This window comes from Lissotriton helveticus, chromosome 11, assembly GCF_964261635.1.
Source record: "Lissotriton helveticus chromosome 11, aLisHel1.1, whole genome shotgun sequence".
Taxonomy (NCBI): Eukaryota; Metazoa; Chordata; class Amphibia; order Caudata; family Salamandridae; genus Lissotriton; species Lissotriton helveticus.
This window is the reverse complement of record NC_136072.1, coordinates 564,008,398-564,080,486: the sequence shown is the minus strand read 5'-3', so window position 1 is coordinate 564,080,486 and position 72,089 is coordinate 564,008,398.

Below are 72,089 nucleotides of genomic sequence, written 5' to 3'. Positions count from 1 at the left end.
GCCAATGAAATGAACACAATGTACAAAACAAATAAGCATAGTAGCAAGCAAGTCTACTGAGAAGGAGAGCAGTGCACCTGAAATGCATAGAAGATTTTGAAATATAATTTACCTACAATGTAATCGGCAGCATTATTGCTCTTGGTAAAGAACAAAGATTTGCAAATAACAGAGCCGGATAAAACAGAGTAGTGATGAATAGCTACTACTACTCACCAAGCCCGGGGACCTCTACGCCGAGCGCGTCCAGCAAGTCCAGTTCCCGGTCCATGACATCGGTCCAGCGGTGGGTGGCCTGGTTATATGTGCGCCGGACCCCAGAGAGCTTATACATGGCCCGGCACACCTTCTCCCACCGCTTCCGGCGCTCCCGGATGCCATAGCCAGTTGCGATCTTGCCGCCTCCCAGGATCGTCTTGGGGAGGCGGCGCTGGACGTGGAAGATGAGTGCCGCCACTTCCTCCGCGCTGAAGATCTCCCGCGGCACCACTTGCTCCCCCCTCAAACGCCCGCACGGGAGCCGGGCACGGGGTGCGGGACCCTTCCCCTTCTCAGGGTGCTTCCCGGCTCCCTTTACCATGGTCTGGGCAGAAATAAACTTAAATGATAAAGAAGAAATAGAATAGTGAAGAAGAAAAGAAAAGAGTTTAAAAAAGTAGTTTAAAAGTAACTAAAAGTAGCAGAAAACACAAAAATATACAGCTAGAAAAATAGAGGGATAGATAATAAGTAAAATAGATTAAATAAACTTCAAACAAGCAAAGGATGGCAGAGATTCAGAGAGGATACAGAAAGCATGCCCGGAACCATAGCAATGAATGAGAAACAAGATGGCCGCGCCCGTTCACGACCGCGTGGGTAAGTTCGCGCGAGATTTTCCTCGCGAGCACGCGCGAAATTGTACTAGCGAGCAGCACAGTTTGCGAGATTACACATAGTGGCCGGAAACGGAATTACGTCACGCAAACAAGATGGCCGCGCCCGTGTACGACCGCTAGGGTAACTTGGCAAACGTATAGCTACAAGCGCCTCGCGAACACGCGCAAAAGCACGCGAACATACACGTCGCAAAAAAAAAATAAGTGTATTCGCAAGCATTCGCGGCTCCCGAAATCGATCTCGCACGGATTCGCGCCCGAAAAAACGCGCGAAATTGCAGAAAAAACGATTTTTGCTAAACTGAAAGCAATGAGCAGGTGCAAAAGTTCAAACTTAACATTTGTAACATTCACTGTAGTGCTTCCTGAGGGGCCCCTCCAGAGTTTGCAAATATTCTATGACCCTGCTATGACCCAAACAGCAGGCTCATAGAATAGCTACAAGTAGACCATAAAGGTCCTGTGAAAAAAAAATTCACTGCAACAGAAAGCAAATTACAGATAAGGAAGGAAGCAGGTGCCAGCCAGACTGGAACTTTCTAAATAACTGACACATTAATCAACCCCCAATTAATTCATGGCAGTTGAAGTAGGGGAGGTGTGCTTGCTTTTTTCACCCCCCATAAACTACAGTGATAAACAAACCTAATGGGTGGCAGTGAGGATGTACCAGAGGGTGGCATGGGTGTCCCAGAGGGTGGCAGTGGTGAAACAGAGGGTGCTGTGAACCTGTGATGATAAACCAGACGTAGAAACAACATAGTCGCGGCCGTTGCGTGCCGAAAAGTAAGTTCGCAATTGCGAAATTGTCCCAAAATCGGCGCGAACGCTCGCCAACACAAAAAACGGGGAAATCCGCAAATCCGCGAGAGTTCGCGTATCTTCGCGGATTGCGAATCCGTAAATCCGCAATTTCGCGTACGCGAGATCCGCTAGATCTGCCCATGCTTAGTTGCAGGGCTTCTGCACATACACAGAACTATGCACAGGATTATGGGACCTCTGTGTATAGGGGCTAAGCCTCCCACCACCTTAGTGTCCACGAGCCCAGGACAGACTAGCTATAGTGTCTCACTTGCTTTCCTACACACTATCGAAGAAGCAAATGATTAGACACCCCAGAACACAACACTCCAGGATCTCTCAGGAATCGCAGTAACAAGACATACCTTTTCGCTAACACTCTCATACTTGTCCACAATAACTGACTGAGACACAAATATAGTTTCAAAAGTTTATTTTGAGTATCCGGCTCTAACATGCAGTATACGGGCCACAACAAGCAGAAAAATGCATAACACTAATACAGTTAGCATTGCAGCTAGACAATACATCATAAAGGGAGATGTCTTAATATAAAGACAATAGAGAAAGGACTATAGTGCCTAACCTCCCTCCCCTTGGTAAGAGGAAGTATTATTATCTAATAGAAGATCTCTGGGCTTTGCCAGCGACCCCATACCTTAGACTATAGATCGTATTTCTACATCGTAGGTGCGTGTTGCTCTTCTCCCTGGAAAGGTTCCTCTCCAAGTGTGTGTTACCTAAACATGCATCACACTAATAGCAAAGTACGAGTCTCCAGCAGCAGCTGCATTAGTATGTTTTGTCAAGGGTGCTAGGGCCTGACCAGAACAGAATAACAAGGGCCATTGTTTATCGACCTTGCTCATAATGTTCAGGCTAAACTCCAGGAACAGGCAGAGAATGAACACCGCAGACAGTTCTCAAGTGAAAGGCATAAACATAGTCGTGCAAGAATAAAGCCATGTAGTAACATGCGCAAAGCTGCATCGTGGCTGCAGGGCTGATGCTAACTTAGTGATGTCGACAATGTCCATATCGGCCATGTGACAAAAGGTGGATTCAGTATTTAAATCCAGAAGCGAATTCAACATAAATGATTGGGATTCTGTTTCTGTTTGGTTTGTTATTTCAAATTGAGCAGAGCCCTGCACAGTTTAGTGAATTAATCTTTGTCTACCCTCTTTCCCCTTTGACACAAGACTTCAAAATGCTCTTCAAAAGAGAGAAACATATTTGTTGAGGGAATTGTGGTGAGATATTTTTCTAGAATGGGTTGATCCACATGCAAGGGATTTGCAAATCTGGAATTCTTAAAGAAGCTCTGGTACTAAACGCATCGCATTAGCTGCAAAACATGTTGTAAAATGATGCAGACAGTTTTACTCTACAAATAATTACGCTTTACCCATTGCATTCTTTGATAAAAAATATATCTTGCCTGGTTCTTTAAAATCTTGAAACAATACTTTTTTTTAACATTGACTGTTTTAGGAGAATATTACACAGAATGTGTTTTAAAATCTATGACAATTTTTCATTTTTGAGTTTGTCATGAGTTAACTTTAGGGATGTAGCCAGAATCGGTAGATATATCTAAAGAACCACCCAATTTACATCACGTTTGCTAATTACATGAGAGGCAGATTGTGTATTACACTTAAACACAACATTGTGTCCATTATTTAAAAAAAGCATAGGCCAATAATACCTAAATATCACGCAGTATCCCTGTATTGTGGAAATGGGGCCCTGCACTCATGGCGGGCGGCATCTCTGCAATGAGAATTCTTATTGCGGGGATTCCACTCCACTTGACTGCGGGGCCTCTGCCACAAGTGCGGGGACCTTTTGTGAATCAGGTCCCATATTTACAAAAATCATGTGCCAATGATGACGTCCTCAATGCTCGCAGTAAGTAAACCATTTTAGTACAACGATAAGCGTTACGCTACAGCATAAAGGTAACGCAGTGCGGTCAGTACAAATTTCAAGGCAAGGACAAATGACCAAACGCAAGCTGTGTATATTCCGTCATTTGCCACATTCACACATTTTGGCGTAACGAAAAGTGACGGGGCTTCCCTGCACGGTACTTAGGGGGGCCCCCTCCGGGCTCAATCAGGAGCTCTCCGGCCAGAGTGCAGGGCCAATGGGGCCCCTTGGAGCTAGGGGCCCCCCGCACCGCGTGGGCTGCTGGGGCCTGTGTTACACCCCATATCATACTATATTCCTACAGCTTTCCTACGCTTGGTTTCATTTGAAGTTAGAATTTCACACAAATCCAGGTTGTGCTATTTTAGTGGGTTTAGAGTTGCCTGAAAACCTATGAGTGTTTGCGCTGATACTGCCCCAAGACATGCACCACTGCATAGTAATGAGCAGGGTTGGTGGTCAGAATAGCACTGTAATCGCAAAAACTTTGAGCACCAAACAGTTTTTCGACATAAAACTTTATTTTCGCTGGCATCTGCCCCACTTTATGCTTCAAAGCACCCCATTTCCGAGCGCAAGCTCTTGTGCAAACGTATAGTAAATATGGACTTTATAGGCCTTAAAACAATTGATCACATATTATGAAATCACTAATACATAGTACTTCTGACCAACAGCTATATGTTACAGACACATGAAAGTGCACATCCAGAAAAAGCAGAGAAGGGAGCAAAAGATCTGTTGGTAACCACTGTCATTGACAATCAAACATTGCTAGAGGAAGCTGTATAAAGAGCCAAAGTGTCTGGCTTGAACCGCATGCCAGCGTCTTTCTTTCCCTTTTGTTTGACATTCTTGCATTCTCATAAGCACCTAGCCAGCCCTGGTTTTAATATTTCGATTCTCAGTTCCAAACTACAGAAATGGGGTGCATGTAGATTATTCCTACTAGATGCTAACAATAAGTACAGTGTTTAATTTGGGGGCCACTGCCACTTATTTTTGGGGACCGACCCTAATTGGTCCAAATCATATATTTAACAAAACTAAGTAATGGAAAAACACACAAATCTCAAAGACAGAAGAGGAGAAAAAAAATCGTCATTAAGGGAGAAAACAGTACCTGCAAGAGTGAGTTAACCTTTTCTGCCGTCTGACGTCACTGTGGGCGTGTGCGGAGGACGGTAGCCGGCCATTGAAACTGCGCACGCGTAATTTTGTTTCCACACCGCGGCGGAATGTCCGCCGGCGGCACAGCGAAGCGGAGAGGCTGGTAGAGAATTACAGAGGCATGTGGCGGATTTAAGACTACCAGCTGTGGCACCCAGGGTGACCATGTTTAGTTGCACTAACCACCAGCTTGGGGACAGCACTCTTTCCTTTTACAAATAAAGAATTAAAGATAGCTATGGGTGCTTTGAATGTCATACTGGGCATATCAGAAGGTGCTGATGTGAGAAAAGGTCTTCTTCTAAGCTGGACACGTATTATGCATCGAAGAGGTATAAGAGCAGCCTGGTGTAGTCTAATTATCACCTAACATAATTATAGTGTCAGAAATACCAGTAACAACATTATCACCTCTTTACTGTTAATAATGGGCAATCAACACCCAGAAGAGTAACATTTTTTAAAACAATACCTTAGCTACAATATTTATGTCAAACAACACTTTCTTTATTCCTCTTGTGACATACAACCACAAGATACATACATCTGGTTTGTAAGTAGCTGGTATTTTAAATTACTGGCCACTGTTGTATTTAGTCCTCTTACTTCTCTTACTGAATGGACTGAACCACATGTAAGATTACTTACACATTCTATTCACCTTCTTTTCCTCCCTGCACCTTTCTGTGCAGTTGAATATTCCCCGAGCTGTCAAGTGACGGGTGAATGTTGGTATTCCATGCGAACAGCTGACTGGAATGACTGAAAAGGTGATGCGGAATAAACCTTCTTGTTCTTTACAATCTAATATCGGTGTCGTTTTTTCATAAATTACAACATAATTCCGTCAATGGTGATATAATTTGTGATAAAAAAGCATATATATTAATTTGTAGTCAGCTGCTCGCAAAGAATAGCAACCTCAGAACAGTCTTGTATTACCCACGGGCAAATGGGTTAGTAGAAAAAATCAATAGGATGGTTAAAAAATCTCTCCAAGGGGCAGTAGTAATGCAAACACCTGCTAAAGAAGCTCTACAATTAACTGTGTGGGTGTACCGCACAAACCCTATCAGTGTTACAAGTCTGTCCCCTTTTTTGTCACTAAAGGGAAGACATCCTAAAACCTCCATCACACCGTTCTGGATCACAAGAGAATGTTCATTTGATATATATAGGAAGAAAATCAAAAATAAAATTCATATCCACCAAGCAAGGTAAAAGGAAAGATATGATCTATTGAGCAGTGTAAAACAGGGGCCTTCAAACTGGGTCGCAGACCCCCAGTGGGGCCTCAAGTGATCCCGGGGGTCACTAGGCTCTGGACAAAAGAAGCATTATGCTGATAACAGTAGAATTTTGATGATAACAATACCGTGTTTTCAGCTAGGGAAAAAATTAGCAACAGAAAAAAATTAGCAGCAGTGAGCCGCTCTGTAATGGGCCATCACTAACATCCTTTGTCATTTATATCCTGACTGGGAGAAGCTGTCAAAAGGGAAGGGACTCTAAATAGTTTTCAAAACCACCAACCCCACTTTTAATAATCACACTGTAGATACTTTTATACATTAGTAAGGCTGCCTGACCAGACCAGAATAATGTGCTTGGCAATCATGTATTTGATTGCATTTTTAAAACGGTAACGAAACTTAACTGCAATGTTTAGATAAGTCTAGACATATCTAAACATTGCCAATTTAATAGAATTATTGTGAAAAAATGTTCAGGGGGGGCCTGATAATTATTTTTTCACATTGGCGACGCAGCATTAAAATGTTTGAAGACCACTGGTGTAAAATAATGATAACTAAGACCCGTTAGGATGAAAGGATCATTTTCTCATCTTCATATAGAAATGTTCAACTGGGCCATAATGTAGTCAAATTGAGTAATGGGCAAACCTGTACTATTGACAGAATAACCAAACACTATCCAGTGCCCCAAGGTACATGTGGGGACCTGTCAAATAGAATTTGCATTCCTGTACCTTCCAGAAAAGGAACCCTCAGGGATGTTAGAGCCCCCGCCACCTAGCACAAAGATTGTATCTTGAATTAATGTCTTGTACACCTTCTGCTTTATGGTCTTATATTCTCTCTATATTTGATCCCTCTTATCCACATAACTTTTCCCTTGCCTTACCCCCGGATCTTATTATACTTGACACGTGGTTAATTCTTTCCCTTACATTATGCTGCCTTATTTCAGATTTTTAAATACATATTGGACATTTACGCTCTGATTTGTACTCCCCTAAGGGCAAAGATGCGTTGTAATTTAGTCCTCTTAATTCTCTTTCTGAATGGACTGAACCATGTGTCAATTTATATATACATTCTATTCACCTTCCTTGCCTCTCCTTAACTTTCTGTGAAGCGGAACATTCTCCGATCTGTCAACTGAACCGTGAACATTGGTATTCTATGAGAGCAGCTAACTGGTTACGCAAAAGAAACCTGCTTGTATGCTACAATCTAATATCTTCATTGTTTTTTCATAAATTACAACAGCTACATTCTCCGTGAGAACCCTACATGTCTTCCTAAGGGATAATTATCCTAGCTACTGTGACTTTTTAATTGTGAGTTTGTGGTTTCCTTCTTCCAGGTTATGTCCTAAATTTCTGGAAAAGATAAACCTGTAGAGAAAAAGTCTTCAAACATTTCTACCTGGGTTGAGTTTGTTTAGAGTGTCTCCAATAGTACTGTCTATAGGGAATTACTGGTAGTACGTTTTGGTTATAACTTTAGTCGTAGGAACCTCCTCCCCCTCATTAGATGGGGTGGTGAATCGTAACTCCACATCCAGGTGTAAATGTACGCATAGAAATTGTGAGTTCCATTTACACCTTGGTGTAGTTACATGTCTAGACATGAAGTGCTCTGCACATAAAAACTTGCCCTTGTTAAAAAGGTCCCTAATATTACACATAACTTAATATGACGTAACAAAACATACCATAGCAGGTTTCTTAATAACATCATTACAGAACATCACAACATGTTCATAACATACCAGCATGACACAGTATGTTTATTAGAAAATATCATCACATATAGATAAATAAACTTGTATAATAGAGCATGTCTGCGAGAAATCAGAACCTGTTTGCAGTGTCCCCCCCATTTTGACTACTAGGTTCTGGTTCTCTGACTCTGATTGTGCCCTGGGCTCTGCTACCCAGACCCTGATGTGGTCTGATTCAAAGTGCATGGTTATGTATGTTATGTTAGGTTGTCTTGTAAAGCGCATGGCTACCCCAGCAATGGGGCGTCCCAGCGCTGTAGACCACTGGGGAACCCGTCCTGGTTTTCCCTGTGAGATGATCCCTGCTGGGTATCTCCAAGGTGAAACCAGGCATCCCCGGTGTATGTGGGGGGCCATTGTGGAGATGAGGCAAGCTAATGCTCAGAGTTGCCGAGTGTGATCCCTGGTTAGAGTAGGCACCGAAGCGAGAATTATCGAGTACGCTGACCCTGCCGCTTCGGGAATTGAACCCTGGTCCCCGGCCGTCCTCTGCTTCCTCTAACGAGTGAGCCACACCACTCCAGTATTCATTTATTTATTCCATGTTTTATATAGTGCTGACATGACCCTATTAGGTTATCAGAGTGCTTCACAATTCCATAACCAATAACTTTCGATGGCAGGTTTGGCACAAACCTTTAAACAACAGTAACAAGCGTAAATAATCAGATTGAGCCATTTTTGCTTACTACAATATACATACATGTCCTAACGATTACTAGAGATCTGTCTGTGTTAACATAGTCTGCGATCTAAAAGGTATCATAAAAACGGTGTCTGGAATTTTGGTATTTATGGTATGAACTTGCTCATAAGAAAAGTCTTAGCTTCTTTTTTGAAAACTGCTGTGGACGAGATCTTTCTGATGCTCGGGGGGGAGTGAGTTCCAGATTCTTGGTGCAACGCCAGAGAATGCTCTGTCATAAGTTCTCTTCTTACAGAAGAGGGCTTGTTTCAGTAAGAGGTCTCCATTGCTCCGAGAGCATCTGCTGCCTCCTGACAATGTGATTTTCTGGGCTAGGTATAGTGGTGTTTTGGAGTGTATCGCTTTGTGTGTGATACATGCCATCTTTAGCTGGATTCTTGCTTCATAAGGAAGCCAGTTTAGCGCTTTCAGAAGTTGCGTGATGTGGTCAAACTTTCTTGAGCCTGTTATTAGTCTTGTGGCCGTAAAAAAGCAGGCTTTTAGTGGAGCTGTTGAAATCTTGGGTTGTCCTGAAGTTGTGCATCCGTACTCAATACTCGAAATGACCAATGCCTGGACTGCTGTTTTGAGGTCTGATGTAGAAATGAAAGGTTTCAGTTTTCTAAGATAGCTCAGATGGAAGCAGGCAGTTTTAGCCATCGTGCTCATCTGGGATTGCATGTTCAGGTTCTTGTCTAGCATGAATCCAAGAGACTTGGTTGAGTCCACTATCTTTGGAGTACAGTTTAGCACAGTGATCAATTGGTCCATTTCATTATCCTCGCTGAGCTTTTCTCAGGTGAAATCAGAAGGAATTCTGTTTTATGCGGGTTAAGCTTGAGATGATTGTTAGTTAGCAAATGAACGGTCCTCCTCAATGCCAGGTTCATGATATATAGCTGTGTGTCATCTGCATATATGTGAAAGGAGATGTTTGCCTGCTGTAAAATTTCTGTTAGAGGTTCAACATAAAGATTGAATAGAGATGGGGTGAGTGTTGATCCCTTTGGAACTCCAATAAGATTAGGGTTTGATGCTGATAGTATTTGGTTCATCTTGAATCTTCGCAATCTGTTCTTTAGGAAGGATCTAAACCATTCTAGGACTGTGCCTGAAAATTCCATCCTTTCCCCCAGACGGTCTAGAATTTTGACATGGTATACCATGTTAAATGCGGATGAGAGGTTGAGTAGTACTAGGAGACAAGTTTCATTGCGGTCTAGGGCAAGAATTGCGTAATGCACTATGTGAAGAATTGCTGTTTTGGTACTCTGATTTGGTCTGAACCCCGATTGGCAGTAGTTCAGAAGTTTGAATTCAGAAATGTTTTGCCTCAGTTGTTGTTGAACACATTTTTCCAGGACTTTGGCTAGCATGGGAATGTTTGTTACCGGTTGAAAGTTATTAGGGTCTGAGGGGTACTCTGTAGGTTTTTTTAAAGATTGGAATACTTGTCCTGATTTTAGGCAGTCTGGTAATGAACCTTGAAATAGCGAAGCTTTAATAATCTTGTTCCACGAGGGAATGAGCAAGTGGTTGACCGTAGACAGTATTTTGGGGGACGTGGGTCATTGAAATCGTTGTTTGGTTTTATGGTCAAAAGGGTTTTGGCAATAACTTTACAGTCATAATACTTGAATTCTGATCAGAGAGCATTATTTTTGGGCATTGCTTATACTGTTTGAGACTGAAGCTTAGTTGCAGTGCTCTTTTGAATCGAGGGTTATCTGTGGCAATCTTGAGCTCGATCTCCAGGGAATTCTTCACAACTGATTTCTGATTTTTTTGCTTTTAGAGATGATTTGTCTGTTTTGTTAGATTAATCTTTTAATAGTTCGAAGAGTTTCCTTGGTCTTTTTTTTGCATTATCTAATTCTCTTTTGAAGAAGTCTTTTTTTGATTTTAGAATACTTTTATTGTAGGCATTTCTGGACTGTCATAGTAGTTTTAGGTAGATGGAGGATGAATGTTGTCTCCATTTCCATTCTGTTAGTCTGAGAGTCCGTCTTTCTTCGTTGAAGGATTCGTTAAACCAAGGGTTATTGTCTTTGATCGGCATTCTTTTGCGTTTTAATGGGGCTATGTTATCAATTATTTCCATCATCACCGTGTTTTGGTGTTCCGTGAGTTCCCAGAAGTCGTCCATGTTGTTGGGAGGTTGCAGTTCTTTTTCACATTGTGCTACAAGATTATCCATGTTGAGACGCTTGGTGTCACGGACCCATTGTCTGGGTTTGATTGAATGTGATGAAGTTTTCCTTTTTATGGATGGTATTCGAAAGGTAATAATGTGATGGTCTGACCAGTCACAAAGAATGATCGCGATTGAATCCACTGCTTTTTCTTTGGAGATGATCCAATCTAGTGTAGAGCTTTTTGTGTGAGTCAGTAGATTGCATGCTTTAACCAAGGATTGATATTCAAAGGAGACTCTGAGCAAATTGAGCTGACTATCATTGTGGCCTTCCCAGTGAAGATTGAAGTCCCCTAAGAAAATATCGTTGGAGTGAGGAGCAGAGTTTGTTCTGATGATTTCTGGCAGCTGGCAGGGGCGTAACACAGGCCCCCGCAGCCCATGCGGTGCGGGGGGGAGGCCTAGCTCCAAGGGGCCCCTTCGGCACTAAACTCTGGCCGGGAGAGCTCCTGATTGAGCCCGGAGGGGGCCCCCCTAAGTACCGTGCAGGGAGGTCCCCTCACTTTTCATTACGCCAGTGTCAGCTGGTCTATGAATATGGTGTTTTTGCCTGGGGTAAGGGTTAAATGCATGTAGTTTGTAAGTATCTGTGGATCTTAAGGATAGCACATGATCTATGTATACAGGCAATGCCTTCTCCCATTTTGTTTATTCTGTCAAGTCTCACAATGTGTAGTTCAGCGGAACTAATAGATCAAGGCAAGGGGAAGATGATTCCGATAGCCATGATTGTGTTAGGATGCTTATCTTGGTTTCCTGGTTTAAGATGAGGTTGGCTATGGCTGTGGCATGTTTCTTTGCTGAGTGGCAGTTTAGTAGTAGGCATGAGATAGGTTTCTGTGGGATGACCCTTATTGAATCTTACTTCTCTGGGATTAAAGACATTTTTTTCAGGTTATTGAGGTTTAGTTTTCTGTGGTTCATCTGTGAGGTTCTATTTGCATTGATTGGGACTGGTTGAAATTTTGGTTTTTCTACTTATGCGAAAGATTGGGCGATGACTCATAGTATAGCAATAGGATTTGTAACTCAATATCTGTGAGGTATTTAAGTTGATTGCGAGGTCAGTATAGTCTGTTTGTCAAGGACATTGGTGTAGTGTTCAGTTTGCTGTGTGGTATGTATAATGATTTCTGAAAAAGGTCTATTTTTGAGAGATTTTGTTCAGAGAGGAGTAAAATATTCTTCATATCTCTGATTGCGAGTTGCAGAGCCTTGTATGTCTTGTTCAATTGGAAACTGAGGGTATCTAGCTTCAGTCGTGAGGGAGGAGAGATGAGAGGTTGTTGGGGTGAGCCTGGAAATATTGGAGTGCTGGATAAGTCTAACTTCTGTGGATTGTGGCTACTCTATATATTGGCAGTGTAAGTCCCCTGCAAGTCCCTACTATATAAAAATGCAAAGGGGTTTCAAACTACCTAAAGACCCTAGTATATAGCAGGGCAGGGAGGTTTAGAGGCGCAGAAGGTTTGCTGCACTAGAGTGTGCACTGCTGTGTTGCCTGCTGTCATTTTAAAAGCCAGACCTGCCTTGCAGGCTGCTTTTAAATTGTGATTAAATGAAAATTCAACTTTGGAATTAAAGATACTTCCATAGTAGTAATCTACCTTCTGTTTACACATGTCACCCCTGAGATCTCCCCTAGGAACTCCAGGGATAGGGAGCCATGTAACTATAAGCAAGGACATTATAAAATATTTTTATAAGCCCCGTGAGGGAAAAAATGGGAAATTAGTTTTCCACATTGTAGATAATTAGCTCCATAGACTAACATTGGAATATTGAATTCAATTATAAATATTGCTAGGAAGGAGATCAAAATATCATTCAAGGACTTAAAATTACAGCCAAAATTAGATCTATATTAACTATGACAGAAAATAAGTTATTAAACTTTCTTTTTTGTATGCCAAAATCCAGCCTTCCAACTGCTCTCTCCTGATTGGCTAGCCTCTGCCAGGCTGAGACCAAGCTGTCTTAATGAGACGTGAAGTAGCCTGCTAGAGAGACAATGGGTTTCCTGTAGCACGAGAACTGAAACTGCAGAGGCAAAAGGCAGGTGAGCAAGGGATAACTAAACCGATCTTCAAAGGGAGAACAACGCTTTAGTACAGCACAGGCTCACCCAGCACCCTGCCATGCCAGCCACACAGGAGCCCCTATAATTAGATTAGGCAGAAGGTTGGAAGGGGAGTGTTAGGAAATCTTAGACAAGCCAGTGGGTTGGCTTAACCTGGTCTAACCTCTGAGGAAAGAATTTCTAATGTAGGATTTTGAGAGAATAGTGCTTTCGGGGACAAGAATATGCCACACTTTGGAGGAAGTGGTAATACACCTGGGGTACCCTGCATCCCATTGTTCAGGGGTGCCCCCCTGCTTGACACCCGGAAACACAGCATAAATATGGAAGAATTGCATAGCAAATCAGATCTGCTGCCTGAATATACAAGAAGAAGGACTGCTCTGCTGGAACCCTGGCCTGCAACCCAAAGGATTGCACTCTGATGCACTGTACTTGCTGCACGCTTATAACTACAGTCCTAAGGACTTTGGCATGCTTCAAGAAGGATTAAGGAGTGTATTACCTGCAAGCAACAGGTTAATTGAGGTCACCTGCATCATCTCCACTAAGAAGTCTCCACACTGGACTGCATCAAGAGGACTTTTAAGGATTTGATCAGGTGCATTGTCGGAATTGTAGTCCCTGCATCCCAAGGACCATCTCAGAGTTTCTAGACCCCTGGATTGGTGTTGTGGACACTTTGAACCCGCAAGGAGCCCTTCTGGAACAAGTTCCAGATATTTGGAGAAGTATGGAGCAATGTTTGTAAAAAGCTCCATAAATTTACCAGGTGCATTGTGGAAGTTGTAGTCTCAGACCCCAAGAGGCAAACCTGAGCATCTGAACCCTTGGCTGGTGCTGTGGACCACTTTCCTGCATCAAGAGTAAGTGTAATGAACTCTTGACTTTGTCTTAATCCAGCACAATCTGTTTTAACCCTGTGAGCCCTATTTGCTTCTAATCTCTAGCTTTACAGTTAATCTTTAAAAATTCGTATCTCTGGTTCCCTTTTTATATTTTATTCATTTTGACGTCTCTTCATTAAAATATGCTAAGCCCCTACTTATGCCTACTAATAATTCACTTTCCAACAATGTCAAACCACATTCATAACCAACAATGTTCATAGTGGAGCATAATAGAACAAGTTCACAATAAAACATAATAAAGCATACCACCTTCATAGCATAACAAAAATAAGAATGCATGTCATAAAATGTTCATAGCATAGCCTAACAAGGCATCTTCATAATATATCATAAAAACAAATAATAGTGATAATAGTGTAACTTTATTACATACACAGCACCATAAAACATAGGTTCATAGCATACAAAAGAATAACAAAACATCATAGCAAGTTCTTAACATGTGTAACATAAGATAACACAACCTAATAAAATGTTCATTATTAATCCTTAGGGCCTGATTTAGAGATTGGCAGGGAGGCTGTCATCTTTCAGAGTGGCAGAGGTCTTTTCTCCACCACCCTGGCTGGAATACCACCCACCATAGCCTTGCCAGCCCTTCATAAATGTCTGTGACTTAAGAGGAGCCACCATCACAGTGGCACCTTTGAAGGTACTGAAGGTTTGATGAGCAGGCGGTATGTTTCAGATGGCCAATCACCAAATATTTGTGTTTTTGAAAAAAACTTCCAAAGTGGGAATTTCTTTCGAAAAGCAAAACATAATGCCCCTTACAGCCTGTGAGCCTTCTTCCATGATGACGGGGTTATATTTTCTTTGCTGGCCATGTTGAACAAAACACAGTTTTGGACCATCGATTAACCTTTTCTGATGGTGGAGCCAGCAGTGACACTACTGTCAGAAGCAAGATAGTCCATCCAACTCTAACTAGGGAGGGAGGGCCATCAGTTTGGCGGACAGGGTACAATTTTATGGTAGAGTACCCTGTCAACAAAATAAGGATATTGGTCTTTACACAAGAGTAAAAGCATTGATAGCTACCCATATGTCTATTGGCACACCAGCAGTGTAAGTAGAACATTATCCAGCATTGCATGTTCACTTCTAAGTGTGTTGAAGGAATTACACCTGTGTATGGTAGTTACCAAACTTTGATAAATAACAAGATTGTTTTTGTTCAAAAAACAAAACACAAAGACATGCCCTTGGGAAGATAGTTGAATGAACCTAGAAGGAAATTCACATAGTATTTTGAGGTTTTGGTAGAATAATTGTCTATGTCTGTAAGACTTCGAAACAATTTTAGCATTAGTGTATCAATGGTTTAAAAAAACCATTTGGTTTGGTTATAAGATATTGGATATTTTCAGTTATGTATGTTCGGTATTGAATAGGTAAAGCAATATAATGACATTTTGCAAACATGCAACAATGTTGCTGTATTCGTACACCGGCAGGACCTTGGTGTGTTTTTTGGCAACAGTATATCCATCTGAAAGTAGAATTGGAGGTTACGAGTTTATAAAGTGACTCTAATGTTGCTTCTGCCTGAGGAATTTCAGATTCTGCCACATGCCTTGTCCAAGATGTCTGGGGAAAGCAGATCAGAAGCAAGTGAAGGCATTTATACTTTATTTGTCACAAACTGCAAATCGACATTTTATTAAGTTGTTTTGCACGAATGAGTTACCTGAGGGTGCGTTGCTCTGCGTAGTACAGAGGAGTAAAAAACAACCACAGATGTCCCACTGAAGGAGCTGTGGCAAAGGGCCAGCCCTTTGTTGGCTGAAAATCTCTTTGTGGTGTTAAATATATAGAATGGAGAATCCTTTGGATGGACCAGGATGGCCCAGCACAAGCTGCTGTGAGAGCAGCAATACTGCCGACGTTCTAATACATATGACAAGTCCAATGCTCATTTGTGTCTTAGGGAGGTGGTGCAGATGGGTTAGATATGATTAGGGACTTTTAATTGCAAGGTGAGCAGAATAGGTAGGCTTCCATCCATCTTCAGAACTTCAAGAATTCTGTTGCAGCATTTAAGTCCTGGGATTTATCACAGAATCTTCGGTAGCTGGATGGTTGGATATTGAAAAGTTTAGATGAGATGACCTCAGACATCTTGTCGGTTTCTAGAGCTGGATCATTTTGGTATGATTGCAGAGGCACAGACTTTTGAATGATGTTGTTTTCTTTGACAGGGATCCTACAATGAGTTTTAATGAAAGGCGTTGAATAGTTGTGATATTTGTCTTTGTGAAAGAACAAAACTTCTCAAATCTGGGATCGTTGAGACTTAGACTGATCTTTTCCGAGGAAGGCCTACATGTTTGGCATTGTAATACTATAACAAGGAGGAGGCCTCCATGAAAACATGGAACTTTTATGTCAAATATGTAGAAATGGGTAAATTGATCAAAGATGACCGTGGTGGTAAAATGCGTTTTTGATGACTGCATTCACCTGAGGAGTGAAGCGTGGTCCCTGCCAAGCAATGCTTTAAAGTTGTGTCTCTCTTATCTTTGATTAATCTGGGAGTTGAGTGGTTCCATTAAATCTTGTTAAATTAAAGGGTTTCAATCTGGCCAAATGGAGGTGAACTATCAGGGGACCACTTCGGCCATGACAAGATTTCTCTATCTTTCAACTATTTAAGCAAAATCTGTTGCTTTTCATCCAGAACATCTATCAACCAGTTTGCGAAATAAATGTGCAGAACTTGTCCAAGTTGTTCAGGGTCAATACTAGGAGGATAACTAATCATAATACTGTACTGACTTATCAATGTGTTGTAACATAATTTCAGACATGTGTACTGTGTAGCACATGCATCCTAAAGTGTTCATTAGGCTGAGTGCTACGACCAGGGATAGGAGATAACGGCACCTCAACTTGCAACACTCACACAAATTGATTATATTTAAAATTCACATCTACCCATTCTGTTTTTTTTTTTATAAATCATAACATACAAAGAAAACACAGTTCAAGAGGTTTCACCACAAGACATCAACCTTTCACATTTTCCCATCAGCAGGGTGAGCCCCAAGTTTTAATTGGACCACTTGGAGAACAGCACCTATCATATACCTCTTGATTGTGCCCACTCCTTCTTCTATATCTTGCTAGCTAGTACAAGCCAAAGGGTGCATTATGATATCGGGCGGATTGCCTCCGCCAGGCTGGCGGTAGCCACCGCCAGCCTGGCGGAGGCAATCCGCCCGATACCATAACCAGATTTCCCCCCCGCCATATTAGGAAAGACCGCCCGCCGCTTTTCTGCCCCGGTCGCCTTGCGGCCGGGGCGGAAAAGGAATACTATGGTGGCGGTATCTAATAGACACCGCCAAACATATTATGATGTGTAGTTTTCAGTGCCTTTCCGCGGCGGCGATGCCGCCACGGAAAGGCATGCGGTCTTCACTCTGAGGGCCTCCTGCGGGCCCCCAGAGTGAAGTACAGGTGGGGAGTGCACATGGGGGGTACCTGTGGTACCCCCCTTCATTGTAACCGCACGGTGCCTGCCGCTTTGTAAATGACAATGTGAAAGTGCATTTTCAGCATTGTGGCGGGCGGTGCAGAGAGCACCGCCCGCCACAATGCTGAAAATGCTGAAAATACAGGATGTGCCCGCCACTGTGGTGGGCACATCCTAATGGCACCCCCGGGACCCCCGCCCTTATGGCGGGCGGTCCCGATTTACGATGGGATGATGGGCAGGCAAAGTCCGCCCGTCATCCTAATGAGGCCCTAGGTGTTTAAAACAGACTGTGTAATAAAAGGTCAGTAGTGTCTCACCGAGCTCCATATCTTTTTCTCATTTTGGGGCATCTAAGCCCTTCATAAATGCATTTTCCATAGACCTACACCAATCAAATTCTCGCTTCAAGGTGTCTAAATCAGGCCTCTTGCTACTCCACAATTATCAACCAATGTGGCTGCATGCCACCACCAACCAAGCCCAAAATACGAGGCCTCTTTTCCATTTTAGCAGCGCTGTTGCACCACTCATCCACAGCATCGCCAAATGGGTGCATTCATAGAGTTTTAATCTGCCTATCCTGAGGTATATAGAATACTGTAAGACTTTTGACATCGTTACACTGAGAGTCATTAGCATATGAAAATGTGCAGTAACAACGTTCTACAGTATCCTTACATACTGTGACTACACCTCTGGACATTCTATTACAAAGTTTATCTGCAAATGTGTCTGAACTGCCATATTTAGTTGTTTAGAGGATATTGGGTAAGGATGTATTACATACATTGAAGAATTGTAGTTTTAATTGTATTTAGATGTGTCTTCAGAGATATAGATAGATTCATATACACTTCACAGGTGGCCTTTAATTACAACTTTATGAGAAATTAACAAATAAAGTGAACTAATAGGGGAGAAAGAAAGGTAGAGTGCAAAAATAAAGTAATGAGCAATCAACAAATGAACTTAAGAGAAAGAAAGAAAATGAGTAATAGGAGCGAGACGCAAAGAAAGAGCAAATAAGGTAATAGTCAGGTGACAGTAACTAATGAGAAAATGAGTTAGGCAACGGAGGGTGCAAAACATATGGGAATGTAACTGATAGAATGCAAAGCACACAAAGCAAACGTTCCAATGGAAGGAAGAAAGGAAAGAAACAGGCAAAAAGATAGGGAAGGGTAGGGAAAAAAAGAAGTAAGGAATGGAGTGAGGAACATTGAAATAAAAGAAGCAAATCATAGTGAAATGTGGTTAATTGGGAGCTAAATTTTAAAGAAGAAGATGAAAAAGTCAAGAAAGAAAACAAGAGAAGGACAAACTTATGTACTTGAAATGATGATCTGGAAGGAAAAGCAACATTGAAATTAATTATCCACACATTCGAAACAACATGAAATTTAGGGCCAGATGTACAAAGCATTTTACTGGTCGTAAATGGCCTATAAAATGCATTTTGCCATGTACAAAAGGCAAAATGTGACTCGGTAATTTGCTACTGAATTGCATTTGGCTTTTGACATTTGGTATTGGGAAGGGGCATGTTTAGGGCTTCCCTTCCTAATGCAGAATAGCACTGGTATTTATGAATGTTTTGCAACCAGAATGAGGTTGCAAAACATTCATAATTTACAGACTCCGTAGAGTAGGCGGTAACCCATTTGTAAACAGGAAGGGGTGCCCAAGTGACCCCTTCCCCTTTGTGAATGTGAATTAAAACCTTTATTAAGAGCTACAGACCACTGCCCACTCATAATAAGTTAAAAGAACACTTTACATTTTAATTTCTGTAATGCAGCATGTTTTCCATTATGAAAACGGGCTTCATTACAAAATATATATATATATATATTGCTTTATTTAAAAAGCAATTAAAGACATGGTGACCCCAGCAGACCACCATCCTTGGGATTGTAGCAATTCCCAATGGGTCGCATATTGCGACCTGCCCCATAAATATTGATGAGGCAGGCACATTTGTGACCCATTGGGAATCGCAAACAGTGTCTGAGACACTGTTGTAAATAGTTGTTTGCGATTTCCCAATTGTGAATTGCAAACATTTGCAATTAGGAAACCGCAAACTAACTGTTTTGTACACCTGGTGCATAAATATTTGTGGCCCTGTAGTTCTTTTTTATTCAAAACAAAATGTATTTGTGCTGACAACCACATGTGGCCCTTCAGGCCTAGCTCACACCTATACAGGTCAATATACATATACATATGTATGCCAATAGTATCTACGTCAGTACGTATCAAAACGTGTTCAATAAAACAACTAAATGTGCCATGTCCCTGCTGTGCTCCCCAGCTTTCACCCTCCCGCACCCTAATATCCCCCACGTCAATAAATCATACAGTAGTGTACAATCCAGCATCTCTATCTACCTTCATTCTCTACAAAAAATGTCACGGGGGCCAGCGGCTCTAAATGGAGGCCACAGTAATCTGCCCATCACTGACAGATATTGGGGTGTTTCTGTGGGCATACCCTTGCTTTGAATATGGGCAGTTCCAGGCCCATGCAAAAGTTCATACCTTATTTCCAAACACACAACATAGGGGGCGATGTAGCCTTCTATAGTCTGGCGATATTCCGTTTGGCCAGGGTAAGGCCTAAGAACAGTAAGTGCTGTTTATACCTGTTGCCCCCAATTTCGTCTCTAGTGTGTTTAAAAACCAATTTGGTGACGTGGGGAGATACCAGGCCAACACCTCAGAAAGGCATGTCAAGATCACCAACCAGAACCTTGTGAGTGCACCACACAGCCAAATCGTGTGCATAAAGGTACCCTTGCTGGTGCCACTTCGTAAACATGTAGGTGCTACTAATAGACCTGCTTGCCAGAGGCTATATCAGGTAAAGTATATGTGGTGTAAATATTTGAACTGAATAAGGCATATATGAGAGGCAATAGACGCGCTGAGTGGGGACTCCAGGGCCTTAGTCCAGTCATTGTCCTCTAACACACCTAGATCTCACTGACAGGTCGCTCGCAGGGCATCAAGTTTAGTAGAGCTATTAGTAATGAGTAATTGGTATATTTTAGTGATTTTATGGTCTTTGAGGTCTCCCGGGAGAAATTTGCCTTCCAGTGGATTACATTTAGTCAGAGTTTCAAGGTTTTTAATGTATGGGGATAGGGTGTGTCGAAATTGTAAATATTTATAGAACTGATTGTACGGCATAGCGAATTCCCTTTGGAGCTCCTCGAAGGATTTGAGAGTCCAGCCGTGCATGACTACTCCCAATGTGGATATATGCCAATATTGTCCCATCCTCGAAACCCGGCTAATGTGGCCATCTGAGGCAATAGACCGTTATGCCACAATGGAGTTTCCTGTGTGAGGTGATTCCCACCATCCCATTCGACACAGCGATTGCCTACAGACCCTGAACACCACTCCTGTCGTCAGTGGCAGTGCCCGAAGTCCCAGTCCACTATATAGATAGGTGTGGAGAGACATGTTCCCCATCGCCCAGCACTCTACTGTGCATGTGGGGTCGTCTCTGTGGCCGTACCACCATTCATTCAGCACCAGGAGGTAAGATGCTGCATTATATGATTGAATGTCCGTGGCCCAATGCCCCACAGAATGTGGACTGAAAACAGGTTTGTAAGCCCACTCGGGCTGTGCCCCCACCCCATAGGAATTGACCCAATGTTGCGATTATTTGCAGAAACCAGGTGGTCGGGATCGGGTATGGGTGATTTTGCAGTTGGTATAGAAGATGGGGAAGGGATACCATCTTAAAGATGGCGGACCATCGTATAGCGACAGGGGCAAGTGTGACCAGGATTTCGCCTCTACTTTTACTTGTTTCGTCAGTGTAGCAAGTTTGCGTTCCCATGAGATAGGCTGAGAAGCAGACAAGAAGATCCTCAGATATCGTAGCCCATCCCTGGCAATGATCAGATCCATCGACCATGTGCTAAGGTGGCGTAGGCACTGCAGCGGCCATAGGACAGACTTACTGGCTTTCATACATAACCGGACGTCTCTCCAAATACCTGCATGATTCGAACCAATCTGGGGCCTGTTTTGTCTGGGTCAGTGAGGAAAAATAGGGCGTCATCGGCATAGACTGTGATGTGGTCTGAGATCTCCCTAAAACTGATTTTGATGGCAATGGTCCTTTCCCGGCTGGACTACGGGAATATCGTGTACAATGGCGCCCCTGCATATGCCTTTCGCCGCCTCCAGCTAGTCCAAAATCAGGCCGCCGGACTCATCTATGGGCTGCCCAGATTTCACCACATCACTCCCCTACTTAAATCCCTACATTGGTTGCCAATTAAAGAACAGGCCCTCTTTAAGCTGGGCTGCACCACCTTTCAGGCCAAGGCGGGGACAGCCCCAGCGTTTATCTCATCCGCCATCAGCGTTTACTGTCCCAACAGAGAACTCCGTTCTTCTACCAAATTCTTTCTCTCTGTTCCCCGGTTCAAAAAAAGTCAATCTGGGGGTTTGAAATTTGCTGTCCTTGCCCCCACCTTCTGGAATTCCCTCCCCCTCTACATCAGATAGAGTCCTTCTTATCTCGAATTTCGTAGGGCTCTTAAGACTTTTCTATTTTCACACGCCTTCCCACCTCAGTAACTTCCTCGCCCTAGCCCTGGGTTAAGCATCCTTCAGCGCCATGAAACCTCCTGGTATACGCGTGCTATATAAATCCCTGTAAATTCAAATTCAAATCTCCCATGACCCTTCAAAGCCCTGGGCAAGGAAGTCCACTCTGTTGCAGGCCGCTAACGGCTCCATGGTCATGGCAAATAAGTATGGGCATAAGGGGCCTCCCTGGCGAGTACCTCATCTGATAGGAAATTTTGGGGAGACCGAGCCTGCCACTCGCACCAAAGTAGTGAGATCTGTGTAGAGCAGATTTATGTACAATATGAATCTGGGGCACATATTAAGTTGTCGGAGGAGCACGAATAGGCACATCCAGCTGGCAGAGTCGAAGGTTTTGTCAATGTCAGCCAGTAATAGGGAAGTTAGATGTCTCAGGCAATCTACCACTGCTTTGCGTTGTGGCATTGGTGAACTTTGTGACGGGTAGCGTGACGTGGCATAAAGCCAGCCTGGTCTGGGTGTACTAGATCGGCTATGTGGGACATCAGGTGGTTGGCCAAAGCTTTGGTGAGAATTTTGGCTTCCATAGTCAATAGGGAAATTGGGCAGTATTATGAGTGACACTCTGGGGGTCAGCCTGGTTTGAGTAAACCCACTACCTCGGCGTTTCTCCAGTCCAAAGTAAGCTGCCTCTCTTCTTAAGCGGTATGAATCACCTCTAGATAGTGCATGCCGACTTGTGACTGGCATGCTTTAAAAATTCACAGGGAAAGCCGGTGGGGCCTGGCGCTTTGCCTGGGCATAAGTCAGCCAGGGCAACACCTAACTCTTCGATCATAAGGGGGCATCTAGCAGAGAACTACCCATGTCCGATAGGGACTTCAGGGGTACGTCATCTAGGAATTGCTGTACTAGGGTCTCTGGCAGCTCCCTGTGTGTGGCGAAGAGTGCCATGTAATAGTCTGCAAAGCTGGTCACAATCGCCGAAGGGTCAGTGAGAATATTGCCATTGGAGTTGTGAACACTAGGTAAACAACCGATGTAATAGTTTACTGGATTTGTCCCCCCATTGGTATATCAGACTATGGGAGGCAAGCTAAACCATCCGATCTTCTTCTAATAATTCTCTATGGTAGAGCTGTTGCGCTAGGAGCACCTGGCAACACACCAGGCCCCCGTCCTTCCACCGTCCCCGTCATTCCATTTTCAATATGTGGGCCTCCATCTGTATTAATTTTATTGAGGCTTTGCTTAAGTCTTGTAGCACAGAATGAAATATCAATACCACGTAGAGTCAGTTTCATGTCCTCTCACAAGGTCCTGGCCGAGGCAACCGTCCCAGTATTTAGGGCAAAGTACTCGACAATGATCTGGTGCATGTGTGTCCAATATTGCTGGTCTTGCAGATGTCAGGGGCAGATATGCCAGCAGAAAGGAGGGCAGTCAGGGCCTTCCTGAAGTCCGGGTGATACTGGAGAGAGGTCCGACAGACCTCTAGGCAGTATTTCGCCACCCGAGACACTGTGTGTGTAGCTAGTGGGTACAAACATGTAGTCTAAGCGAGAGAATGATTCATGAACGTGTGAGTAGTAGGTATAGACCAGTTCAGTCAGGTGAAACCTCCTCCAAAGGTCCACCTACCCCATCACTTCCACTAAGCACTGTAGTTGCTATTTGCAGCTCTCCATCTGTCCTGGGCCGGATGTATTACATCATTCCAGTCACCATATTTTGCCGTCAACCCATCGGGGATGTTGGTCCAGGTAACTATCAGTTGTTCCACCAGGGCCTGGGTAAGGAGTGGGGGGGCATACACACTGCCCAGGACCATCTGTCTCCATGGATCGAGCCTGTCACTGCAACATATCTACCCTGCATGTCTACCCTATAATCGTGAATGCTCGAAAGTTAGTCTGCAGTGGATCAGAATGGCCACGCCCGGGGAGACCCTAGTGAACCCAGAATAAAAACGTTGGGCATAGCCAAATCGGGACAGGCAGGGTATTTTAGAGCCTAGAAGGTGTGTTTCTTGTAACCAGATATCTGTCTCAAGACATTTAGCTTGGCAAAGCACCAACCCTCTCTTGATCTTATCTCGGACACCTCGTACATTACAACTAATAATCTGGAGCCTACTTCGTGAGATACTAGCATTACTATCCGTCATCTGGTCGGGTGACTGCTATCCATGGATTAGGAGCTGGGTGTAACCACCCCAGGAGAAGCACCATATGTGAGCATACATAGCACAAACAACAATTAAGCAGTACCACCCACCCCAACACCTCAGAACAGTTGAAGTATCTATCGCAGATGGGGCATTGTCTCAACCCCAATGGGAGCGGAAGACTGAGCCCCTCCAATGAATACACATCAAACTATCCATCAACAGCCTGTCTATATTGCTGTCATGCATGTAAGTAAGCTCAGTCATGAAGTTTGCATCAGTCTTGTTGATCCAAGATTTTGGTCTCGTAACATATAGAGTTGCATCAGACCTAAGAAGTTCCAAATCGGTTCTTGCTGCAGGCCCTGAAGGGCCACGATGATCCCGATCTGTGTCCACATTTTCCTTTGGGTTTGGCCTGTCCACGAGAAAAAGGCACTGGAAGAGGAGCCTAAATTTAGCCATGGTGGCGTGTGTGGCTTCAATCGAATCTCTGTCTGTCAAGGCAAACACCTCCTCGGGGGTATCAAAGAAGGAGATCTTGAGGCTCCTCAACCAAGGTTTCACTTCCAGAAAGGATTGAAGATGCTGTTGGACCAGTCTGGTGTAGTCTGGAAATGTCATGATTCGTTAAGAGCAAAAGGAGATGGAATCCTTCAGCCTGGTCTGACTGTGGATGATGTCTCTGTCATTAAAGTTCAGAATCCTTGCAATGATGTGTCGCAGTCTGACGCCAGGGGGAGGTTTCTTTAGTATGGCCGATGGGTATAGGGATCCTGCCGGAATCCTGTCTACTAGCCATGTGGCGAGGTACTTTCCCACATCTTCGCCTTCACATCCCTCAGGCAAGCCCGTCCCTCTGCATCCTCTCCTCGTGTTGCCAGGCCTCTGGTAATAGTCTTTAGGGTGCTCACTTTCTTTTCGAGAGTAACCACAGTGTCCTCCACGCTGGACACCTTTGTCTCTGCCTCTGTAATCCTCTCCACCGCATTTCACAGGTTTTGACGAAGAAGCATCACTTCTGAGCCAACAGCACCTATCTTGTTGTCAAACATGTCTCTGGATTAAGTAATGGCTGCCATCAGTGCTGGTTGTCTGGCAGGGCACCGGTTGATCCTCCAGGGTCCATCGTATGGGATCCCGTTCCAATGTAACTTCCACCTGTTTCTTTCAACTGAGGAAAATAAGGAAGATTAGGAGATTACTTACTCAGGAAGCCTTAATCCAGCTGGTCCTAGCCATGGTGATATCACACCTGGATTATGCCAACTCTCTATACTTTGGCATCCCGCTCTAGCTCACCAAAAGACTGCAGATGGTACAGAACCAGGCTGCCAGGTTGATACCCCAACAACCCAGATGGGAACACACCTCTCCCACTATGAAAGAGCTACATTGGCTTTCCATCCCACTACAATGTGCATTTAAAGTTGGTTGCTTTATTTTCAAAACCCTGCATGGTGCTCGCCCAAAATGTATATCCAGACTTGTTCGGAAATATTTACCGGCACGTAGCTTATGCTCTGCCCACAAGAACCTTCTAACCATTCCGTCCTACAAACGGAGACAAATAGGTGGCTGCAGGTTTGCAATATTGGCACCCAGCTTCTGGAACACTCTTCCTTTAGACAAAAGAGCCTGCACTGAATTCTCTAGATTCCGTAAGCTTCTTAAGACTTGGCTATTTACCCAAGTTTATAACTAGATTCTGCAGACAACTAAATATATGGGGTCCCAGCAATGTATGTGAGCTTTATAAGAAATGTTAACATAAGATAACATAACATAACATAACATAACATAACATAACATAACAATGTAGTGGTCGATTGTGCTCTGCTTAGAGGTAGCACTGGGTGTTTTATCACGTGTCATTGTGGGGAAAAATCCCAGGACCAAGCTATATTGTGTGGTGAGAACCTGGGCCCATGCAAGATTTACCTGAAGGTACGCCTCCTAAACAGAGGGAGGGAACGACCCCTTTGGTGTCTTCATATACGCTGGAGGGGTGAAGAGGAAACCAAAGGCAGGTCACATACCCCACTATGCGTGGCAAAGGCGGGGGAATATTACCGCCTGCAAGCCACACCAGGACCTAGGCCGACCGCCTCTGCAAGCGGGTGCACTGCTCTGCTAGGGCCTGTCTTCAGGATAATAATGTGTTATGGAGTTCTGCACGGGCTTAGGATGTAGCCTGTTAGGGCCGTCTTTCTCCACAGCCCCTAGGCCCTGTAGTAATCGCGTCTCTAGCCGCTAAGGTCCCTGCGACATCTACAGTAGGCCCGAATTGGGGCCTCTGCCAGGCTCACCACTGCCTGATCACCCCTACCGGCGCTGCCCGATACAGCCGCCGAAGCCCTTCTAGCTCCAGGCCACGCACTCCAGGGGCCGCAAAGGTATCACAGGCGGTTCCTCATCGGGGGTGACCCCATCCCAGCCCAGGTGTGTTTATATTAGGGGTGGGCGGAATTTGTGTAATTGCGTTATGCAAATCTCCGTGAAACGCGGAGCTTTTTTACTGTTCGCAATCGCTGTTTGCGTGCTCGGGGGGAAATATCTTGCGAACACACATTTTGAGAACGCGAACAAGCAAACATTTTCGCGAAGTCACGGAATGCAGAATTTTGGGCAATTTCGCGTTCTCCGTGGAACGCAAAATTACCCAAATTCCGCAAATTCCGCGAGCGGAACGGAATTTACCACCCAGGCCTAGTTAATATCTGCTGCTCGATGTAGCCTCCAGGTGCTGTAGGTTTCGGCAGGGGTGTACCTGATACTGCAGCCGGGCCTGGCTGCCAAAAACAGGAGAGATCACACCCCGGATGGCTGTGAGCTCTTCACCGGTGTCCTTTGCCCACTCGACTCACGCACAATTAGTACCGGGTGCTGAGCTGGTCTCAGGCCTCCTGCAGTAGGAGCTCCATGCCCCGGGTCCCCACCATCTGCAGCGCACCAGTCGAGTGGAGAGGACCCACCCTGACCCGCCCCACCATGCCTCTCCGCCAGGGCAGTCTGCTGTGCATTGATATATCTTTCAGTGAATTTGGCTGAGAAGGGAAGGAGAGAGATGGTCCGGTAGTTTTTCAGGTCTGTCGGGTCGGCCGAGGGTATCTTGAGGAGGGGCTTGACCTCTTCCCGATTCCAGTCATCGGGGAAGATGCTGGAGTCGAGGGAGGCATTGATGGTCTGGCATAGTTTGGGTGCTAGATGTGCGGTGAGCAGGGGTCGGTGGGGGCACCTGAGTGGGTGTTCTTCAATGTTGTGATGGTGTCTTCAGTGGTGGCTGGTTTCCAGGTGGCGATGGTCGGCTGGTGGTTGTTGGTGGAGAGGGGGGTTTTGTCTGGGGTCTGTTTGCTGAAGTTGTCGTAGAGGGCTTTGATTTTCAGGTGGAAGTAGGAGCTGAGCTTGTTGCAGAGGTCCTGGGATGGTGGGACATCCGTGGCTTCGCAGGGGAGTTGAAGAGTTATTTTGCATTGCTTGCAGTGGTGTGGATTTTGTTTATGACAAAGGTCCGTTTGGTGTCTCTTATGTGCAGGTGGTATTCATTCATGCCGTTCTTGTAGTTGTTCTGGTCTTCGTGGTTTTCCTATTCCGCCAGAGTTTCTCATGGCATCTGCAGGAGCACCTACCTTCTTGGAGGTCGTGGTGAACTGGGCGGCCTTCATGGGGCATTGTTTGATGGGGTGGTGGAGGGGTGCGAGCTCGTCAGTGTAGTCGGCGATCCAGCGGTGTATTTCTTTGGCTGCGGAATTGGCATTGGTCGTGAGCGAGGGGGGTTGTGGAGTAGGGTGGTGGTGAGGTCTTCCTCTGTGATCTTGCTCCAGTTCCTTCATGGCGGGCGTGGAGCTGGTTTGTGAGGTGTACGCAGTGATGTTCTGGTCAGAGGGGCTGCGACGTGTGGCTGAAGTGGATATTAGTCTCCCCTGCGAAGATGGGGTCGAGGGTGTGTCTGGCTCTGTGGGTGGGGGTGGTGATGAGCTGCTTCAGTCCGAGGTTGACGAGGTTGTCAAGGAGGGTGGTGGAGTCGGGGTCGCTTCAGTTGTTGAGGCGGAAGTTAGGTCTCCGATGAGGATGTAGTCTGTGGAGGCAATGGCGTGGAGTGCTCCGAGGTCGGTGATGGTGGTAGAGGAGGAGGTGCGAGGGCTGGGGGTACTGTAGATGAGAGTCCAGCGCAGTGTGGTTCTTGGGCTGGTTTGGTTCTGGAAGTTGAGGTGCTCTGTGTTGGAAAGGGAGTCGTTGGTGCTGGAGATGGAGAGTCTGAGGGAGCTCTTGTGTGTGATGGCGAGTCCTCCTCCTGGGCAGTGGGGGTGGTCTTTTCTTTGGATCTTGTATCCGTCGGGTGTGGCGGCGGCAATGTTAGGGGCGGAGGTGGCGTTGGTCCATGTTTCCGTGAAGAAGGCGACGTCTGGCTTGAGGGTGTCAAGCAGGCCCAGATCTCTGTGGCGTGTCTGTGGATGGAGCACCCATTGAGGAAGATGCATGTCAGGGAGCCTGGCATGGTCTCAGCAATCATGGGGGGCTGTCAATGGTGAAGGATTGTTTGTGGTGCAGGCAGAAGAACTGGCTGTGGGTGGTGTTCGGTGTCGATCTCTGGCAGTTGGTGTTTCTCCGGGGTTGAGTGCGAGGAGGGCGGCAGCGCTGTAGCTGTGGGGAGTCGTTGATCCAGGGTTCCTGGTGCTGGCCGTGGTCGGGTCGTTGACGGGCGCAGACGGGATTGCCTTAGAGAAATGGCCGTGGGAAGTGGGGAGGGGCTGCAGGGGCAGCAGCGGCAGGGAAGGGCCGGGCTACGTAGAACAGGAGGAACGGGACAGAATATCACAAAAACACAAGTGGCACAGTCAAACAGTTACCAAAAAAATTAGTGGCAGACAAACAAGACGCCAGGGGCACAGAGGCAAACAGCTGACAGAGAGTGTGGCAAATAACAACAATGGCACAGATTACCGATACGAGGGCAGACAGCAGTGCAGGATAGCGGTCTCGAACCCCAGACAGGGGAGGAGATCACAGGGTCGGCGTTGAGGCAAGGCACTGTGAAGCTGCTGGGGATAGAGGGGATCTCTGACCAGGGTGTGTTTATGTGAGAGAGTGTGCTTATGTGAATGTGTGTGTATGCGTAAGCATATGTGTGTGAGTGAAGGTGAAGATGAAATGGTGCATGATGTCACTTCCACTACCCCAGGCATTTTGGTGAATTGACATTCATGGAAACAGTGAGAAAAATACGCAGAGAAAAACAGAAAAACGGAGAGGGAGAGAGAGAGAGGAGAGAGAAAAGGGTAAAAAGTTGAGCCGGTGGAGCACAAGAGAGAGAGAGATTAGGGCCCAGATGTAGGTAAAATAGATTTACCGATTTTAAATTACCGAATCATACCGATTCGGTAATTAAAAATCGGTAAATCTAAGGGGTTGAGATGTAGGAACATCCAGATGTTCCTGCTACCGAATCGGTAAAAATCGGTATTTACCGATTCGGTAAATACCGACCGGTAATGGCCCATTCATTCCTATGGGCTTTGAAGCCCATAGGAATGAATGGGCCATTACCGGTCGGTATTTACCGAATCGGTAAATACCGATTGACACAAGGGTGCAGGGGGTGTCACTTTGACACCCTCTAGCACCCCCAAAAAAGATTCGGGGGCCATGTGGCAGGCATACCTGCCCTAAGGGCAGGTCTGCCTGTCATGTGCATGCACACCGGAATCGTTTTTTTACCATGAAGTTGGATTTCATGGTAAAATACCGATTCTGTAAGGCTTGTGGGACTCAGAAGAGTCCCACCTACATATCAATAATACCGAATAGGTATAAATACCGATTCGGTATTTTACAGATTCGGTAAATTTACCGATCGGTAAATTTACCGAATCTGTAAAATAATGTGTCCCTACATACCGATTACTGAATACCGGTCGGAAACGGCCGAAAATACCGATTTTCGGCCGTTACCGACCGACCTACATCGGGCCCTAAGGTTAAGGGACGGACATAGGGATCAAGAGAGAAAGTCAGGGAAATGAAGAGCATGTGAAAAATGGACTGAAGGGATTGGGAGATTCATGAAGAAATAGTATAAGCGATGGTGAGAAATATGGAGAGCAAAAGAGAAAAGGACAATCGTGGACAGCGTGGAGTGAAGAATAGAGGGGACAGAGGGTGGGGGCAGAGCAGAGACTGAGGTGGGATACAAGCTATATATAGCTCTGCAGTGCAGGGCCTCATTTAGAAGAGATGGCAGACTCCCCAGAGAGCAGTGACACGTGCTTCACTTTCACCTGCCACCAATAAACATTACATGTTATTTTTTTTTAACAGAGTTGTGGTTAACCTTGTGCTGTATCATTTATTTGGCGGCAGCCTTTCTGATTGAAAGCTCTGCTCAAGGGCACGCACAAGAGGTACTGTGAACATGAAAGCAAGCCTAGAACAACAGCATCAAAGCAGGGGAGGGAGCCCTCTCTGCACGCAGCATCAGAACCTGGGATGTTCAGTGCACACAGACAGTCAGCAACTGAGCAGTGAAGGGTACGTTCAGTGCACACATACCTATTATTATTATTATTATTATTATTATTATTATTATTATTATTATTATTTAGGCACTTCTTAAGCGCATAGCTGCCCTGAGGCATCCCAGCGCTAGCGGCAGAAAAAATAAGCGAAGAAAGGTGGCTCACCTGCTGGTGTCCTGGAACAGCCAAGTTTTGAGACGCCGAAAGGCAAGGTGGTGTATCTCTGAGCGCAGATGCAGGGGAAGGGTGTTCCAAAGCTTAGCTGTATTGTAAGAGAAGGAACAACCCCCACTTCACGTCCTTTGGATTTTATGGATGACGGATAGACTTAGGTTTGTAGAGTGGAGGAGATTCCATATACTATATGCAGAGGAACATGGGAGGCGGCCTTGAGTGCACACAGATAACTAGAAACACACCAGTGAAGGGAGGGATTTTTTAGTGCACACAAAACCAGCAGCTGAGCAGGGAAGGGAACTTTCAGGTAGCCATCAACAGAAAATGAGCAGATGAGCAGCCATAGAGCTGAGGAGGGAGTTCGCAATGCACACATAAAGAGGTGTTCAGACCACACAGGTAAAATAGAGCAGAGGAGGGAATGTTCAGTGCACACAGAGAGTAACCAGCACAGCGCTGAAGACAACTTTCAGTGCACACAGATAACCAGCAACAGAGCACGAGAGGGAGTGCTCACTGCACACAGCAACAGAGAATGAGATGCTAAGAGCACACGCACAACAAGTGGACAGTCAAGGGAACATTCAGTGCACACAGATAGAAACAGAGCAGAGGAGAAAACATATAGTGCACACAGTCAGCCACAGACAGGGAAGGATACGTCCAGTGGACACAATTAGCATCAGAGGGGGAAACAGCCTACAACAGAGCAGGGAAGGGAGTCGTCACTGCATACAGGAAGCAACAGATGATGGGATGTTGAGTGCACGCAGACAACAACAGAACCGGGGAGGGACTATTGAGTGCACACATATCGCCATCAACAGACTAGAAAAGGGAACTGTAAGGGCAGATAGCAACTGCAGAGGGGACTGACTGTTCAGTGCACACAACAGCACAGCAGGTGGTATTCGGTGGGTAATAGAAGGGGTGGAGGGTGCAGCAGCAAAGCAGGGCAGCATTGGTGCAGCAGGGCAGAATAGAGGGCTTGGTGCACAAAACTGGAATCAACAGGACAGGATATGCTTAGGCACACAGCACACTAAGGCAAACAAAGCAGAGCCTGGGATATTCAGTGTACAAAGACTGCAACCAACACAGCGGGGTATTATCTATGTACAGACTGCAAGCAACAGAGCAGGTGCCTTCAATGCACTGAGATTATAAACAATAAGTAATGAAGGGTTCGCTCACTGCACAGTGTCCACTACCGACCACGGGCAAGGACCTGATGCATAAAGAGTTGAAGTGGCAGAGAATAGAATGCTGAGTGCCAGAAATGAGAGAGGGGGGAACTTAGTACACGTCGATTGAAAGCAATAGAACAAGAAATACATACATATACAGAGGGCTAGCCACAGAGTAGCAGGCTCTCGGTGCTCAAAGAATAAAATAAAAGCATCAAGAGAGCATGCTAGCAAAAAGAAAGGAGATGTTTGGTGTACAAACAGAGTCAACAACATATCAGGGAATGTACAATGCACGGAGAGTGCATGAACCAAAGCAGTGGGAAATTAAGTGAACTTAACTGTGTAAATGGAGCAGGGGCACACAGAGTGTCATCCACATAGCACAAAGAAGCAAAAGCAGCTTGCCACAGAGCAGAAGAAAACTTAATGCACATAATATGTGCACAAAACGTTTGGGGAGCGGAAGTGCAGTGCACACAGAGAGTCAGCAACACACTATTCACTTCTCAAAGGGGGCACTCAGTATGCACAGAAAATGTATGCAATAGAACAGGCTCATATTGCGTAGAAACAAAATGACAAAAGCAATGAAGTTAGGGCCTATTCACAAAGGTAAACTTAGAAGTGAGAAAATATGTTAGGACTTTTGAGTACCTGTACTAACTGTGGCTATTCACTATCTGCACGTTTAAAGTTACTCAAAAGAGTAGACTTACTTCTCCCCACAACCTGAAACAGGGGAGGGAGTCAGTTAAAATGTCATATAGGACTGTAAAGTTAGTACTATTAGAGACTTTTCAACCATATCTGATGAGCTGCATAATTGGTGGAGAGACCTCCAAATGTGTGGTGGAGATCTTCCTATTGTAAAGTATAGGGACATTTTGAAACGTTAATTAAATGTAAAAGGGTAGATAAAATATTTGTAAGTTGAACATTAATGTAAATTTGATGTATTTAAAAAGTACCTAAAATTATTTTTAAAGATTTATTTAAAAATGCCTATAGTAGAATGTTTACATTTATTTATTATGTATAAAAAGTTCCAAGAAGTTACAGATAAAATTCATATAGATTAGTTTTTTTCTAAAAAAGTTACATTTATTTTTAAATTGAGTACATATTACACATTTTTAAATAAAATAATGTTTTTTTATAATTCAATGGTTATTGTTTTAACATTAAAATTATTTTAAAAATATGAAAATTTAAATACATTTATTTATTTTAAAATGTTTACTTTGAGGTTTTATTTTCTATGTGAAGGTGTTGCGATGCCTGTAAGTAGCCATTGGTGGTGATGTACTTATTTCAGCGCTGAGCTAGGGTTCATTTTTGACTGTAGTAAATCTATAAGAGCAGTTTGTGAATAGTAAAGGGCTTACTTTATTGTGGGTGGGTGCATGTCCCTCTGAACACCTCCGTATTTCTCCCTGACCCGTCCTTATTCTTGCCAAAACACCGCCCCTTTAGTAGTAATTATTCCCCACTTTCCAACCACTCCCCCACTTATTCCTCCCACATTTACTACTAAAACATATATCGACAAGAGCCGAAATACCTTCAGCCAGGGCAGAGATCTCCCCATATAAAAGATAGGAGAGGCTGAGGCAGAGGTGTACAGCATTTTGTAGTACATTAGTAGTACTATTGTTGTACTACTAAATGTATTACAAGGTACAGCATGCTAATAGGCCCCTAAGTGCAGACAAAGTGCCAAAAACATTGCAGTGGCCTCCAAGTGCTGAAAGGGTCCCAGCAACTTTGCACTGTACCCAAGGCACACTGGAACTCTACTGATATGATTTACACAGCAGCCCTCTTAACTGACTTAGCTACTAAACACATCAGATAATATGTGTATGTATTCAGCAGAGAAGCCTGGAAAGTCAGTCTCCCACTAATCCTAAGTTATCTATACCATCCATGGTACACAGATATTTTTTAAGGGGAAGCTCTTTACTGAAGAGCATCATAAAGTTGAGTCCAACTTCAGAATGGCACATTATGACCACTTTATAGTTCAATCTATATCTGTTCCAAATTTCACATCTTAAAGTGACCACTATTGAAAGACTGCAAAACACACAATATGATGGACGGAATGTGGCACAATGGCAAAACATTCACCCCAGTCACAGATCTGGGTTTAATCCATTGTTAATAAAATCCGTCTTGACCCTGTGCCTCATGGGAACAGTCCAGACCGAACTGCCAAGCCATGTCTTCCCTGGACCGAAATCAAGCATCCTAGGACCGGTTTCTGGCTATCAGCCGTCTTCAGCCAGGATAGCTTGACTCCAGTGGCGTAGTGAGCCCGGGCCCACGTCTGGGCATACCCTTCCCACATAGGGTGAACAGCAAAACACACAATATGATGAACGGAATGATGCACAATGGCAAAACATTCACCCCAGTCACAGATCTGGGTTTAATCCATCGTTAATAAAATCAGTCTTGACCCTGTGCCTCATGGGAACAGTCCAGACCGAACTGCCAAGCCATGTCTTCCCTGGACAGAAATCAAGCATCCTAGGACCGGTTTCTGGCTATCAGCCATCTTCAGCCAGGATAGCTTGACAACAGTGGCGTAGTGAGCCCGGGACCCACGTCTGGGCATACCCTTCCCACATAGGGTGAACAGAAAACACACACAATATGATGAACGGAATGATGCACAATGGCAAAACATTCACCCCCAGTCACAGATCTGGGTTTAATCCATCCTTAGTTTGCTCACCAAGCCACCCCAGTTCAGACTTGGCCATATGCAAATCAGTCTTGACCCTGTGCCTCATGGGAACAGTCCAGACTGAACTGCCAAGCCATGTCTTCCCTGGACCGAAATCAAGCATCCTAGGACCGGTTTCTGGCTATCAGCCGTCTTCAGCCAGGATAGCTTGACTCCAGTGGCGTAGTGAGCACGGGACCCACGTCTGGGCATACCCTTCCCACATAGGGTGAACAGCAAAACACACAATATGATGGACGGAATGTTGCACAATGGCAAAACATTCACCCCCAGTCACAGATCTTGGTTTAATCCATCGTTATTTTGCTCACCAAGCCACCCCAGTTCAGACATGGCCATATGCATATCAGTCTTGATCCTGTGCCTCATGGGAACAGTCAAAACCGAACTGCCAAGCCATGTCTTCCCTGGACAGGAATCAAGCATCCTAGGACTGGTTTCTGGCTATCAGCCTTCTTTAGCCAGGATAGCTTGACTCCAGTGGCGTGGTGAGCACAGGACCCACGTCTGGGCATACCCTTCCCACATAGGGTGAACAGCAAAACACACAATATGATGGACGGAATGTTGCACAATGGCAAAACATTCACCCCCAGTCACAGATCTGGGTTTAATCCATCGTTATTTTGCTCAGCAACCCACCCGAGTTCAGACATGGCCATATGCAAATCAGTCTTGACCCTGTGCCTCTATTGAAAGACTAGCATGTCTTTTGTGCAAATATCAAACACTAAAGTGACCAATTGTCAATTGACAGTATCCTCACTGCCAGTAATTTCACCCTATTGAAAATTACTTAATATCAATTTTCCTAAAAGAAGTAAGAATAATTGGAAAAAAATAAGGAATACTCGTTCACTTCAAAATATGAATACAGTTGTATGGTGCTCGATATTTGCCCATTGAGTCAGCTATGAAAGAACAGTCAAACATGCCTAGTGCGAATTTTTACAGCTGACGTGGCAAATGATCGAATACTTCCAGGTCGATCTCACTACCAGCAAATCATTAGACATAGCAGGGAGCATATGAGGGTCTAATCTAGGCGTTGGTCCTCAACTCAGGTCAAAATTAGGTGAGTGCGTTCTAATGGACAACATTAGTGGTATGTGAAAGTAGCATCATTTGCTTTTCCCTAAATACGTGAAAGTTTAGCAAACCCCTATGAAGTTACCCATATGCAAAACTGGAATTTGATGCTGTACTTTAGCACAACAATGCTTCGTCGCATCTACGCATTTTACAATAAAAATAGAGCAAAAAAGGCACCCAAAAAAATAGCCACTTGGGTACTTTCGTTTCTGTTGTACACAAGCATTCTCACTAACTTTTCATCTTGATGTGCGCATTTTCTGCTAATTTTCACAATGAACGCCAAGTATTTATGTGATATGGCTTGATACTGTAGTTCCCAGAATTTCGCATTTCAAGAGTAATTCGCAATTACAGGAATTGTGCTGATTTTGCTGGCATAATGCAAATTTCTTATGGGCCTAGAAAAATGTGAACCCCCCCACACACAGAAGAATGACAATAATCACAGCTCTGGGGTCTATTTTCCACAAAGTACCAGCATCTAGGGTTGTGAAGGCCCAGTCAACAACAGAGTGGCAGCAAAAAAAGCTGAGGGTGCCCAGTTAAGAACAGAAGGGCATATTACCAACGTTAAGCGATATTTATCGCTAACGATGCTTAGCAACGAATTTTTTAACGCTAAGCATCGTCAGAAATTATCGCAGATAAACCTTGCTATTATCAAGGTTTATCGCAAATGCGATAAAAAACGGCCGCAATGCATGAATATCGCTGAAAAGTCAGCGCTATTCATGCATTACCGAGCTAATGCTCTTAGCCATGTTATCCACCGCCCATTGGATAACATGGCTAAGAACTGCTCAGGGCAGGTGTTAGTTTTTGGAGATATTCGCGCTTAGCGCAAATATCTCGAAAAGTTGGTAATAGGAGATAGCGATGTTAGCGACTGTTTCCAGTCTCTAACATCTTGGCACGCCCACTTTGCATGTCATTAGTGATAAATATCACTGACATGCAAAGTGGGGCCCAAGATGGTCGCTATCTCCTACTAGCTGTCGCTAACTGGTGTTAGCGACAGCTAGGTAATAGGGAGATCATTTTATCTCCGCTTTCTTGGCTTTTAAAGCCAAAAAAGCGGAGATAAACCCCCTTGATAATATGCCCCAGAGTGCCCACAACCAGAGTTAGAAGGCACAGTCCTCATATGAGGGCATAAGCTACAACTGAGAGTCCATTACACAAGAGTGCAAAAAGCCAGAGCTAAGGTGACCAGTACACAACAGAGTGCCAACAAATAGAACGGAAGGTTCGAGAACAAGGTAACATTCCAACAACTTGAGCACGGGTCGTTGGAAGCACACAGTTGTAACAAAAGAAAGGGACGCCCAGTGCACACCAAGTGATAGCACCATCGAGAGACAGAAGCGGAGGAAATCTCCATGTACGCAGTGCCTGAAGCATAGTACCAAGGGAGTGGTTTAACCCCTTGGCCGCGGCGGTAATTCCGCCGCGGCACTGGTGGGGAGGGGGGTCCACGCGGCGCCGCCATGCTCGTGACGGAACCACTACGTCACCAGCACAGCGCCTCCGTGTCTCGTGACGGAGTGGTTCCGTGACGAGCACGGAAGAGGTTAAACAACCAGCAGTATCCTCACTGGTGGATGGTCACAGTTGATGCCTTTACCCACTAAAGTGGTGGGAGCGCAAATGTTTCCGCTCTCGACAACTCATAAAGATATTCCCTATCAGAACAAGTCAACATTGAAACCCACTCAATTCAGTCCCACGATGCAGGAAGCACAAACTCTTTGTTATTTGATAAGAACAGATCTCTTGAGGAAAGAGCCTACACAACGCTTGGTAACATGATGAAGAAAATCATAGGGCTGGCACGAAATACGAACGAACACCTCCACTATTTCCGTTTAACCTAAACCCTATGTGGTTCTTTTACATTCAGTTTTGTGATGTGTCTGTGTGTCCAGAATCTCCAAACAGATTGGGCCAGATTTTCAAGGTTTTGCATCACCCTTGCGAGGGAGTGCAAAGATGACGCAAAACCTAAGTGAGATTTATAAAGCCATGCAAGGCCACATTCCATGGCCTGCATGGCTTAATAAAGCTAGAGCAAGACAAACCAGCACAAATAGCTGTCTGCCATTACTTTGCCCCAGGCAGGTACTCCATGGGTGGAGCTTGGGTGTTCCTGCCCTCCTGGGACCACCGACGCTTGGGACTTCCCTCATTGTCTGACCTAAGGTCAACCAATGAGGGAAGGCAGTTGTCCCAACCCTCCAAGGACCTCCGAGGCAGAGGTACAGGTTAGTATGATTTTTTTTTATGTTTGGTGTGTGCGCGCTTGTATGTTGGAATATTTTGTAATGAGTGTTGTGAATGGATGTGTGTGTGTTTGCATGCATGTGTGAACGCATGAGTGTAAAGTGAGTGTGTATGTATATGTGTGTCCCATCTGCCCTCCTCCCTCCTGAAATTACTGACTGCCACTGCTGTTAAGGACAAATACATGTACTACTTTTGAATATACATATATATATACATATATATACATATATATATATATATTACCTACTGGCGGTCGCCAGTAGGTATATATAGTTAGGATTTTTTTCCTATGGGATTTTTGAAAATTCTATGTGAATATATATATATGTATATATATATATATTCACTGAAAAAACCATAGGTTATAGACCATATATAGTTAGGAATTAGCATTTAAAAAACCTTATTTTACTCACACAAAACCATTGAAATTCCATATATAGTTAGTTGCACTAACTATATATCGCGCACCCGCAATCCACTGCTGATGATGTCACATATTACATCATTCATGACATGGTCAGTGACATCACTGATTACATCACTGATGACATCTCAAATGACATCACTGATGACATCACTGATGACATCTCAAATGACATCACTGATGACATCTCACTTGACATCAATGATCACATCACTGATGATATCATTCATGTCATAATACAATGCATCTCCTCACACTGTAATATAACCTCCGTTACACCCAGTGTTAAATAGAGAGTATCATTTTTGAAACCATTGACACACCAATACTAGTTACTACATACGCACTCACTGATTCCTATGTCTACACACACATTCACTCATACAATCATTCATACATACAATCACTCATCTTTACAACACTATCATATGCACTCATACACCTATACAGACACTCACACTCTGCCACTCATCCATGGAGTTACTCACACACCTAGTCAGTCCTGAAAAGAATCAATCACACTTCCATTTTCTCATCTATACAGTTAAACACAGAACACCTTACATTTTTTAAACATATACTAACACATAGTTACTCTCTTATAGAATCACTGATAAAAGTACACATTGATCTGCACAGAGTCACACACCTCCCAGCCAGCCATACACACACTCAGTCTCCCATACAAATACTTGTGCAACCAATCAATAACCCATATAGCTACTTATATAGCTACTGATCAACACATGCAGCAGCTTGCACAACAACAGACATACTGATGCACACTTTCAGACAGTTTAGTCACTAACCCGTGCATTCAGTAAGACGCATTTAATCACTCACTCATACAGTCAATCACGCACCTACTAAAACCTTCATTCAGACACTTATACATCCACTCATTCTTCAATATGTAAGACATATTTTAACTTTACAGAAACATAGTCACTGGATGTTGTCATCAGTGATGTCATCAGTGATGTCATTTGAGATGTCATCAGTGATGTAATCAGTGATGTCACTGACCATGTCATGAATGATGTAATATGTGACATCATCAGCAGTGGATTGCGGGTGCGCGATATATAGTTAGTGCAACTAACTATATATGGAATTTCAATGGTTTTGTGTGAGTAAAATAAGGTTTTTTAAATGCTAATTCCTAACTATATATGGTCTATAACCTATGGTTTTTTCAGTGAATTTTCAAGGTTTTGTAAATGCTAATTCCTAACTATATATGGTCTATAACCTATGGTTTTTTCTGTGAATTTCATTGGTTTTTTAACAGCGAATATCTGTAGCTGTAAAATGTATTCTTCTTTAAATCCAAAAATATATTTTATATGTTTATGAATAATTTTTTTTTAAAATATTTTTTTTTCTTCGTTCCCGCTTCGCGAATCGGGAAGCTTCCCGTTAGCTGACCTTGATGCCGCGAAATAGACCGCGAGCCGGTAAACGTTTCTTTACCGCAAGTGCCGCGTTAGAAAACAACATCGTGACGCCTCCCGTCCGCATGACGTTTCACGTTGTCGCGTGATACGTCATATGACGTGCTACGTTAGCGAACTGGTACGCGAAGCGAGTCGCAAAGCGCAGGTTTCTAGAAGCAAACCGGGAGGCCCTGCAAAGCGCTTAACGTAAACACAGCAAGTCATGTGACTTGGTAATAACACTTTTCATTGGTTCATTTCACTTTTGGTTTCCTAATGATGTAAGACTAGGTCATATAATCTAAAATGAACACTTTTGATTGGTTGAGAACTCTTGTTTTTCCCAAATGATGAAAATCCCTCCTTCTTTCCTCACTCTGACTTTCATCATTGTGAGAGAAAGACCCTTTGTGATCACTGAGCAATGGCTTCTTTAGTAGCTTCAGCTGGTGCTTCCCCACCACCTCCACCACATCCAAGGAAGAGTGGACCACCTGCTCAAGTTGTAATTCAACAAGAAGAAGAAGAAGAGGAACAGGAGGACGAGCACGAAGAGAGGCAGTTTTTGCCTGAGCAGCCCAGGACGTCTCACCGGAAAGAAAACTTCATTTGGCAATTTTTTTAAATTCCCAAAGGTCAGAAAAAAGTAAATGCAAGATACGTAACTTGCCTTATATGTCAAGATAGACTGTCCAGAGGGACCGACAAAAAATACAGTTTCGGAAACTACACAATGCATCGCCATATGACTAGGTGGCATCCTAACAACTACAGTGCTGCACAGTTTCGGAACGACCTAGATAATCTCCCTATTATGGCCAGAAGATCTGTTGTACCGGAAGTAACGGGACCAGAGGGCAGGGAGATGGTGCCAAATATACAAATGAGATTTGGTGATGTAAAACACATCTGCGCATTTTGCGATGGATTCATTTCCTACGGAGAAAAAAGCATCACTCTGATCAACAGAGCTATTGACTATCATATGCAAGTTTGTCCGAAACGCCCAAAATAATAAATACTTCTTTTTTTTGTTTTGTTGCTCCTGTTGAGCCCTTTACAATGAATCGTTTTCATTGCCCCCTCCAAGAAAAACCCAAAAAAATATAAAACTGTTCCGAAAAATTCAAAAACAGTAAAAAAATGTTCAGAAAAATAAAAAAAAAAGTTCTTTTCAGAACTACCTCCCCGTTATTAAAAAATTGGTACAATATTTGGAACTGTGCCAACCTCTATTTCTCTTAGTTCGCTTCCCAGTTCGCTCGCGGGTACGCGAACCGGAAGCGACCCAAAAACAGTAAGTATAAGGGAAGGAAACAGACACTTATGTTAAAAGAAAGACAGCTATAAGGGAGTAAACTAGAGATACCATTACCCGTAATCCACTGCTGATGATGTCACATATTACATCATTCATGACATGCTCAGTGACATCATCAGCAGAGGATTGCGGGTTTTTTGGCAACATGCCTTATCCACGGTTTAATAACGCTGCCTTTTGCTTTATATAAGTTTTCAAATTGTATGAAATATATACCAATAGGTCGTTATGAACCTTTAGGTAGTGCTTTTCTTCATGAGGTCTGGTCGCTTCCATACACATACAGATGTTTCAAAGATGATCAAGAAGTTTATCTGAATGGAGAGGAATGCACTGAGACGCCAGATCATTCACTAATGTGTAGGCACATACATTTACACGGTTCATGCAACAAACACCGACCAAATATGGCTTGCGTGTTGCAAGGCACGCCAGTTCCTGCTATCATCCCCACGTTCAAGTTGTTGGAAAATGGTAGTTATTTGATGCTCAATAATGAAGATTGTTCTGAGTTAATTAAAAGTATTCCTTTTATCGTAACAGTAAGTGAACGGGTTATTTGCTGCAGAAATGTTCTATTTCCTCCCACACATGAACATAGGGAGTTTTCAATCTGGCCACAAATACCAACCTTGAGACACGTTTCAACGGCATGGCAAGAATAAGAGCTCTTTTGTCTCAGAGAGAGGTGGCCTTGAGTTCGGCCCGTGAAACTTTCGCACTTCACATAGCGAACACCCATACAGAGGTGCAAAACCTTTTTCAATTAACATTTGCCTTTCAATTTCAGCAACATGTTTCCGACTATCTTTAACGCATCCTCCACAAAGTCCCTGGTGCACTTTTTTAAAGTTGTTACCAGTGGTCTCGTCACTTCATTTGAGAAAATCTTTGGAGTCATCCCTGCTTCCTTTCATTGTATTTTCTGCACTCTGGTTCGTAGATTGGCATTTTTACTTGCATTACCAGCGGACGCTCTTGTGCTTTTTTACATTTTTAAATATGGATGTCCCTCCTATGCAACCTCCGACCCTGCAGCTGCTGACACTGTTCCGCAATCGCATGCTAGAATATTATGGCACAATGCCGTTGGCGATATTAAGCACGGCATATGGATTATCTTTTCGGTTCTCCTACTTCACCTGTGTCCAGCCTGTATTTCACTGCCTGACCTGTGATTTCGATTGGGCCATTGATTTGTGTCTCTGCGGACCGGTTTCTCCTGACGTCGACTTTAATCAGCTGATGACTCCTATCATTACTCACGAGTTGGTTTGTCCTGGCGAAAGGATTATGGCTGTGGCATTGATGCATGGACTACTTGGTCCCTGGAATTTACTGGCGGCAGCACAGTCTTTCTTGGAACAGAGCTTTCTTGAAAACCCACCGAGCTGTCCTCTGATGGTGATAGAGGATCCGGTGCTGGGAGAGCACGTATGTTCTTTTCCGCTTTTAAATTGGATGGCTGAACTGTTTTCGGATGAAGACGGTGACTTCCTATTGGAGGCTGTTGCAGCTTATTTTGCATACACAGTTATGTCATAGACCTTTTTCATGTTTGATATGCTGAGTACTAGCATTTCATTGACAATTCATTGACTTATTTGTCAAGTTTTTATTATTTACCTTGCCTATTGGCTTAAGACTCGATAAAGTACTTGGCTGTTTTATTTTTCTTTAGCATTAAATTTTCCTAGTTTTTAATGCTTTACCTTGCGGACCGTCCACATATAAACTTGCAATCTGCTCTCATGAGATGGCACTTCTATTATCTTATTCAGTTCGTTTCCGGATCATGAGGAGGTGTCATCTAGGTCCTGGATATCTTTACACCGTGTTAAGTTAGCATGGGCTCATTACCGGTTTAAACGCCATTTTTCCTTTTTTGCAACTTCTGCACACGACACTTAGTTGTTGCTTTAGCTTTCCACCTAGTAGTTCATCGTGGTTTACATGAGAATAATATGTTATTGGTCTACTATCTGCTTTACTTGTTAAACTATATCTGTACAGCGAGTGCTAAAGTTTCAAGAACAACACGATACAGAATTGTTATGAGGTCTGATCTCCACGACTTCATACTCATAACATAAGTGCAACTTCTGCCAATTCTGGGCATGAGGCGGGTTTTATATTGCTTTGCCGAACACACATACACAACAGTTGATGCGGTTCACATGAAGAGAGAGCTGGTGTATGCTGATGTGATTCCTTCAAATCTAAGACACTAAAGTATGGGCACGCCCTAAACCAACACAAAGAGACCTTCTTAGCAAATAATATAATATGTGTATTAGGGAGGGTGAGATATAAGCAGCCGCGGGCCGTGGAGGGAGTTACGGTGAAGCAGGGAGGCGGGGAGGGGGAGAAGCAGGGTGGAGCCCTCTCTACCTTGCCCCTCCCCCTCCCCGCCTCCCTGCCCCACCGTAACTCCCTCCACGGCCCGCGGCTGCTTATAAGTGTTGCTAACTCTTATTCATTTACAGCATGTTAACATACTGTCACCATTCGCTTTTTATGTACTAGTAACTATGCTGGTAATTTTGCTACTGATAATATGTGTACTTGTATTCTCCACCCTGCTTCTCCCCCTCCCCGCCTCCCTGCCTCAACGTAACTCCCTCCACGGCCCGCGGCTGCTTATAAGTGTTGCTAACTCTTATTCATTTACAGCATGTTAACATACTATCACCATTCACTTTTTATGTACTAGTAACTATGCTGGTAATTTTGCTACTGATAATATGTGTACTTTTATTATCTAAGGTACTACGCCTGAGAAGACGGCATTAGTAAATAAACATTTCAAATACACATCTGTTCTTCTTAACTCCATGTTCTGGTTTCTAAGAAATCTATAACGACCGACTGTTCATGAGTTCCACGTATCCTGAGGTACTATAAGTTCATATTCTGGATTGTCTAAACATTGAGAGTTTGTTATATCCAATGTGACACTGTACCTAGCTTGCTAAGGAGTTTTTGATTACTAACGTGAGTTTTGGGACACCCTAATTCGCCGAGGTTCCAATCCTCTGTCCACAGTTCTGTGTGAGAACAGAAACCCTGCGACAGGGGCACCCCCGACCCTTGCTGGAGCTTCATCACACTTGCGATACAACTCCAGCAATGCGCCACCTTTACGGCACAGATACATCACGCATCTGTGCTGTTTTTGCCCCATGATGCGCCGCATTGTAAATGCAGCACACCATAGGTGACGGAACAGCGGCACAGAATGACTAACACATCCCTGGTGATGCGCCAGTCATCATAAATGTATCCCTATGCTTCTTATCTTGTTAGAGATGAACCGCCATATGTATCATCAAAGTTTTTTGCATTTCCTAAATAGCGAACTTTAAGGAATAAATAGCGATTCTTTACCATTCCTAGTTTGCGATGAGCTATTTGCTAATTAGCCGAATGTAGCCCAATGAAGCCCAATGTAGCCCAAAGATGGCCGCCAGACACACAAAAAAACAAATGTAGCCCAAATATCAGCCAGATGTAGCCCAACTATAGCCCAGTGACAGAATGACCAATCAGCTTCGCAAACCTCCGTTACGCGAAGCGGAGCGCTGTTACAGATATATATCTTTTTTTGAACGTTAATTTCTCAAAATCCACTGGAGCACATATATTGAGACCTAGCAAAGGCACATCGGGCTACCAGTCCCTAATATTTTGCCAAGTTTCGTGCAAATCCATTCAGCCGTTCAATTATTATTATTATTATTTTTTTTTGCCCCGCGGGGCCCTTTTAAAACCTCCACATCAAACCTAGGGGGTCAGCGAGGATCTACTATGCCCCCTTATAGTTATTTCCCCCTTTGTTTTGACCTCCTCTTGTCTCTCGATCCTACCGAGAGACAAGATGGCGGCCGCTACGGACTGTTTGGAATGTTGACAGACGCCGGAGAACCAATCAGCTTCGCTTCACAAAGCTCCGTTGCGCGAAAAGTCCGCGAACCAGTGCGCTGCCCAGTCCGCGCTTACAGATATATATCTTTTTTTAAACGTTAATTTCTCAAAATCCACTGGAGCACATATATTGAGACCTACAAAAGGCACATCGGGCTACCAGTCCCTACAATTTTGCCAAGTTTCGTGCAAATCCATTCAGCCGTTCGGGCTAAAAGTGAGGCCAACCGCCCTATGGAAAACTCAATGTTAAAAACACGTTTTGGGACCCCCCTTTTTTCTCGGCCCCCACTGGACGAACCCCCCCCAAATTTTCAAGGGCTGCTCAGAAACAAAATGTGCCATTTTCCTGAAAATTTCAGCCAATTCCGTCCACAAACGCCAAAGTTATTAGACATAGAATTTTCAAAAAACCCATAGAGAAAAAATCCTAACTATATATACCTACTGGCGACCGCCAGTAGGTAATATATATATATATATATATATATATATATATATATATATATATATATATATATATATATTCACTGAAAAAACCATAGGTTATAGACCATATATAGTTAGGAATTAGCATTTACAAAACCTTGAAAATTCACTGAAAAAACCATAGGTTATAGACCATATATAGTTAGGAATTAGCATTTACAAAACCTTATTTTACTCACACAAAACCATTGAAATTCGCATATATAGTTAGCTGCACTAACTATATATCGCGCACCCGCAATCCACTGCTGATCATGTCACATATTACATCATTCATGACATGGTCAGTGACATCACTGATGACATCTCAAATGACATCACTGATGACATCTCAAATGACATCACTGATGACATCACTGATGACTACATCCAGTGACTGTATTTTTCTGTAAAATTAAAATATGTCTTACATATTGAAGAATGAGTGGATGTATAAGTGTCTGGATGAAGGATTTAGTAGGTGCATGACTGACTGTATGAGTGAGTGATTAAATGTGTCTCACTGAGTGCATGGGTTAGTGACTAAACTGTCTTAATTTGTGCATCATTATGTCTATTGTTCTGAAAACTGCTGCATGTGTTGTTCAGTAGCTATATGAGTAACTATATGGGTTATTGATTGGTTGCCCAAGTATTTGTATGGGAGACTGAGTGTGTGTGTGGGTGGCTGGGAGGTGTATGACTCTGTGCATAGATGTGTGAGCAGTTGATTGATTAGATGTATGGGTTCAAAAGTGCATGTGGAAACAGCTGTATGGGCGGTTGACTGTGTGCATCAGTGTTATGGTGAGTGAATGGATATCTCAGTGCTACATGTCAAAGTAAGTATATATGTAAAACACAGTACATGTGAGACTTGACATATATAAATAACTGTGCATAAGAGCCAGTGAATGTGTGAGTGGCTGTATGGATCATTGTGAACTTGTATCCAGGATTGTAAAAGAGAGTAAATATGTTTTAGTATATGTTTGAATAAGTAAGGTGTGTATAACTGTATAGTTGAGAAAATGGAGGTGTGATTGATTGTTTGCATGACTGACTAGGTGTGTGTGTAACTTCATAGATGAGTGACAATCTGTGAGTCTGTGTTTACACTGAGTATATCTAAGGTTATATTAGAGTCTGAAGAGGTTCATCGTATTATCACATGAATGATGTCATCAGTGATGTGATCAGTAATGTCAAATGAGATGTCATCAGTGATGTCATCAGTGATGTCATTTGAGATGTCATCAGTGATGTCATTTGAGATGTCATCAGTGATGTCATCAGTGATGTCACTGACCATGTCATGAATGATGTAATATGTGACATGATCAGCAGTGGATTGCGGGTGCGCGATATATAGTTAGTGCAGCTAACTATGTATACGAATTTCAATGGTTTTGTGTGAGTAAAATAAGGTTTTGTAAATGCTAATTCCTAACTATATATGGTCTATAACCTATGGTTTTTTCAGTAAATTTTCAAGGTTTTGTAAATGCTAATTCCTAACTATATATGGTCTATAACCTATGGTTTTTTCAGTGAATTTCAATTGTTTTTTAATTGCAAATATCAAAAGATTTAAAAAAATATTCTTCATTAAATGGAAAAATATATTTTATATGTTTTTAATACAATTTTTTTATGTATTTTTTTTTTAATTATTTTTTTTGTTTCGCTCCCGGTCCGCGAACCGGGTAGCTCCCCGTTAGCTCAATTTGTTGCCGCGACTCGGTCCGCGAACCGGTAAACGTTCCGTTTGCGCAACTGCCGTGTTAGAAAACAACATTGTGACGCGTCGCGTAAGCGCGACGTATCGCGTTGTCGCGTAATGCGTCATATGACTCGCTGCGTTAGCGCACCAGGAAGTGCTCCGGTACGCGAAGCGAGGCGCGAAGCGCAGCTTCCCGGAAGCGATCCGGGGCGCGGCGCGGAGCGCGTAACGTAAGCATAACAGGTCATGTGACTTGTTAATAACACTTTTCATTGGTTCATTTCACTTTTGGTTTCTTAATGATGTAAGGCTAAGTCATGTGACCTAAAAATAACACTTTTCATTGGTTTAGAACTATTTTTTTTCCCAAATGATGAAAACCCCTCCTTGTTTCCTCACTCTGACTTTCATCTTTGTGAGAGGAAGAACTTTTTTCATTACTTAGCAATGGCAAGTGTTGTAGCTGCAGCTGGTGCACCCCCACCACCACCACCGCCTCATAGGAAGAGAGGAGCACCTCCTCAGGTTATCGTTCAGCAAGAGGAGGAAGAAGAGGAAGAAGAGGAAGAGGAGGAGAGAGAGTTTTTGCCTGAAGAGCCTAGGAGGTCCCGTGTCAAAGAGAGTTTCATTTGGCAATTTTTCAAATATCCCCGGGGCCAAAAAAAAGTGAATGCCCGCTATGTAACTTGCCTTATTTGCAAAAAAGATCTGTCCAGAGGGACAGATAAAAAATATAGTTACGGCAATTATACCATGCATCGCCATATGGACAGGTGGCACGCTATCAATTATAGTGCTGCACAGGTACGTGACCTGCAGGATAACCCCCGTCCTGTGAGAGAAAACATGGAGAGGGGTGTTCCCTAAATAAAAGGGCAATCTAATCATACATTCAGCTAACCCACACTAACCCCCCATCCTGTGGACAGTACATCACATCAAGAGGCACTGACGGGACCAGAGGCGAGGGAGACGGTCCCAAATATTCAGCTGAAGTTTGGGGAAGTGAAACATGTATGCATTTATTGCGGACAATTGATTTGCTACAGGGAGAGTAGCATAAATTTAATCAATGCTGCTATTGACAATCATAATTGTCCAAAACGCCCCAGACAATAAATTATCTTTTTTTTTTGTTGCTCCTGTTGAGCCCTTTATAATGAATCATTTTCGTTTCTCCCCCCTCCAAAAAAAAACAAAAAAAATATAAAACCGTTCAAAAAATACAAAAAAAGTAAAAATACATTCAGAAAAATAATTTAAAAAAAATAAAACAACAAAAATAATGTAAAAATAAGTTCTTTTCAGAACTACCTCCCCTTTATAAAAAATTGCTAGAATCTTTAGCACTCTGGCAACCTCTATTTCTTTTGATTCGCTTCCCGGTTCGCGCGACGGTACGCGAACCAGAATTTTATTTTTTTTTTTTTAAAAAAGAAAAGAAAGTATAAGGGAAGGAAACAGAGAGTAATATTAAAAGAAAGACAGTTAGAGGGAGTAACACAGAGATACTGTTTAATAAATCTATTTATCGAAGAAAAGATGTAAGAGGGTATAATTGTGAAAAACAAAATAGATAAGGAAGTGAAAGAAAAAAAGGAGAGTAGAAGAATACCAAACAAGAGTTTCTTAGAGAATGTGAGTGAATGTTTAAATTAAAAAGAAAAACAGTAAAGGATGTGGAATGAGAGGTAGGCATAGAACCGGACTAAAAGAACAGCCCTGAGGGAAAGTGTTAAGAAAACAGTGAGCAAAAGTAAATAGGAATAAAACAAGATGTATGACAGTGACTAAGGTTAAAACATGTGGAATAACAGAAAGAAAAAACAGAAAGCAGAAAAGAAGAAGTGACATAAAAGGAATGATTAAAACAGCAAAGAAATGTAAATAACATAGGGGCATATTATCAACACAGGCGATAAAATTATCGCTGCTTTTATCGGCAGAAAACTGCCGCTAAAGCCGCTTTTGCGGAAGAAAACTGCTGCTAAAGCCGCTTTTGCGGCAGTTTTCTGCCGATAAAAGCAGTGATAATTTTATTTCCTGTGTTGATAATATGCCCCTTAGTGTGTTTGAACTACAGGGAGAAAGCATAATGAACAACTAGTGAAAGAGTGATGAGTCAGAGATAGTGAGAGTAATAGAGACGGAGTGAGTGAACAGGAGTGAGGAACTATGAGAACAGAGGGACTGAGAAAAGGAGTGGAAGGAGTAGAGTAAGTAAGTAATAGAAAAAGGAATGAGGGAAGTAGCAAAGGCAGGAAACTGACGGTTAAAGAAATGAAGCAGTGGAACTAATAGAAGTTAAATGTGATAGAAATGTAACGAAAAGAGTATAAAACACTTACCTTATAATTGTCGTTAACTTAGTCACTTGTTATTTTTATACTTTCAATCTGTGAAGTAGCAAAGGCAGGAAACTGACGGTTAAAGAAATGAAGCAGTGGAACTAATAGAAGTTAAATGTGATAGAAATGTCACGAAAAGAGTATAAAACACTTACCTTATAATTGTCGTTAACTTAGTCACTTGTTATTTTTATACTTTCAATCTGTGAAAGAAACAACAAAAATTTGAAAAATATTAAAACATGTATTTAAAAATTAGAAAAGACAAGGGAAAAGATTGACAATCATCCAATTTTACAAAGAAATAAAGTTAGAGATAAACATGCAGAAAAAAAGAGAAAGAAACGGTGATAGACAGTCAGAGACAAAAAGAAAATGAAATAGAGTAAATTACTAAGAGAAAAAAAAGGAAGATACTTTCAGTGACAGAAAAGAAGGATAGAAGAGAAAACTAAATTGAAGTTGTGTAAGCTAGTAAAAGAAAGTGAGTAAGGTAAACTATATAAGGAAAGGGTGAATAAGGAAAACAGAGTGAGGGAGAGAGGAGACAGAGGAAGTGAAGGAAAGAGTGTCAGATACAGACTGAGTGAGGCATCTACACAATGTGATTCGTAATGTTAGGAAACACAGGTAATGTAATTGAAAAACGTGCAATTTTTTTTGCTCATTCCACAATCACATCACTTGTGTTTCCTTTGCTTAGGTATTTCATTGTGCAGAAGTAGTCTAGCATATGGAAGAGTACGCAGAAGGTGAGCACTGTATGCAACAACTTTGACACTTACAGAAGCCTCAGCTTCTCCATGCCCCCTACACAGTCCTAAATATATACAGTTTAAACTGACGGTATCTTGTTGCAGATGAAGTGAGGCGTATCTTGCAACATGGTGCATCTTTTGCACTGCTGCTGCGTCACAAAAGTGACGCAACGGCGGCGCAAAAGAGGCGCACGGCCATCATAAATCTGCCCCTAACATTTTAAATGATTGTTTCAGGATGCCGATAAGGTGTGGCCTATCCAGAGGTTTGTTTCAGGTGAGGCCTACTCAGAGTTACAGATTAAATTTAGGCTTGTTGAAGAGTACAGAGGAGATAATACATGTGCAGGCCTACCAACGAAGTGAGTCATGTCCACTGCACTCTTGAACAATGGCCAGACCTCCTCCGTCTCCCTGGACAAACCTAAACCTCATCTGCACAATGTGATTCGTAATGTTAGGAAACACAGGTGATATAATTGAAAAACCTGCAAATATTTTTGCTCATTTAACAATCACATCACCTGTATTTCCTCAGCTTAGGTATCTCATTGTACAGATGTAGTCTAGCATATCCAAGAGTACGCAGAAGGTGAGGACTGTATGCAACAGAGCAATGTACATTACTCACCTCCCTTGACACTTACAGAAGCCTCAGTTTCTCCATGTCTCCTACACAGTTCTAAATGTATATCATAAATACAAAAAGTACAGAATTAATTATACATATTAAATGGTTTATTTTTGCTGTTCTCAGAATATATCAAATTTCACTTAAAACAGTGACTTGAAGGTATTCATCATATAACAGCAGGGAAAAAAAACCACAATCAAAATGATTGTGTTTAAAAAACCCATATAACATAACCAATCAGAAATCAGAACTCCTTAAAAGTAACTTACTTTCCATGACGTCGAAGGATGTCCTATGAACAGCTTATACTCTGTTGTGCTGTTATTATTTTCAGCCCGCCACTTTCTGAAAGAAAAGCTCCATCGTTTTGACAAATATGTTACATACAATAAATGACTTCTCGCTCTCTACCGCACTTCTCCTCAAGGCCAAATCGTGTAAGAGCCATTTATAACTCTTGGAATTCTTCTAAGCAAATCCCACAAAGCCACAACATTTGTAATTAAAGTTGAAAACTTACTTTCATCAGGTTTGTATAGTTGGAATTTTCAAATGACATTATAACCAAAAGTTTGTTCAAAAAATGTAGACAGCGTTGCAGACTTACATTACCTCTACTCCATGTTTTGATTGCCTGCTTGAATTAGCTTATTAAAAGAAACAGTTTTTCTGAACTCATTCAAAGTGCAGTTATTTTTCCATGACGTCAAGTGTTATGGTAAGAATACCATTTGCTTTGGGAAATACTCTGTTGTCCTTTAACTAATCCGTGCCCACCACTTTCTGTAAGAAAACCTTATTTTTTTTCAGGAACTACTTAAAACTCAAAAATAACTTTTTACTCTGTACTACACTTATCCTCAAGGCCAAATAGTGTAGGAGCCATTAGAACCTCTTGAAATTCCTCAGAGCAAATCCCGAGATTCTTTCCCTAAAATTTTGGTTGTAAAAACACCAGGTAAGAATTTTTAAGGTCAAAAGGCAATTTTTTTGGGAAAGTTAAAACAGAATCATTGCAGAATGACCAGCCGTGTCTAGACTTCAAATAAGCTGTGTAATGTCCTGATGTTGTTGAAGGACCGTCATGATATATAATTGCTGCAGTTACAAAAGTCCTTCCTGATATTGACAACTGCGAAGCCACAAAATTTTTAATTAAAGTTGTCAATTTTGTTCCATCCGGCCTACATCGTTGGAACATTAAAATGACATACTGGCCATATGTTCGTATAAATAATGTGGAGAACATTGCAGACTTACATTGGCTACACTCCATGTTGTGATCAGCTGCTTTTACTAGCTTACTAAAGGACACTGATTTACTGTCTGGCAAAGTTAAATATATAAATCTTTCAGACTCTACACTAGTAGTACTTGATACCCTACAGTTCTCGCAGTCATGCTGCCATTGATAAGAAAGGCCAAACAGATGATCTACATCTACACCTTCATCTTGCAATACATCAATCATATACATTAAAAACTCCTGACAATCTTGCTGAATATTTTGAGAGAATTGCATTTGACCTGAACATTTGTCTAACAGATTTCGAATTTCAGACACACTTTCTATTTTTGTTCTATCAGTGCTACATTTCTCTAACACAGAATTCAACAAACTGCAAAATCTTTGATCCGAATTGACCACAATCTCTTCTTTTAAAGTTTCTAGAGAAAAGACAACATTAACCACTACATTAGCATAGCAGTTGACACCAGAACTATTTTCAAATTGAAAACCAACAACATCTTCAACAGAATCCATTTTGTTTCTGCTTATAATTTCAGGTTCATCGACTTTTCGTCTTTTTTGCTACAACCTCCCTACTATTGGTCACATTTCTTCGTTTCCGGCCTACCACACGTTTCTCAAACAAAGGATATTGAGGCAAATGTGGCGCATACTCTCTTCTTAACCTATTGTATTCCTTAACACAATCTAGATCCGCACAAATGTTTGTGACATCACACTCAATCAAGTACAATCCCGATAAACTTCTGACTCGTGACAATGCCACATATGCCATACCCTCCTTGAACACAGAACTGCCAATATTCACCAATGCACTGTCTACACTTAAACCTTGCGATTTATGGATTGTCATCGCATATGCCAAGCAAACAGGAAACTGCTTACGGCGAACATATAAGTCTTTTACAAGCAAAAACCTAGCAGAGCAACGACCAATTAGCTGTACTTCCTCAATGCCATCAAATTTAATTTTTAAAAATTCAATTCCATCTCTATTTCTGTATTTTTCAAAATCAACAACATTACCCATTGATCCATTTACCAGACCTCTTTCAACATGTAAATTCCTTCTTAAAATTATACGGCAATTTAAGCACACATTCAGAGTCTTTTCAAAACCAGCAGTTTTAGATATAGTCTTCTCTAATGAATCCAATTTAGATTTCAAATTCTCAGACAAAATAATTGTTGCTCCCATATGCTCTATTCTGTCAATAGCTTCCAGTTTCACAATCTCTTGGTTTTCTAAATTCAACATTTTGTTGTTGAAGATGGCACATTCTGCAAGAGTTGGCATCAAACATAGTCCAGATTTCTTCTCAGTAATTTTCCGAAAAATATTCTCTGACTCAACGTCTTCTTCTGGATACAAATTTGACAGTAATCGTGCATGTAAAGCTTCTTTCCCATGCTCGGTCACTTTTCCGATTCTAACATCTTGTAGAATATTCTTATAATCTTCATCCTTCGCTTGTCGCATATTTTCACGCAGTTCAGCATAATTGAAGTTTAACCATATATTGACGTTGCCAATGCTCCCTAGGCACTTCCTGGTATCTTCATGCGTGAGCATTTTGAACACAGGTTGTCCTTTCACTGGTGTCAGCTGCAGAAGATCACCGAAAACAATGATGTGTTTGCCACCAAATAACACATCATAATCTGTTTTGAGAACTTCTTGCATTCTCAAATGCACAAAGGCAAGCATGACATTGGAAACCATGCTTACTTCATCAATGATAAGAAGTTTCATTTTCCTCAAGACTCTTGAAACTTCACAACAAGCATCTCCAGATAACTTGTGGTATTGTAATTTGCTATCATGCTCCACTGGCAGCATCAGTAGACGATGCAAAGTAATACCTTTAATGTTATGTGCTGCCAGTCCAGTTGGAGCGGTGACAACACAAGACAGCGATGACTCAGTCCTTTTCTGCAAATAACATGAAATTGCTTTAATGAGGAAACTTTTTCCAGTTCCCGCTTCTCCACTCACGTACAGTCGGACAGGCTTCAACGACGTACATGAGCACTCTTTCTTCTCATGACTTAATCCATGATCAATTTGGTTGGTAACTTCATCATATATTTTCCTCTGCTCAACGTTGAGTTGTCTTTCCAAGTCTTCTAAGTTAACCGCATCCTCCTGAGCATGTGCCATGGCTCTTTCCACTTCAATCATGGCAGTGGCAGCTTCATTTTCGATAACTGGTCCTCCTAGTGGATCCTGACTCAATGAAACAGAACTCTGACTGTCCTGAGAACTGTCTCTAGCAATCTCGGCTGCAATCATTGCTTCCTGCTCGATTTCCGCATTCAACATTTCTAGATATTTGGGAAAAACAGGACATTCTATGGTCTCCTTGGCAGCATTGAAAGAGTCTTCGTAACAGAGGAAATCTCCAAGCAGTTCCTCTTCTGCACGCCAAGGCTTGAAAAGTTGCAAAAGAGTTAAATAGAAAAACTCTTTTCTTTCAGGAGATTCGCCACTCAATTTTCGATGGTTTACCAATTGGCATTTTCTTTGCTTGACCAGACATCCCTCACTTCCAATTACAGCATACACTCCTTTATCAATATCTTCTTTGATGTTCCTCTTGAATATGTAATTTTGTAGAACCTCATACAGACAAACATTCTCAAGGTGACTGCTTCTATTTGGATAATATGTATCCAACATGTTGGTCTTCAAAATATCGGTACTGTTTGGCTCCTTTTCCGCCAAATACTCAATTTCCCGCACAGGTTTCAGAACTCGATTACGCGTTGCAGCAAGACCAAGACTCGCCCAAATGATACTCCTAGATTTGGCATAGAGACTTGCTGAAGATAACCGGTCAGAACATTCGTAAGCTCCGATTTCTCGATGCGACAACATCTTCAGACTGAAACTGTACAACTTCTTACTGAGGCTCTTTTCATGGGAAATGTCCTCCCACATATCCTTCAATTCTGTCTTTTCTTTTTTGGTGATGTAAGATGTCACATACCGAGCCACAGCCATACAGTTATCAGCCACAAACTGTATATCCATGTTAGCATTCCACATGGACAAAATCACTGGGTTGTAGTCGTTTATGTACTTGGACTCTTCGTTCCTTTTCAAATTGTATGTATTTTTGGGTGATTTCCTCGTCACATTATGTCGCAGCGAAGACATCAAACTGTTCACTCTTCCTTTAGAAATCACCGGTCGTGGAAAGGCGAAACGACATTTTGTGTAGAATTTGTCCTTGTTTCTGAATTTACGACGACAGTACTTTCCACAACGATGGCTTTGGAAGCGTAAAACTTGTTCTCTTAGGCTTTTGTCTTCCTTTGTGTTTGGAACAGCACATGTAGAATACTGTTCTATGAAACTCATCACTAAGTCATCCGGATCTGTTCCAAATTTGGGTGCTTCTTTGATCCATAGCAGCATATGTATATGAGGAGCACCTCTTGCTTGGTACTCCTTTCTCCAGAAGAAATCCAACACCTCTCCAAGAGGTGGATTTTTCTTTTTCATGATGAAAGACATCATAGCTTCAAATCTATGATTGAAGTACCTGCATACATTCACTGGATCCAAAGAGCACAGTTCTCCGGGTGTCTTGAATTCGATATTTTCAATGTTTCCATTTGCCTCTCGTAGAAATTCAAGTAAGTCTTCCCAGCCATACTCGGCACAGCTGAGAGTGAGGAACCATGTGGGAGTTTCTAAGTTCCTCAGCATACATTTTAAATCACCATGACGACGGTACCAGTACTCATTAGTACCACGCTGACACGCCATGAGATTAATCAGGTGAGAATCCAAAATACTGTCTTGCACATTGACTTTATCCATAAAGTCCCTTGCTGAGATATTTTGCATCTGTACACCACTTTTCAAGATGTGGTTCACTGCATATGACAGTCCAGACAGATCGCTTTCAAACAGGAGATGAAACAAATAGGGAATGCATTGACGAAACCTAGGATCTTCTGCATACAATCGTAAAGTGCGGTATTCAGAAGCAGGAATTTGATCAGGTCGCTCATCATATCTTCCTCCTTCACCTGTTGGAAAGAGCTGTGGGAAACACCGAGCTTCCAAACTTTCCTCCCAAACACTAATAGGACTCCCTTTGGCTTGTTTCATTTGAAACAACTCAATAGCATTCCCCATGACTTCCTTGGAATGCAAAGGATGAACACTATAATGTTCATATATTCCTTCATTTTTAGAGGCTTCTACTTTCTCAATTTGACCAGCACACAAATCGCTATCCTCTTCTTCACTTACTTCCTCTTCTGCAACATATACATTCTTATAGTACTTATTTTTTTTCTTCAAATACAATGTTGCCTTTTTGACTTTCCTAACATCGACTAAATCTTGCCATATTTTCTTACTCTTTGTCGGAACCCCATTAACTAAGATAACCAGAGGTTCCTCTTCCACTTTCTCTACTCCAATTGTATTCATGTTTTTCTTCAAATCTAGAGGCAAATAAACAACTCTTCCCTTTAATCCTCTCTGTAAATCTGATGGAGGCAATTTCCCTGTCTTTGGCTCCATTCGTACAATAGCCTGAAAGGGATGGACACTTTGAATCAAAATAGATTCATAAGTATTTAAATCCTTCAATTCAGAAGGAATCTCAACCAATTCCAGATTATTATGAACCGCTCTAGCAGGCATCCGGTTTTGATTTAATTTGTTACAACAATAAGTACACACGTTGATCCAATCCCAAATCAAAACAATTTTCTACCATCGAGTATGTTGCGAAATCCTTCCATTCACTATTATTTTCTCTTTCACTTTTTGCATATAAATCCACTAACTTAGTGTGATTCTTATAATAAGTGCGTCGACAACACACACAAGTGAAATTAGGCCTCTCACTTGATTTGACCTGAAATGTGACAATTTCCCTCTGGAAATTATCTGTACTGGAAACCTGTACACTATCTTCCACATTACCCTCTTCTTCTGGGTCAATTTCAACATTCTACTCTTTACTTGCAAAGTAACAAAACTCAATTTCTGCACAAATATTCTTCACATCTACTTCTGAACCATGCAAAAGAGCAGCGCATAATTGTTTAAGCATAATTGCTGGACACTTAGCATAATACAACATTCTAACTAATTTCCTCACTTTATTATGATGCACTGCTAGCATCCTGAAATGATGAAAAACACTCTGGCATACTCTCCTGGAAAGACAAGCCAATGAATGACCATGCAAACCTGTCAGTTCTCTCAATCTGCAAGGATCTAAGTCTTGCAACAACTTAATTTTTTGTTTCAGACTTTTCTTACTATACGTACGTAAGAAATTACAAAACAAATCAATTGATTCCTGTCGCACACTGCAAATACTACTACACTTCCAGGTGTACACTGGACCCTTAGGATGTCTCCCTAAAACTTCATCACCTAACACCTCTTCTGCCTCTGTTGTCACAAGTTTTTCTTTTTCAACCACACATCCATCTTTCACCTCATATGCTCGACCACTGGTGTCAACTGCATGCACCAAATCATTATCCTGGAAATAACTCTCCTCATTAAAAAATGCCTCACAACTTGAACCATGCATCCATTCTCCTGAAAAAACTTCACAAAAATTACTACGATTAACTGTTCTCTTCCATCTACTATTTGATTTGAAATCATAAATTACCTTGTTTAGTTTCCTAATTCTATTGATTATCAAAATAAATAACTTTCGCTTAATTTCGAATGCCTGATCAATAATGTTCTCAATATTTTTTTTTCTTTTATAAAAAACCACTTTCTGTTGACCTTTCTTAATATTTTTTAACAAATTGCCAATTATCCTGTTGCGGAACATTCGTCTACGAATGTCCCTAAACTGATTTTTCCTTCTACTACCATGCACAGAGTTATCTCCTGCTCTAGCAGTAAAATTTTTGATTGGCCTTTCCTTTCCGTTTAAATTGGCTCTCTTTTTCTGGACTAAAACATGTTCTGTAGTGATACTTTTTTTTCTGTAAATATTTCTTATGAATGATTTTGCTGTCTTACCCGGAGCTTTCTTGGTGACTTGACGAGTTTTTATTGTAGAGGACTGCTGCAAGCATTTAGTAATCTGCTGTCTTTGACGTTTTGTAGCCTTTCGGATTCTTTCCTTCGATGGCATACTGTATTTTTGAAATGATCTGCACTTGAATCTGTGGTAAAATACAATAAAAAATGTTATTAACCACTATTACCAAACAGTAAATCAATAACAGTCGTCAAAAAATTAACACACTAGTTGTCAATTCTACATACAATAATTTGTAGTGCATTGGCAAATTTAAAAGTCACAAATAGTAGCAAAGAAATGGAATGCTTCTACATTTGACCTGTGCTCTTTTATATGTGAATCTGAACTAATTTTATTAGCATATTTTACTATTTTATTAAACACACTTCACACAAGCTGTTTTTAAAGTTGTGTTTAATTTTAAATGAAATGGTTAACATGGTTACTTTTCATTTCCAGTAACTTTTAAAAATAACTCTTTATAGCTCCATAGGCTCGAGCAGGTCAGCTTCCCACCCTATGTCATACAATTCTGACAAATCTGCATCCTCATCATGTTCTTCATCGGCCTCAGGATTTAAATCATACAAGGGATCTACTTCCACTGATGTTTCAATGACAAGTTCAATGATAATATCGAGATCAACAGTTTGCTCATTATCACTCATGCTTGATGTTGTCGTTATCTTTAAAAAAAGAGAACAACAATGAGATGTTGCAGAGTAAGAGACAAATCTCAGAGACTATAATAGTAAAATTGTTTAACAAGAATAACATTTTGCAGATATTATTTAACCATGTCCAGCGATGCTGAGGAGGTGAGGCCTATGTCCAAGTTTTCAGTGAACAGGACTCATCTTTTCTTAACCTTGGATAAGCCTCACCAACTCTGTATCCCCTGCTCATACTTAAATGTAAAGGTGCAGATTTATGTTAACTGGCGCATCCCCAGGGATGCACCAGTTAGCGTGCGCCGCTGCTCTGCCACCCATGGTATGCCGCATTCACAATGCAGATCAACATTTGGGGCAAAAACAGCACAGATGCGTCACGCATCTGTGCCGCAAAAGTGTCACATTGCAGGAATCACGTCGCAAGCGCGACATGACTCCTGCAATGCACAGGGGCAAGCCACACATTGCATGGTGCGTCACTCCTTATGCCTGTTTCAAACAGACGTACGGATTTGATTCACCAATGCCATAAAGCTGACTCAGTGAAATCTTGTAAATTTCACTGTGTTAGTTTTACAGGGCTTTCATGCAAGTGAATACCCACCCTGCAACAAAACGCCCACATGAAACCTGACGCAGGTTTCATGTGGCACAGGACTTTACAGCATGACACATCAGCCTAGATGCATCAATTTGTAAATATGTCGAAACATAGCGCATCTTTTGCTCATCTTCTCCATGCCCCCTACACAGTCAGGCCGTATAGTTTGCTTTGTAGTTTGTCGTTCTCTACATAAAATTCCAAGTCTAGGAACTCTATGTTTGTTCTGCTCGATTTCATTGTGAAGTTAATTTCCCAATCGTTGTGATTGAGATGTGCAAAAAAGTCTTTCAAAAGCTCCTCTGTCCCTGTCCATAGTAAAATGCAGTCGTCTATATAGCGACCCCAAAACAAAATTGAATCAGTGTATACAGTGCCTTTTGGGCCCCAAATGTGGTCGTCCTCGAAGGCACCCATAAACAGATTAGCGAAAGATGGGGAAAATTTTGAACCCATGGCCACTCCGCGTTTTTGTTGGTACCATTTTTTATGGAAAATGAAAAAATTATTGTTTAGGATGAGGTTCATCATAGAGATCAGCATTTGTGTGTGTGCCCAGAGAGACGCCGGTCGTTTAGACAAAATTTGGGTGATTGCTTTCATACCTAAAGTTGGATTGATGCTGGTATAAAGTGCGACGACGTCCATGGTGACCAAAGTAGTGTTGGGTTGCCATTCTAGGTCGCCCAAAACACTTAGTATATGCTTTGAATCTTGTATGAAGGAGGGCAAGTTCTTCACCAGTGGGTTTAGAAACATGTCCACGTACTCTGCAAGTCTCTCAGTGGGACCTCCAATACCCGAGACAATCGGCCTTCCAGGAGGAAAGGGTAGATCTTTGTGGATTTTGGGTAAGGTGTAGAGCCATGGGTATGTGGGTTTGAGTACTTTGAGATATAAGTACTCATCGTCATTCAGGAGACCCTTCTCTTTCCATATTCGTAGATGGTCATTAATGGTAATTGTCAGAGTGCCCATAGGGTTGTTGGTGATGGGTTCGTAACAGGACTGGTCTGCTAGCTGATTTAGTATTTCATTGTTATAGTCGTCTGTGTTCATAACCACAATATTGCCTCCCTTGTTTGCTTCACGAATGATGATGGTGGGAGTTTGGGTGAGTGTAGTTAGGGCGAGACGCTCTCCTTTAGTCAGATTGTCTTTAAATATGAAAGTTTCATTGTGTTTTTTTATGTTGATTTTGTTTAGGTCTTCTAGAACTTGTCTATGAAATGTGTCAATGCTATTACCACCCGGTAAAGTAGGTGTCCAGGTGGATTTATTTTTTAGGCCACTCACCATATCCAAGTTAGTCTCTATGTTCATTTCTTCAAGAAGTTGTCCCGTTTCCATAGGACTATCTTCCCGTTCAGTAATGGATAACAATAGATGAATTGCTTGAACATCTTTTATTGAAAACTCATCATTTGCCAAAACATCAGGAATATTTTTTACATTTTTGTCGCTAGTTGTTTTTCCTAAAAAATGTTTTTTAAGTTTAAGACTGCGAACAAATTTAAAAAGATCTATTTTGATTTGACAGATGTCACCTGTCGAGTATGGGTTAAAGTTAAGGCCTTTAGAGAGAAGATTGGTCATGTCGGTAGTTAGGGGAAAAGAGGAAAGGTTTATTACTTGTACCTCCTTGTTTTCATTTTCTATTTCTTTGTTGTTCCTGATCTTAGTTTTTTTCGGTAGTCTTCGTTGTCCACCCCTACTGCCTCTGTGGGTCTTGGATTTTGTGGTCTCCTTTGAGGCAGAGCCCTGTACCCTTTTCGAATCCGCTCCATTTCTACTAAAAAAGGAGTACTACTTGTATCTAGGGTGTCACCTGTCTCAGGTCCTGGTTCGCTAGTACCTGCGCTGTTCAGGGACGTGTTGCTGGACGAGACTGAGCTGGGGGCAGATATGTTATCACTAGGTCTTGTAGAGTTGGTTGATCGGATCATCGCATCGTATTTGCGATCATAGGTGAAAATTCTACCATTGCGGTAGTCCCCATCATCTCTCTTTATTTGTCTGGCTTTCCTTTCCTTTATTTCATCCTGATGTTTGGCTAAGAATTCATCTAGGATGGTGTAGTTTTTTACAGTAGGTTCTGGTAAGTTCAAGTCTTTTATTTCTTTTTCCAGGATCGCAATTTCTTCTAGCAGTTTAACTGATTTGCGATCCGCGCTCTCTATTAAGATGTCCATGAGAACAAATGAATTATTGGTTACTGAATCCTCCCATTTCTTTAGAAGATCAGCATCCAAATTGTCGTAGGTTGGAAAGATTTGGGAGCGTAAGCCTCTAGGTATCTGTTTTAGTCGCATGTATTGTTTGAGCGTAGTGGCATCCCACCATCGTGAGCTCTCTTGTTTCTTCAATCTTTCTAATTTTTTTAATTTATCCTTTAGACCCTCCACACGAGGGGGACCGGCATTGGCCGTGGCAGTATGAGTGGGCATGCCTTTTGCTAAATTTTCGAATAGATCTGCAGCTATTTTGTCTCTGTTCATGATGAGATAGATCTGGTCGGAAAGGTGTGTTCAAGGTTATGATATACTGTTAGTTATTTAGAAACAAACGGGGGGGGCAGCCCTCTCTGGAAATCATGAAGTTTACAAACAACTGGGAGGTTTTTTAGGTGTTCCAGAATTACAAGGCGCACAGCCAGAGTATCCGTAAAGTTAGGGTAGAAACAAAGGTTATTCAATGGTTGGTACAGGCAATAGGGCGAACGGTAAATCCTCACAACCGCTCAAAGATGGACCAAGCTTGGTCCATAGAAGAACAAAAGAAAACCACAGTGCCCCTGCACTATACAATAATGTTATTAGGGTGTATGGTAACAACAATGTCACTTCGATAAGTATAAAGAACAAATAGAACAACACCCAATTCATTCAAATAGCTAAACAGTTGGCGACCATGTTTAGACAAAATAGAGAAAGAAGTTTTGGATGTGATCCGTTGCTGGTGCGAAAAGTTCCGTTTATTGTTCCTATAAGTAGGCCAACACGTGTTTCATCGCAGGGAGACAGACTGCGAATCTTCAGGGCTGAATAGAAACATAGAGAATACATTTGCGATCATGTTTAAATTGCAAGTGTATGAATAGGTGACTTGGTAGTGTCACCATTTGTGAAGAGAAGACATGCCAACATGTGACTGTATGTGACTCAGTGTTAAAGTGCATAAAAATCATTTTTGGGGTGACCAAAGTGAAAATCTGTGGAATCTGATCTTATTATTCATAGTGACGCACTGTAGACAATTGAAAAAATGTGGCCGTAGAAAATTATAGTGCTATAAGTGAAGAGATGTGGGAAAACGTGAAGTGTCTAGCAAGATAAGAATACGACATCCCAAGTGACTGTTGCAGTGAGTTTACATACTTTCATGAGAACTCATATGATAACTTAATGATGGCGCTTTATTGACAGATCTGTCTCAAATGCTCATTAAGATTTGCATTGTATATATTGCAAATTACAAGTTTTCTATACTATATTGCTGGATAGTTATTCGTTTTTATGGCTCTAAGCTTTTGTTGCCAGGTTTATATCTTATTTAATGTTTCTAATTTGATGCATTGTAAAAGTTGTTAGGCGATTGTAATTCCTGTCTACATTCAAGTCGTATCTAGTCTGATTATGAGTAAACCAAAGATTGAAGAAACGAAAATTAGTTAAGCACATAGTTCTTGATCGTCTATTCGAGAGATCTATAGTTCTGGTACTTTCTGGAATTAAGCGCAAAAACGGTCTGTGACTCGCATGCTCTGCGGATATATAAGTGAACTTTATAAAGGACAAAGAAACACTCACCCTAATTGGTGAGGTGCAAGGGCCACCTCGGTCAGATGTATTCAGGGGATCCTGTATTAAGGAGTTTCACTGCTTACGTGAGAGCACACTCCGAGAGACCTGATGAGTCTATGGATAGTGTAATCAGGAGTTTTTTTAGAAACACGTAACCTGGTAGACTATATTGTAACTAAGTCTACAAATAGAGAAGTGAAAAAAAGTTAAAAAACGCACGAAAAACGAAAGACCTACCTCAATAGTTTTGCACAATGTGTGAACCGGGAGGAGAGGATTAACAGGTTACTTCAATTTAGTGACGCTGTCAACAAACGAGATAGGGCGGGTACACCTGTATTTATCCGTCATGAAGGGACAAACAAAACGGTATGTTTTAGCGTAAAACTCGTATGTAGTGACTGGGGAAAGCAAATACTGTTCTTTACAGAAAAGAGAGCGCCAGGGAAAGGTCGCTTACCTTTTCGTTGCAGTTCTCCCTCTTGACATTCCCGGCGCCGTTTTCCGAGGACGGTCATGTGACAGGAAACACGGCCTGAAGATATACCGGCCGGAGGTTTCCTGAAGGGGCGACAACTAGAACGTCAACCCTGTATAGTTCCATTGTTCAATAGGAGCTATAGTGAAGAAATACTACAAGTCCACAATCGTTACTTGAGCTTAAGTAGGCTTATCTAAGCTTAATGGGTCTTTCTTTTGTTTTAAGAGTATTTTTTATCGGATTCTTTATAAGGTTAATTCAAATGTTTCCGTGTTAATCAAAAATGGTGGGTCTTTTATTTAGAGACGATTAAGTGGCACTAGTTTTAATGGGATTTCTATTTATGTTTGAGCATGCGTGCAACAACGCTCATAGATATTATGCATGTTGGAACGAGAAAAAAACACATGTCTATTGTGTTTCATATTTATTGGGAAACGAGTTTTTTCAAAACATTCCTCGTTTTTTATTTATACTCGTGAAGCTTTTAGATTACTATTTTAAGGTTTGGGTTTCCTTCTGTCTATGTTCCTCACACAAAGTTGAGTATTGGTATTCCTCAGAAGGTATACTGTTAGGTCATGAACACAAATGAAAGTTTCATTTGTATGTATCTATCTATGTTTAATTTTGGAATAAGATCTCCTATACCTTGATATTTAACTTTGGATTCTGCTACTATTTGCATATAATTCTAGTTGTAATAATTTCCAAAAGGTGCAAGAAAAACACAAAAACATTACTACAAACCAATACCAACAAATTAATTTCCCCAAAATTTTTTTTTGATCACTAAGCCAAAACACTCGAATCAGTACGTAATTATCCACATATCATAAATTCATGAATTCATGCCATTCTAAAAAGTATTTTGGACGAAAAAATTATTAAATAAAATTATTAAATAAATTGTTTGGACCAATATGAAACATGTTTAGAACAAAAAAAACTTTTTTCATATTTTAAATAGTATAATTGTTTTGAATCAAAAAATATGGAAAACAAGGATTATCGTTGGGTTTGTTAGTTTCCTAGAAAAAATTGCATCTCTGGGTCATAGTTTAAACCGTGTTCGATACTTTGAAGACGCATGATCCAAGTAGCTTCTTTGCGTCTGAGTGTCAGTTCTCTGTTGCCTCCTCTTACATGTACAGGCACGGTTTCGATTCCAAAAAAAGAAACCGAAAAGTCTTCTGTGTTGGCCTGACACGTAGCCACATGAAGAGCCACCGGATATCTGGGATCCTGTTTTTGAATGGCTCTCATGTGTTCTGCTATTCTCTCTTTTAGTGCTCTGATGGTGCTTCCGACGTATAGTTTGCCGCATCGGCACTCAATGATATATACCACATATTTAGTGACACAATTGATATTAACTCTTATGTCATAAATCTCTTTGTTTGGTCCATTAAAATGTTTGGTTTTATGTTTGGCCCATTTGCACATGGTAAAAAAGCCGCATTTGAAGAAACCATTGCTGCGTTGGGTTAACCAGGTTGCTGTCATGTCACTTCGTGGGACTGTTGGACTGAGTCTGTTTCTCAGTGTTCTCCCTGTGTCCCTGGACAGGCCTAAACCTCATCTGCACAATCTGATTCGTAATGTTAGGAAACACAAGTGATGTAATTGAAAAATGTGCAATTTCTTTTGCTCATTTCACAATCACATCACTTGTGTTTACTTTGCTTAGGTATCTCATTGTGCAGATGTAGTCAAGCATATCAAATAGTACGCCGAAGGTGAGCACTGTATGCAACAATTTTGACACTTACAGAAGATTTAGCTTCTCCATGCCCCTCCACAGACCTAAATGTTTACAGTTTAAACTGACGGTATCTTGTTGCAGATGAAGTGAGGCCAATCTTGCAACATGGTGCATCTTTTGCATCACTGCTGCGTCACAAAAGTGATGCAACAGCGGCACAAAAGAGGCGCACGGCCATCATAAATCTGCCCCTAACATTTTAAATGATTGATTCAAGATGACGATAAGGTGTGGCCTATCCAGAGGTTTGTTTGAAGTGAGGCCTACTCAGGGTTGCAGATGAAATTTAGGCTTATTGAAGAGTACAGAGGAGATAATACATGTGCAGGCCTACCAATGAAGTGAGTCATGTCCACTGCACTCTTGAACAAAGGCCAGACCTCCTCTATCTCCCTGGCCAGGCCTGAACCTCATCTGCACAATGTGATTTGTAATGTTAGGAAACACAGGTGATGTAATTGAAAAACGTGCAAATATTTTTGCTCAATTCACAATCACATCACCTGTGTTTCCTCAGCTTAGTTATCTCATTGTGCAGATGTAGTCTAGCATATCCAAGAGTACGCTGAAGATGAGGACTTTATGCAACAGACCAATGTACATTACTCACCTCCCTTGACACTTACAGAAGCCTCAGTTTCTCCATGCCTCCTACACAGTTCTAAATGTATATCATTATCATCATAGTGACTATGAAACTCTAGCAGTACATATTGTGAAACCTAATTGACTTCAAAAAACGTTATGACCTTCTCATAAATGTGAAAAGGGTTTTTTTTTTAAAAAAAAAACGATTTTCTGGTCATAATTTGAAAACACAACACAGGTCCTATGTAGAAGCACACCCTGTCAGTACTTAAATTTACCAAGCACACATGGGGTCGTATTTACAAGGACCTTGCACCACGGGAAATGACTTAAATTAAAATGGGGAAAATAACGTCAAAGTGACTCAAAGGCCTTCTAAATATGCACCAAGCAGCCTATGAAACTCTAGCAGTACATATCAAGAAACCTAAATGACTTTAAGAAATGTTTTTAAACACATGAAGTAAAACAATTATTCAACCACATTCTTGGGGAAGTGGCTTAAAATGCTCTAACACACATGAAAGCGTATTTTTAAGGCCCTTGCACCATTTTTGCATCACTTTTAACATGGCTATTTAACTCAACGAAACAAAATCTAAATTTGCCAAGCACACATGGGGGCGTATTTACAAGGACCTTGCACCACAGGGAAATGTCTTAAATTAAAATGGGAAAAATAACATCAAAGTAACTCAAAGTCCCTCTAAATATGCCCCAAACAGCCTATGAAACTCTAGCAGTACATATCAAGAAACCTAATTGCCTTCAAAAAACGTTTTTAAACACATCAAGTAAAACAATTATTCAACCACATTCATGGGGAAGTCACTTAAAATGCCCTAACACACATGAAAGCGTATTTGTAAGGCCCTTGCGCCATTTTTGTGTCACTTTTAACATGGCTATGTAACTCAAAGAAACAAAATCTAAATTTGCCAAACACACATGGGGGCGTATTTACAAGGACCTTGCACTACGGGGAAATGACCTAAATTGAAATGGGGAAAATAACATCAAAGTGACTCAAAGGCCTTGTAAATATGCCCCAAGCAACCTATGAAACTCTAGCAGTACATATCAAGAAACCTAATTGATTTCAAAAAACGTTTTTAAACACATGAAGTAAAACAATTGTTCAACCACATTCATAGGGAAGTGACTTAAAATGCCCTAACACACATGAAAGCGTATTTGTAAGGCCCTTTCACCATTTTTGCGTCACTTTTAACATGGCTATGTAACTCAAAGAAACAAAATCTAAATTTGCCATGCACACATGGGGGCGTATTTACAAGGACCTTGCACCACGGGGAAATGACCTAAATTAAAATGGGGAAAATAACATCAAAGTGACTCAAAGGCCTTGTAAATATGCCCCAAGCAACCTATGAAACTCTAGCAGTACATATCAAGAAACCTAATTGATTTCAAAAAACGTTTTTAAAAACATCAAGTAAAGCAATTATTTACCCACATTCATGGGGAAGTGGCTTAAAATGCCCTAACACACATGAAAACGTATTTTTAAGGCCCTAGCACCATTTTTGCGTCACTTTTAACATGGCTATGTAACATGGCTATGTAACTCAAAGAAACAAAATCTATTTGTAAAACACTTGACACAAAGCAACATTTTAAATACACAACTTTCTTCATAATTTTCTCCTTAAAGCATACTATTCTCTATTTAAATTAAATGAATCTTTTCTCACCTTAGCAAATACTTTTTGAGTTTCAAAACAGTCTCAGACACACACCAATTTGTCTTCAGCAGAACAAAGGGTATGCACTCCAGAGGCTGCAACCAACAATGGCACAGAAATGCTGTAATTCATCACACATATCTCTCATGTCACCCAATCAAAACTCTTCCCTCACTTTTTTCAAATCAACACCCTTCCCCCCTCTGCCCTTTCTGCCTTTTTTCCATAGCAACCACCTCCTGAAAGACCTCTCATGTTTGCAAGTTCACACAACAATGTTTCAATTGAACTCTGAACTCTCAGTACACCTGCGTATCCAGTGCAATCTTTCATAAAATGATTTTTTCATGACCATTCAAATTACATCTTTCAAAGAACTCATCCATGCACCCTAACTTTCTGTTTCCAGCAATCAAAATCCACCAATCACTGCTACTGATTCATTAGCACAGAAACTCCACAGTTTTTTTCATTACATACTCCTACTGTTTCAACTGCCATTTCATTACCACACTTCATCTGACTGCAGCAGAACCTCCTCTCACTATGTTTTCTGTCTGGATTGTTGGACATAGTTACATCCATTGGGCTCAAAGGTATGCTGATAACAGAAATTTACACAACCTAAATTTACAAAATGTGGAAATCAACTGGATTGGCCACAGAGGATTAAGATGTCACCAATTGATACCATTGGTGAAAACCTTTTTGCATTTAGCCAAAACCTGACCTGTTAATTGTGCACTGTGGAGGAAATGATTTGGGCACTTTGACTGGGGTAGGTCTGGAAATCCTTTTAAAGGACACCTTTGAACAATTGATGGCACTTTTTCCTCAAACTGCCTTGGTATATTCAAATATATGCCAAAGACAGAAATGGAGGTGGTCCAAGCAATTTTCTCCACAAATTGAGAAATCGAGGAAGCATGTAAATAAGTCTGTTTCAGCTTACATGAGAGACCATGGAATGGGCTCCATCTACAACAATAACTTGCGTTACTACATGCAAGATATCTACAGAGAAGATGGAGTTCACTTCTCAGATGAGGGGAACAGAGTTTTCATCCTGAATTTAAGACTATGTATTGGTACCTACTTATAAGTACCTAAATCTACCACAGACCCAAAAGCTCTTCTCAGAGCTACCCTAACTATGATCACTATAAACAAATTTTAAATGTAACTTTTTTTCTACTAATTTTCACAATTTACGCTTTCCGGAGCGCTACCCGGTACGCGCACCGGACGCTAACCGTGCGAAATTTTTTAAAAAATGGGTTTATTTCCGCACATATGGGCCTCCTCAGCCACCCTCAGAAAACCTGGGGGGGTCAGGATACGTCTGCCTTGCCCCCTTCTACCCATTCTGAACATTATTTGCCCTCCATATCTCAATTCTACCGAAACACAAAATGGAGGACTCCCGTAACGCTGCCGTTTCGCGTACCGGGGCGCGCACTGGGAAGCGCTCGCTTAAAAAAGGTGGGAAAGTAATTTACAGAAAAACTACTGGAGACACTTTCACCAAATATAGATTAGGTCATACTACATACCAATCCCTACCATTTTCACAAATTTGGTTGGAATTCCATTTAGCCATTTAGCCTGTAGACCTCTCTAAATACCCTGAGGTAAATTACTTCACAAAACACATCTGAAATGTTGGAATTTACAACCAATTAAAATGTTACTTTCATTTTCTACTTTTTTTACCTGACATTTGATTGGTTATGTACCTGAATATATATAAAGAAAGAGAGAGAAACACAGCCATTTTGACTACTACTTCCTGACGTACATTGCAAGAGCATTTTCACTGACAACTTAAACTTGTTTTTAAAAGGTAAGATGTTATTTTGTAAATTTGTAAGGAGAACTATGTCATGCACTTTAAATTAATTTGGGAAAACATTTTCAGATAGTTATATACTGTCCCTCTGTAAGAGTTAGAGATTGAGAAAGGCTTGTTTATTATAATTATGGATTGATTTAGGTTTCTGTGGTATAATTATGAATTTACTTAGGCTTCTTCACAGGCACTTTTTAATAGTACTACTTCACGCCTGAAACCATACAGTACCCATAGATTACTTCTCTGTTATAAACTCACAAGTACCTGTCTGAACTTAAACCCAACAGTGCCCTATCTCTACTGATATATTTATTTTTTATGCAAATTACAGCAAGAAAATGGAAGGAGAGCAGATTATTTCCTTCAAAATTGTTCTGGAGAACAACACAGAAAAAGTTATTGAGGACAATGATGACTCAGATTTCATGGATGAATCACGGGACCATGAATTAGTTCAATGTGTAGATGCAGTAGATTCGCTGATTGAAAATGAGGACATTTCTGACAATGTGTTGTTAAATGTTCTGTTAAATTTGGAAAAAGAATCACAAAAATAAATTTATATTTAATAAAAAAAAAGCACAAAAAAAACAACAAAATGAACAATCAATAAACATACAATATTTGAAAAGTCTATCATTCTTTTTTCCTTATAGTACGCTCCCCAGACCGCTTCCCGGAGCGCGTACCGGGCGCTCCCCACGCAAAAAAAAACGATATTTTTGGGGGTTTTTTTCCCCCGCGGGGCCCTTTTAAAGCCTCCACATCAAACCTAAGGGGTATGGGAGGATCTGCTATGCCCCCTTATGGTCATTTACCCCTTTCTTTTGGCCTCCTCTTGTCTCTCGATCCTACTGAGAGACAAGATGGCGGCCGCTCCGGACTGTTTAGAATGTTGACAGACACCGGAGAGCCAATCAGCTTCGCTTCGCGAAGTTCCGTTACGCGTCAGGTACGCGAACCGGGGGCGCTGCCCGGAGCGCTGTTACAGATATATATATTTTTTTGAACCTTAATTTCTCAAAATCCACTGGACCGCATATATTGAGACCTAGCAAAGGCACATCGGGCTACCAGTCCCTACAATTTTGCCAAGTTTAGTGGAAATCCATTCAGCCGTTCGAGCTAAAAGTGAGTCCAACCGCCCTATGGAAAATTGCATGGGAAAAACGCGTTTTGGGACCCTCCTTTTTTCTCAGCCCCCCCTTGACAAAACCCCCCCAAATTTTCAGGGGCTGCTCAGAAAAAAAATGTTCCATTTTCCTGAAAATTTCAGCCAATTCCGTCCTCAAACGCCAAAGTTATTCGACATAGAATTTTCAAAAATCCCATAGGAAAAAAATCCTAACTATATATACCTACTGGCGACCACCAGTAGGTAATATATATATACACACTCAACCGGCGTATTCTCCCCTTCAATCGCGGAAAAGAATCACACAGGAGCCGTGGCCTCTATTCTTGGTGCAGATTTATTTCAGACACAACATCGTTGTGTCTGAAATAATTCTGCACCAAGAATAGAGGCCACGGCTCCTGTGTGATTCTTTTCCGCGATTGAAGGGGAGAATACGACGGTTGAGTGTGTATATGTTAAGGGGGTGGCTACCCCTGCCGTGAGCCTGCCGATACAGAGGCTTGGGATCAGCCAAATTTCGTGTTGATATATATATATATATATATATTTTTTTTTTGTCACAAAAGGAGTGGCACAACCAGATTACTTATTGAAGCCTTTTAATCAGAGCTTCACCCCACCAACGCGTTTCAGCCACACAAGGCTGCTGGATCACATTGCAGTAAACATATATATATATATATATATATATATATATATATATATATATATATATATATATATATATATATATATATATATATATATATATGTATATATATATATATATATATATATATAATTCATTTTTTTGTAAAGGAGGTCTGGACTATGTCGTTAGTTTAAATGGCAAAGTCAAGGTAGCAGTTTAAACTGCCCAACCAGTCTGCAGTGGCAGGCTGGGAGGCATGTTTTACTTCTTCGCACTCAGGGTGGCAAAATAATTGCTGCAGCCCCTGAGGGACACTTTAACTTACAGGCCCTTTATACTCCTGCTACCATATACTAGGAATGGTTATGTAAGTTATCTTATGCCAATTGAGTATAAGCTATTCAAACATATTGGGAAGAGTAGTTGGCCTAACGGCTAGGGTGGTCGGCCTAGAATCTGGGGAACTGGATCAAGTCTCGGCAATGACGCTGAACATCCTGTGATTCTGGGCAAAACACGTATTTTCCCCGTGCCTAAACAAAAAATGAATGTCTCCTCATGTAACGCAACTGGTGCTATGTAAAGGGCTCTGATACCCGATACCTTCT